We start from the raw sequence: 72,089 nt of genomic DNA on the forward strand, positions 1-72,089 counted from the left end.
ATAATACACAAAGTAGTTTGTAAATACATTGAAAAGTCACAATTCCTTTGGCACAAAGTGGACCTCTGACTTGAAGTTACTTTCTATACTTTACCAGCTACCCAGTGTTACTGTATAGTCTGAGGAGAGGCTTTGTGGTCATCTCCAGTTTGCGTAGCATAGCAGTGGTGATATGAGGGACTGTGTCCCAAATGGCAACCTATTCCCTATATAGTGCACTACTTTTGACCAAGGCCCATAAGACACTATATCGGGAGTAGGGTGCCATTTATGATGGACCAAGGATGGTGAGAGGGGTGACTGAACACAGATACTAGAGCTACAGGGCCTCACTAACACCGAAGAGGCCCGATAGAGCCTTCCCTGGGACTACAGGACCTCACTAACACCGAAGAGGCCTGATAGAGCCTTCCCTGGGACTACAGGACTTCACTAACACCGAAGAGGCCCGATAGAGCCTTCCCTGGGACTACAGGACCTCACTAACACTGAAGAGGCCCGATAGAGCCTTCCCTGGGACTACAGGACCTCACTAACACTGAAGAGGCCCGATAGAGCCTTCCCTGGGACTACAGGACCTCACTAACACTGAAGAGGCCCGATAGAGCCTTCCCTGGGACTACTGAACCTCACTAACACTGAAGAGGCCCGATAGAGGTGTTGTCCAACACAGCCCTACTTCACCTGTTGGAGAATGATAGTGAGACAATAGAGAGAGAGAGAGAGAGAGAGAGAGAGAGAGAGAGAGAGAGAGAGAGAGAGAGAGAGAGAGAGAGAGAGAGAGAGAGAGAGAGGAAGAGGGGAAGAGAGGGAGAGACAGATTGAGGCAGAGACCTCTTTTGTCCATCCATTCATTGACCGCCTGACTGGCTACCTGTCACAGAGTCTCTGAGTCTCTGACCCCCTCAATCCTCCACGCCTCCACCGTCCACTCCTCCATCCTCCACCCCTTCACCCCTCCACCCCTTTATACATTCGCCCCTCTTTCCTTCCACCACTCCACCCCTCCATTCCTCCACCCCTCCATTCCTCCATCCCTCAATCCCTCCACCTTATCCCTCTACACTGGACAGATGGACGTGTAGTTGATCGGCCGTGGAGTTGGAGTGGGGCACCTGCCAAGCCCCTGCAGCAGAACAACCCTGACAGAACACTAATTCAACCTGCAGAACACCAACCCCATGAACTACACAGGAGACAGTATGTCCACCGAAAGAGAAAGGGAGGGAATGTGGTGGGGGGTGGAGGGAGGGAGGGAGGGAGGGAGGGAGGGAGGGAGGAGGGAGGGAGGGAGGGAGGGAGGGAGGGAGGGAGGGGGAGGGAGGGAGGGAGGGAGGGGAGGGAGGGAGGGGAGGGAGGGAGGGAGGACAGCATCACAATTAGACCCAACCAAATCATGAGAAAACAAAAAGATGATAACGTGACACATTGGAAAGAACTAACAAAAAAACAGAGCAAACTAGAATGCTATTTGTCCCTAAACAGAGAGTACACAGTGGCAGAATACCTGACCACTGTGACTGACCCAATAGTAAGGAAAGCTTTGACTATGTACAGACTCAGTGAGCATAGCCTTGCTATTGAAAAAGGCCGACAGAATGACAGACGGACAAAAGGACACATAGAAAGAGAATGACAGGGAGAGAGAGTGAGATAGGGAGCTAACAGAGGGAGGACAGCAGTGTTTTTAATGAGCTACTTACTATAAGTTACTGTGTCGGGTGATTAGAGGAACATGATTGGTCTGAGAAAGTGTCTTGCATCTCCCATCGCCACTAACCCAGTGGATTTAAGTGACGGTGATGTGTGAACAGGATTTAGCATGGCTGTATTTCAAAGGCTGTATCAGAAATGTATGAGATTAAATATAAAAGCACACATAAATTAACAAGTTGACATTGTTAAAATACACTTAATCTGTTCAAACTATATATGACTTAATTTAGAAAGTAGTGAAGTATAGAAAAGCAAAAACAGTCAAAAACATTAAATAATGGGAATTACCATTAAAACTATTTATTTTTTACACCACAACACATCTTTCCATTTGTTAATCTGTATAAACAGACTTACGGTCTGGCCTCACAGTGTTCAGTGAACAGCTTAATAATTTGCGGTTGCATTTTAATGCCCAGGGTAATCTAAGGAGGGATGCAGAAAGGTTGGCTACATTCATCACAAACAGCAGTGTAACATAAGTGAAAAATTACAGGATTCTCAATGACCTTCCAACCAATCAAGCCTGGTAATTGCATTCATTCATTACCTGGGCCAGAGACGGAGGGATACAGAGATGACCCTTCAACAAACCAAAATGTTTGGAGATGGGAAAAAAGAAGGAAATGCTGATAGGGCTGTTTGAAGACTTCTGACACAGAGAAGAGTTCAGTGTTATTCTTATCACAAAACAAACTATGCTTCTATAATATGTCATGGTGAGTGTGGAGGTTAGATGGCTGTCTGGGTGGGTGGGGAAAGAGCCATAGAATATCCTATAAAATGATATGTTTTCTAATTTCCTATTCTGTGGGTATAGCAATGAGTGAGGGGAGATCAGTGTGGACTAGTTCCTCTTATCATGAACCACATCATCTATGATATCTCAACTGGTTCATTAAATTGAAGAGCGTCATTATACAAAATGTCAGTCTGAATGAATAAAGATATTTTTCATAATTTCATATTTTAAAAAGGTTTTTTTTACGACAGAAATCCTGTTTTGTTTTACCTCACTCTTCTGTGATCGACAGTACCAGTCAAACGTTTGGACACACCTACTCATTCAAGGGTTTTTCTTTATTTGTACTATTTTCCACATTGTAGAATAAGAGTGAAGACATCACAAATATAAAATAACACATCTGGAATCATGTAGTAACCAAAAAAGTGTTAAACAAATCAAAATATATTTTAGTTAATAGATTCTTCAAAGCAGCTACCCTTGGACTTGATGACAGCTTCATGAGGAATGCTTTTCCAACAGTCTTGAAGGAGTTCCCACATATGTTGAGCACTTGTTGGCTAATTTTCCTTCACTCTACGGTCCAACTCATCCCAAACCATCTCAATTGGGTTGAGGTGGGTGATTGTGGAGGCCAGGTCATCTGATGCAGCATTCCATCACTCTCCTTCTTGGTCAAATAGTCCTTACAAAGCCTGGAGGTGTGTTTTGGGTCATTGTCCTGTTGAAAAACAAATGGTAGTCCCACTAAGCTCAAACCACATGGGATGCCGTATCGCTGTAGAATACTGTGGTAGCCATGCTGGTGAAGTGTGCCTTGAATTCTAAATAAATCGCTGACAGTGTCACCAGCAAAGCACACCCTCACACCTCCTCCTCCATGCTTCACGGTGGGAACCACACATCCGGAGATCATCCGTACACTGCGTCTCACAAAGACACAGCGGTTGGAACCAAAAATCTCAAATTTGGCGAAAGGACAGATTTCCACCGGTCTAATGTCCATTGCTCGTGTTTCTTGGCCCAAGCAAGTCTCTTCTTATTATTTGTGTCCTTTAATAGTGGTTTCTTTGCAGCAATTCAACCATGAAGACCTGATTCACACAGTCTCCTCTGAACAGTTGATGTTGAGATGTGTCTGTTCCTTGAACTCTGTGAAGCATTTATTTGGCTGCATTTTCTGAGGCTGGTAACTCTAATGAACTTATCCTCTGCATCAGAGGTAACTCTGGGTCTTCCCTTCCTGTAGCAGTCCTCATCAGAGCCGGTTTCATCATAGCGCTTGATGGTTTTTGCGACTGCACTTGAAGAAACTTTCAAAGTTCATGACATTTTTTCGAATTGACTGACCTTCATGTCTTAAAGTAATGATGGACTGTCATTACTCTTTGCTTATTTGATCTGTTCTTGCCATAATATGGACTTGGTCTTTTACCAAATAGTGTGATCTTCTGTATACCACCCCTACCCCTACACAACTGATTGGCTCAAATGCATTAAGAAGAAAAGAAATTCCACAAATGAACTTTTTACAAGGTACACCTGTTAATTGAAATGCATTCCAGGTGACTACCTCGTGAAGCTGGTTGAGAGAATGGCAAAAGTGTGCAAAGCTGTCATCAAAGCAAAGGGTGGCTAGTTTGAAGAATATAAAATATAAAATATATTTTGATTTGTTTAGCACTTTTTTGGTTACTACATGATGCCAGATGTGTTATTTCATAGTTGTGATGTCGTCACTATTATTCTACAATTTAGAAAATAGTACAAATAAAGAAAAAACTTGAATGAGCATTTTGTCTAAACTTTTGACTGGTACTGTATATAAAGTGTAATATTGGGATAGAAACTCAAAATGTAATACATTTCATCTCTATATCTGACATGGTGCAGGTATCTTCTTTATTTACGTGCATAACAATGTGTGTGAGGTGTATACTTTTGTTTCAAAGTAGATTTGTTTAAGGCTACCAAGAAACACTCTTTGTGACCCAGATTTACATTTCTATATATTTCATATTCCAGAGGATCTCGCATATGCCCCTTTTTCCTATTATGTAGATAGAGGTGTCTTTTTGACTGTGTTTGAGTGTTACTTGCTGGGGATGATGTTATTACAGGTCAGTTTACTAGGCCAGTAATAAGATCACCTGTGGTATACAAATATTTTTCTACTCTGCATATGTTTTTGGATTTGCAGAGTGAATGAGTTTCTCCACATCACATCTCCTCACAGCCAGGCCTGGAGAGAGAACACATCCATTTCCTCACAGACAGGCCCGGGGAGAGAGAACACATCACATCTCCTCACAGCCAGGCCCGGAGAGAGAACACATCACATCTCCTCACAGCCAGGCCTGGAGAGAGAACACATCACATCTCCTCACAGCCAGGCCCGGAGAGAGAGAACACATCACATCTCCTCACAGCCAGGCCCGGAGAGAGAGAACACATCACATCTCCTCACAGCCAGGCCCAGAGAGAGAGAACACATCACATCTCCTCACAGCCAGGCCTGGAGAGAGAACACATCACATCTCCTCACAGCCAGGCCTGGAGAGAGAACACATCACATCTCCTCACTGCCAGGCCCAGAGAGAGAGAACACATCACATCTCCTCACAGCCAGGCCTGGAGAGAGAACACATCACATCTCCTCACAGCCAGGCCTGGAGAGAGAACACATCACATCTCCTCACAGCCAGGCCCGGAGAGAGAGAACACATCACATCTCCTCACTGCCAGGCCCAGAGAGAGAGAACACATCACATCTCCTCACAGCCAGGCCTGGAGAGAGAACACATCACATCTCCTCATAGCCAGGCCCGGACTGAGGGAACACATCACATCTCCTCATAGCCAGGCCCGGACTGAGGGAACACATCACATCTCCTCATAGCCAGGCCCGGACTGAGGGAACACATCACATCTCCTCACAGCCAGGCCCAGAGAGCAAGAGAACACATCACATCTCCTCATAGCCAGGCCCGGACTGAGGGAACACATCACATCTCCTCATCCAGCCAGGCCCGGACTGAGGGAACACATCACATCTCCTCATAGCCAGGCCCGGACTGAGGGAACACATCACATCTCCTCATAGCCAGGCCCGGACTGAGGGAACACATCACATCTCCTCACAGCCAGGCCCGGACTGAGGGAACACATCAGACCCACTCTTTTCTCTGCTACACTTTAGAGCTTGACATCTTGGCAGGCCGTAAATGGCTTTTCCACGGACGGGTGGATAGGATCGTGTGTGTGTGCATGTAAGTGTATTTGTGTGTTTGGCCTACAGGTATGTCCACGGCCATTCCCTCCCCCTCTTTGTATTTCGTCTTTCTGTCCTGTTGGCCTCAGCCGCCATTATTCCAGGTTCCACAGAAAAGTTACAGTTGTCTGAAAACCTATCAGGTGGGCTGGACAGCAGATTGAGTTGATGTTTTGTGCAGTTTAAAGACTGCGGTAGTGATGGAGTCAAAGTGAATAAGGCTCTCTGGGTGATGAGATCTGATGCTCTCTCAGGTAGTGATGGAGTCAAAGTGAATAAGGCTCTCTGGATGATGAGATCTGATGCTCTCTCAGGTAGTGATGGAGTAAAAGTGAATAAGGCTCTCTGGATGATGAGATCTGATGCTCTCTCAGGTAGTGATGGAGTCAAAGTGAATAAGGCTCTCTGGATGATGAGATCTGATGCTCTCTCAGGTAGTGATGGAGTCAAAGAGGATAAGGCTCTCTGGATGATGAGATCTGATGCTTTCTCAGGTAGTGATGGAGTCAAAGTGAATAAGGCTCTCTGGATGATGAGATCTGATGCTTTCTCAGGTAGTGATGGAGTCAAAGTGAATAAGGCTCTCTGGATGATGAGATCTGATGCTCTCTCAGGTAGTGATGGAGTCAAAGAGAATAATGCTTTCTGGCTGATGAGATCTGATGCTCTCTCAGGTAGTGATGGAGTCAAAGAGAATAAGGCTCTCTGGATGATGAGATCTGATGCTTTCTCAGGTAGTGATGGAGTCAAAGAGAATAATGCTTTCTGGCTGATGAGATCTGATGCTCTCTCGGGTAGTGATGGAGTCAAAGTGAATAAGGCTCTCTGGGTGATGAGATATGATGCTCTCTCAGGTAGTGATGGAGTCAAAGTGAATAAGGCTCTCTGGGTGATGAGATCTGATGCTCTCTCAGGTAGTGATGGAGCTCTCCGGGTGATGAGATCTGATGCTTTCTCAGGTAGTGATGGAGTCAAAGTGAATTAGGCTCTCCGCGTGATGAAATCTGATGCCCTCTCAGGCCCCGGGGGCAGTGGACTGAATGTGGATTACACACACACACACACACACACACACACACACACACACACACACACACACACACACACACACACACACACACACACACACACACACACACACACACACACACACACACACACACACACACACACACACACACACACACACACACACACACACACACACACACACACACACACACACACACACCCTATCCTACCACCAGTTATCCCCATTCGGCCCCTGCCCAATATAAACACACTCGGTCTCAGTCAGTGGTCTAATAACCAGAGGTCTAATAACCAGAGGTCTAATAACCAGAGGTCTAATAACCCAAATCCTCTCCATCAGCCCTGTCTGAATCACTAGGAACATATTGAGCTACGAGAGAAAACATGAACTTCATATATCCTTCATATATATATATACATTCATATATCATGAACTTCATATATCCGCCTATTCAATCCCACTGACAAGTTACAAAACTTCTAAATCCTTCTGGAACCAGTTAAGTGAAAGCAAGTTGTAAAGCCATTTGTCATGAGATGGGGACATGGAGGTACAAATGGAGTTTATTACCTATTTTCCATACCAAATGGTCCCTACCTGGACCAAATGTGCCTGGTGGAAATGTCTCCATTTGGAATGTCTTCACATCTGTAACTGTCTTTTAAATCCATCTAGATTTTCTATTACTCTGCTCAGAGAACCAAAACATTATCATCATAGCTCCTCGCTAGTGTGCACACACTCACCGGCCAGTTTATTAGGTACACCACTCCGTTCATGAAAATGGATCGCTCCTACAAACAGTGGGCATGGCTTGCTATATAAAGCAGGCAGACAGGCATCTAGGCATTCAGTTACTGTTCGACTGAACATTAGAATAGGCAAAACAAGTGACCTCAACGACTTTGAGCATGGTATGATTGTCGGTGCCAGTCACGCCGGATCCAGTATCTTAGAAACGGGCCGCCCTCTTAGGCTTTCACACATGACAGTGTCTAGGGTTTCTCGAGAATGTTGCGACAAACATCCAGTCAGCGGAAGTCCCGTGGGCGAAAACAGCTTTTTGATGAGTGAGGTTGAAGGAGAATGGCAAGAAACATGCAAGCTAACAGTCGGGCCAGAAACCGACAAATAACAGCGCAGTACAACACTGTTGTGCAGAACGGCATCTCGGAACAACTCATCGATCCTTGTTATGGAAGGTCTATTGCAGGGCTATTGCAGCAGACGACCACACTGGGTTCCACTTCTATCTGCTACACACGATAACCAACACTGGACAACTGAGAAGTGGAAAAACATCACCTGGTCCGCCAAATCACAGTTCTGTTGCGTCATAGTGATGGCAGAGTCTGGATTTGGTGTAGGCAGCATGATTCCATGGACTGGTGTCAAGGGACAGGCTGATGGCGGCAACTTTGTGTTGCCATCGCGTCAGCATGGACCAACATCCATGTGGAACATTTCCTACTTTTAGAATCCCGACCCGGTACTAGATGGGTGTACCTAATAAAGTGTCCGGTAAGTGTATATACATATCAACGGTGCTCATAATGTCAACACATCGGCTTATGGAGTCCTTGGCGGTCTTTGGAGGAAACTTGACAAACTGTATGGAAACAAACAAATGCCTAGAAAGAAGCCTTCACTGTTTTGAAGTGTGTTTTTACTTGACTTGCATGTAGGTAGTGTTTGGGGATCAATGGTGGGCTGTTGAAGTCCACTGTATCGATAACTCATTGACTCATACTGACACAACACAATTCTCAGACAGAAACACTGGATCAATAACTCGATATCCCTTGCATCAGGCCCGCGGCGTAATGCGGTGCCATGCCCCCTGAGTGAGTGGCGTAAAAGGAGGGAGCAGGCTGGCAGTAAAGGACAGGAGGACAGAGAGAAAAGAGGGGCCTGCTGATGGCCCGTCACACCCTTCAATACCTCATCCCCTTGTCACACCATCCTGCTCTGAGGGGACAGGCAGGTAGGGTTGAGGAGGAGGAGGGTGGGAGGAAGGTGTCAACAATGACCATGTATGACCCAGGAGCTGGGGCTGGCACCGTCAGCAACTATTTAAGATCTAACCCTCCCCCCCATTGTCAGAATTGTGCCGACTCCACGGTAACGCTGGCTGATCCTTGGCGACCCCACCGCAAACCCCCGTGGGTAATGCCACGCGCCCCTCCAGGCCTGCGGTATTGACCCGAGCTGTCACCCTTGACCCCCTCAGCACCGGATGATCTATGGAAGAGCCACAGGTTCAAATGATTTTCCTCCCCCCCGCCGCCCTGTTTTCACAGTGAGCTGATTGCTAATGACAACATTAGAAAGGGCATAATGGAGATTTGCAAACCTAAATATCTACAGAAGTTCCAATGCGGTTGAGGGTTCTTGGATCTTTAAGCTGGGCTCAGGATCAGTAATGTGTTGGTGTGGGTAAAGATTGTACTTAAACCAACACAATTCAGAAACCTAAAATGTTCCTTCATGGGCCTTGAGACTTGCAACAGTTTTTACTAGGAAACATAATAATTGAATTATTAAAGAAGGAGCAAACCTTCTTTTTAAAAAATCTGTAATGAGAGTAATTGAGATAAATAAAGGATTTTGTACCAACAAAAATTATCCTTGTTACGTTCTCTTTGATAAGGAAAAATGGAGGCTGGTGTGAAGAGCTATAGGAGGACAGGCTCATTGTAATGGCTTGAATGGAATTAATGGAATGATATCAAACATATGGAAACCACATGTTGGACTCTGTTCCATTTATTCCATTCCAGCCATTACAATGAGCCTACAGGAAAGTCTTTGTCCTCAGGCCTGGAGGGAAGCCGCTACCCAAGAGTGGTAAAGCGGCCTTTACTGGTTCTAACAGCAGACCAAAAAGCTTGCTGCCAGCTCTTAGCAAACTGTTGGAAATAAAATGTGTTTGACCAAATACAATGCTATTTCTCTGTATATATATATATATATATATATATATATATATATATATATATATATATATATATATTTCTCTGTAAACAAAGTAAGGACAGACTTTCAGCATGTTTGTAGAGAAATGCACTTAACATGTACTGCACTGACACAAATGACTGATGATTGGTTGAAAGAAATTGATAATAATAAGATTTTGGGAGCTGTACTGTAAGATTTCAGTGCAGCCTTTGATATTATTGACCATAAAAAACGTATGTGTTATGACTTTTCAACCTCTGCCATATCGTGGATTCAGAGCTATATATCTAATAGAACTCAAAGGGTTTTCTTTAATGGAAGCTTCTCTAATGTAAAATGGTGTACCGCAGGGCAGCTCTCTAAGCCCTCTACTCTTTTCTATTTTTACCAACGACCTGCCACTGCCATTAAACAGAGCGCATGCGTGTCCATGTATTCTGATGATTCAACCATATATGCATCAGCATCCATAGCTAATGAAGTCACTGAAACCCTTAACAAAGACTAGCAGTCTGTTTTGGAATGGATGGCCAGTAATAAACTGATCCTGAACATCTCTAAAACTAAGAGCATTCTATTTGGTACAAATAATTTGTTAAGTGCTAGGCCTCAGCTGAATAATGAATGGGGTGGCTGTTGAACTGGAAGTTGAGGAGACTAAATTATTTGGCGTTCCCTTAGATTGTAAACTGTCATGGTCAAAATATATAGATTCAATGGTCGTAAAGATGGGGAGAGGTCTTGCCGTAATAAAGAAATGCTCTGATTTTTTGACACCACACTCCTAAAAGCAAGTTCTGCAGGCTCTAGTTTAGTCTTATCTTGATTATTGTCCATTCATGTGGTCCAGTGCTCCAAGGAAAGACCTATTCAAGCTGCAGCTGGTCCAGAATAGAGCAGCAAGTTTTTCTCTTAATTGTAATCAGAGGGCTGATATAAATACTATGCATGCCACTCTCTCTTGGCTAAGAGTTGAGGAGAGACTGACTGCATTACTTCTTCTTTTTAAAATAAACATGAATGTGTTGAAAATCCCAAATTGTTTGCATAGTCAATTTACACACAGCTCTGACACACACACTTATCCCACCAGACATGCCACCAGGGGTCTTTTCACAGTCCCCAAATCCAGAACAAATTCAAGAAAACGTACAGTTTTACATAGAGCCCTTTTTGCATGGAACTTCCTTCCATCTCATATTGCTCAAATAAACAGCAAACCTGGTTTCAAACAGATGAAGCAACACCTCACGGCACATCGCCTCTCCCCTATTTGACCTAGATAGTTTGTGTCTATGTATTGATATGTAGGCTATGTGTGCTGTTTTTAAAGAATGTATGTAGTTCTGTCTTTGAGCTGCTCTTGTCTATTGATGTACTGTATCATATCATTCTGTATTATGTTTCATGTTTTGTGTTGGACCCCAGGAAGAGTAGCTGGTGCTTTGGCAACAGCTAATGGGGATCCTAATAAAATACCAAAATACCAAATACCGTCCTCCTATAGCTTCTCCCACCAGCCTCCTCTGATGAGGAACCATGTACAGTTCATATGTACAAAAACACCTAGTGTTCAATACAAAACCTCTGCTCTGGCTTCCCCTCATACCAGCAAGATTCATGTCCACGTTAGTATCTTGTGTTAAAGCCCCCATCCACTAACGTCCTGCCAAACATCCCAAGTATCCCCTGAACAGCCTTCTGATGCTAATCCATTACAGCCCTGATAATACCTTTATGCTGCGATAGATATATGAATTTATATGGCATGGAAATAACATAACAGCAAATTGCCAAAACAACTTTATAAATCAGTCCTCCCAGGCTCTCGATGCAGCGGCTCCAAGGTGCCTGGTGATGCTGATGAGAGGCTGAGGGAAGGGGGCATCCATCGCCACGATGACGACATCCATACGTCGTCAGGGAAATGGGCTCAGCTCAGGGCCAGCGGGTGCAGTGGGTGCAGCGGGCCCTGCGAGCAGCGTGCGTGTCCCCCCACTTCTCTTTCTCCCACATCTAAATGGAATTACTGTGTGGGTTCAAACCCATCCCAACATCCCACCATTTCCCATCCCCTGTCCTCCACAGTCCGCCTCGTTCTCAATTTAGAAAACCGAAAATCTACCATTAATCAAAAGTTACAAACAGACTTTGCCGTGTCATAACTCTTGGGATGGCTTTTCCCTTGATTGATTCCTATACACACATACTGTTGGATTACCATAATGTGTTCTTCTGGCAAAAATTCCAGCAGAGGCGAAGGAGCGTGGATAGGGAGGGAGGGGGGCGGTCGGGGGGAGACGGAGGAATGGTGCGGAGCAGAATGCGAGCAGGGAGGGAAGTAAATAACAAATGGTCTTGGCTCCACCTCATCGGGAGTGATTTCAATCCAATGTTCCATCATAGCAACTGGAGAAGAGAGTGTTTGGGGTTTGGGCTATCAATTACAGATATGTAGGCAGGCAGACACTATCATTTGGCTGATTGTCACCAGTCCACAGCAGTGACACCAGGAAGTGATCCATCAGTCTATTTCCTGTGACAGGAGAAGGATGACAAGGTGTCGTCGAGGCCCCCCATCCCCATACCAAGCTCTTTAACATGCTTGGGGACACACATTCTAATGCAGACATTTAACCTTTCTTCTTTCATTTCTCTTTCTGCTCTTTGAGTCTGGGTAGATTGATGTATTTTGACTGGGAAAAAAGCTGAATTTTCTGCTGTTTATTAAACTCACTTTGGGTGCATACAGAGTTTGTCTGCTCAGTATTTACTTCCTGTTTACCCTGTTGGTTAGGCAAAGGAACATCTTTCAAATATGCTTGGTGCTATTAAATTAGTGTCACAAAGTATTGTCTAAGTAGATACCTGAAACAATAGTATCTGAGATAACACTCAAAACTAATCTCAAACTACGACCAAGGACACCACCTGTAACACTCCAACACAGACCCAACACAAACACAATGTAATCATTCCATACAAAATTATTATTACACAACGTAAATGCTCATAAGTTGAGGAACAGAGGATCTCTTTATAGTAGCTACACTTGTTTAAAGGTCAAGTCTCAGAAAGAAACCCATCCATTTTCTCAGTAACTTGGATAATATTAAAGGAAAATATGCAGTCAATATTTCATCCAAACGTTTTACTGCAGATATACAGGTAAATGCCAAAATAAAGCAAACACCAACATAAGGTGTCTTTATATGGCGTTGAGCGACAACGAGCCAGAACAGCTTCAATGTGCCTTGGGATAGATTCTACAAGTATCTGGAACTCTATCGGAGGAATACAACACCATTCTTCTATGAGAAATGACATCATTTGGTGTTTTGTTGTGGTGGTGGAAAACGCTGTCTCAGACGCCACTCCAGAATCTCACATAAGTGTTCAATTGTGTTGAGATCTGGTGGCTGAGACTGACACACACACACACACACACACACACACACACACACACACACACACACACACACACACACACACACACACACACACACACACACACACACACACACACACACACACACACACACACACACCTGTACATGTATTATCATCATGAGACAAGACAGCACATATTACTGTTATCCTGTATCCAAGAATTGGTTGGACTTCGCTAAAGACCTGTAGATGTCTACATTACTCTACATTTGTTTACAAGGCCCTACTTTACAAAGCACCTGTTTTTCTGGGTGATTTGTAATGTTTCATTTGTGCTTCCCGTGACTGTGTTTTTGTATTTTAATATATATTTTGTGTGTTGTTTATTTATGATGTATTACACAGGGTGGATTTGAAAAAGAGACAGTTGAAGTCGGAAGTTTACATACACTGACGTTGGAGTCAGTAAAACTCGTTTTTCAACCACTCCACAAATTTCTTGTTAACAAACTATAGTTTTGGCAAGTCGATTAGGACATATACTTTGTGCATGACACAAGTAATTTTTCCAACAATTGTTTACAGACAGATTATTTCACTTATAATTTACTGTATCACAATTCCAGTGGGTCAGAAGATTACATAAAGGCACATTGACTGTGCCTTTAAACAGCTTGGAAAATTCCAGAAAATTATGTCATGGCTTTAGAAGCTTTTGATAGGCTAATTGACATCATTTGAGTCAATTGGAGGTGTACCTGTCGATGTATTTCAAGGCCTACCTTCAAACTCAGTGCCTTTTTGCTTGACATCATGGGAAAATCAAAAGAAATCAGCCAAGACCTCTGAAAAAAATTGTAGACCTCCACATGTCTGGTTCATCTTTGGGAGCAATTTCCAAATTCCTGAAGGTACCACGTTCATCTGTACAAACAATAGTATGCAAGTATAAACACCAAGTATAAACAAGTCCTAGATTGACATAAACAAGTCCTAGATTGACATAACCTGAAAGGCTGCTCAGCAAGGAAGAAGCCACTACTCCAAAACCAGCATAAAAAAAGCCAGACTACGGTTTGCAACTGCACATGGGGACAAAGATCATACTTTTTGGAGAAACATCCTCTGGTCTGATAAAACAAAAATGGAACTGTTTGGCCATAATGACCATCGATATGTTTGAAGGAAAAAGGGGGAGGCTTGCAAACCGAAGAACACCATCCCAACTGTGACGCACGGGGTTGGCAGCATCATGTTGTGCTTTGCTGCAGGAGGGACTGGTGCACTTCACAAAATAGATGGCATTATGATGGACAATTATGTGGCTATTTTGATGCAACATCTCAAGACATCAGTCAGGAAGTTAAAGCTTGGTCGTAAATGGGTCTCCCAAATGGACAATGATCCAAAGCATTCTTCCAAAGTTGTGGCAAAATGGCTTGAGGACAACAAAGTCAAGGTATTGGAGTGGCCATCACAAAGCCCTGACCTCAATCCTATAGAAAATGTGTGGGCAGAACTGAAAAAGTGTGTGTGAGCAAGGAGGCCTACAAACCTGACTCAGTTACACCAGCTCTGTCAGGGGGAATGGGCCAAAATTCACCCAACTTATTGTGGGAAGCTTGTGGAAGGCTACCCAAAATGTTTTACCCAAGTTAAACCATTTAAAGGCAATGCTACCAAATACTAATTGAGTGCATGTAAACTTCTGACCCACTGGGAATGTGATGAAAGAAATCAAATCTGAAATAAATCATTCTCTCTACTATTATTCTGACATTTCACATACTTAAAATAAAGTGGTGATCCTAACTGACCTAAAACAGGGATTTTTTATTAGGATTAAATGTCAGGAATTGTGAAAAACTGAGGTTAAATGTATTTAGCTTAGGTGTATGTAAACTCCCGACTTCAACTGTGTATGTACAGTGCCTTGCGAAAGTATTCGGCCCCCTTGAACTTTGCGACCTTTTGCCACATTTCAGGCTTCAAACATAAAGATATAAAACTGTATTTTTTTGTGAAGAATCAACAACAAGTGGGACACAATCATGAAGTGGAACGACATTTATTGGATATTTCAGACTTTTTTAACAAATCAAAAACTGAAAAATTGGGCGTGCAAAATTATTCAGCCCCTTTACTTTCAGTGCAGCAAACTCTCTACAGAAGTTCAGTGAGGATCTCTGAATGATCCAATGTTGACCTAAATAACTAATGATGACAAATACAATCCACCTGTGTGTAGTCAAGTCTCCGTATAAATGCACCTGCACTGTGATAGTCTCAGAGGTCCGTTAAAAGCGCAGAGAGCATCATGAAGAACAAGGAACACACCAGGCAGGTCCGAGATACTGTTGTGAAGAAGTTTAAAGCCAGATTTGGATACAAAAAGATTTCCCAAGCTTTAAACATCCCAAGGAGCACTGTGCAAGTGATAATATTGAAATGGAAGGAGTATCAGACCACTGCAAATCTACCAAGACCTGGCCGTCCCTCTAAACTTTCAGCTCATACAAGGAGAAGACTGATCAGAGATGCAGCCAAGAGGCCCATGATCACTCTGGATGAACTGCAGAGATCTACAGCTGAGGTGGGAGACTCTGTCCATAGGACAACAATCAGTTGTATATTGCACAAATCTGGCCTTTATGGAAGAGTGGCAAGAAGAAAGCCATTTCTTAAAGATATCCAAAAAAAGTGTTGTTTAAAGTTTGCCACAAGCCACCTGGGAGACACACCAAACATGTGAAAGAAGGTGCTCTGGTCAGATGAAACCAAAATGGAACTTTTTGGCAACAATGCAAAACGTTATGTTTGGTGTAAAAGCAACACCCTGAACACACCATCCCCACTGTCAAACATGGTGGTGGCAGCATCATGGTTTGGGCCTGCTTTTCTTCAGCAGGGACAGGGAAGATGGTTCAAATTGATGGGAAGATGGATGGAGCCAAATACAGGACCATTCTGGAAGAAAACCTGATGGAGTCTGCAAAAGACCTGAGACTGGGACGGAGATTTGTCTTCCAACAAGACAATGATCCAAAACATAAAGCAAAATCTACAATGGAATGGTTCAAAAATAAACATATCCAGGTGTTAGAATGGCCAAGTCAAAGTCCAGACCTGAATCCAATCGAGAATCTGTGGAAAGAACTGAAAACTGCTGTTCACAAAAGCTCTCCATCCAACCTCACTGAGCTCGAGCTGTTTTGCAAGGAGGAATGGGAAAAAATGTCAGTCTCTCGATGTACAAAACTGATAGAGACATACCCCAAGCGACTTACATCTGTAATCGCAGCAAAAGGTGGCGCTACAAAGTATTAACTTAATGGGGCTGAATAATTTTGCACGCCCAATTTTTCAGCTTTTGATTTGTTAAAAAAGTTTGAAATATCCAATAAATGTCGTTCCACTTCATGATTGTGTCCCACTTGTTGGTGATTCTTAACAAAAAAATACAGTTTTATATCTTTATGTTTGAAGCCTGAAATGTGGCAAAAGGTCGCAAAGTTCAAGGGGGCCGAATACTTTCGCAAGGCACTGTATTTATGTTTATTTATATATGTCTACCCTGATAAAATAAAGGTTGAATGAAACAAATAAAAACTAATCTTGGGGAATTTGCTGATAACCAGATATTACCAAACATCATGGTGATGCCGTGCTACATACACACACAGCAAACATTGACGAAAAGACAAAAAGAGCAACATACAGTGTAGAGAACAAGTTTTCGATTTTGCAGACATTCCTACTTACAAAGCATGTAGAGGTCTGTCATTTGGAGTTTAGACCAAAAAGCTCTATTTTTGTCTCATCAGACCACATGACCTTCTCCCATTCCTCCTCTGGATCATCCAGATGGTCATTGGCAAACTTCAGACGGGCCTGGACATGCGCTGGCTTCAGCAGGGGGACCACACATGCGCTGTAGGATTTGAATCCATGACGGGGTAGTGTGTTACTAATGGTTTTCTTTGAGACTGTGGTCCCAGTTCTCTTCAGGTCATTGACCAGGTCCTGCCGTGTAGTTCTGGGCTGATCCCTCACCTTCCTCATGATCATTGATGCCCCACGAGGTGAGCTCTTGCATGGAGCCCCAGACCGAGGGTGATTGACCATCATCTTGAACTTCTTCCATTTTCTAATAATTGCGCCAACAGTTGTTGCCTTCTCACCAAGCTGCTTGCCTATTGTCAAGTAGCCCATCCCAGCCTTGTGCAGATCTACAATTTTAACCCTGATGTCCTTACACAGCTCTCCGGTCGAGGCCATTGTGGAGAGGTTGGAGTCTGTTTGATTGAGTGTGTGGACAGGTAACTTTTATACAGGTAACAAGTTCAAACAGGTGCAGTTAATACAGGTAATGAGTGGAGAACAGGAGGGATTCTTAAAGAAAAACTAACAGGTCTGTGAGAGCCGGAATTCTTATTGGTTGGTAGGTGATCAAATACTTATGTCATGCAATAAAATGCAAATTAATTACTTAAAAATCATACAATGTGATTTTATGGATTTTTGTTTTAGATTCCTTCTCACAGTTCAAGTGTACCTATGATTTAAAAAATTTACAGACCTCTACATGCTTTGTAAGTAGGAAAACCTGCAAAATCGGCAGTGTATCAAATACTTGTTCTCCCCACTGTACATGTTCCTCCTTCTACAGTCAGGGCTGGAACTGGGGAAAAAAGTCCTTCTAGGAACTCATAGGGACCAAAAATCATAGGGATCATAATATCTACATATCAAAATCATTTGGCACCATTGCTACGTGTTCTCCCCCAAATTCATCTACATTATCAATCAAGTCATTCTTCCATGGGGATGCCCTCTGACCCTGGCCATCCCTTGTTGTACAATAACCGCAGATAACGCAGAGAGAGTCAACCTTAGTCCTCTCATTGCAATCTCCGCCGTGAGCAGTGACTCTATCAATCTGGAGGAGTAGGGGAAGATTAGGCAATCTGGTGCCCAGGGAGACCTCATCAGTCTGGGGCTCGTTTAGTGTCTGACCAACCCGGCCTGGAGCCCGGGTCTGGCTCTGTGGCAAATTGATGCTTAATGCTGCACTGCTTAACATTATCACCCTCATCTGTAAACACAGTCATCCATCACCCGGCCCACACGGCAGCCCCCCTCTTATCCAAACAGATAAAGAAGGTGTGTGTGCTTGTAATTTGCTCATCTCTAGGAGAAGGAATAATAATAATCTCTACTTGATGAACAGTCAGCTCCTTCCCTCCTCTACTCCTCTCTCTCTTCCCCCTATCATTCCCTCCTCTACAACTCTCTCTACCCCCTACCCCTATCCTTCCCTCCCTCTACTACTCTCTCTCTCCCCTACCCCTATCCTTCCCTCCTCTACTACTCTCTCTCTCTCCCCCTATCCATATCCTTCCCTCCTCTACTACTCTCTCTCTTCCCCCTATCCTTCCCTCCTCTACTCTCTCTCTCTTCCCCCTATCCTTCCCTTCTCTACTACCTACTCTCTCTCCCCTATCCATATCCTTCCCTCCTCTACTCTCTCTCTCTTCCCCCTATCCTTCCCTCCTCTACTACTCTCTCTCTCCCCCCCTATCCATATCCTTCCCTCCTCTAATACTCTCTCTCTTCCCCCTATCCTTCCCTCCTCTACTACTCTCTCTCTCTTCCCCCCTACCCCCCTCCATCTATCTACTACTATCTCTCTCTTCCCCCTACCCCCCCTCCATCTATCTACTACTCTCTCTCTCTTCCTACCTACCCCCTCCATTTATCTACTACTCTCTCTTCCCCCTTACCCCCCTCCATCTATCTACTCTCTCTCTTCCCCCTACCCCCCTCCATCTCTCTACTACTCTCTCTCTCTCCTTCCCCTACCCCCTCCATCTCTCTACTACTCTCTCTCTCTTCCTACCTACCCCCCTCCATCTATCTACTCTCTCTCTTCCCCCCTACCCCCTCCATCTCTCTACTACTCTCTCTCTCCTCCCCCTACCCCCCCCTCCATCTATCTACTACTCTCTCTCTCCCCCTACCCCTTTCCTTCCCTCCTCTACTACTCTCTTTCTCTTCCCCCTACCCCTATCCTTCCCTCCTCTACTACTCTCTCTCTCCCCCTATCCATATCCTTCCCCCCTCTAATACTCTCTCTCTTCCCCCTATCCTTCCCTCCTCTACTACTCTCTCTCCCCACCCTATCCATATCCTTCCCTCCTCTACTACTCTCTCTCTTCCCCTATCCTTCCCTCCTCTACTACTCTCTCTTCCCCCTATCCTTCCCTCCTCTACTCTCTCTCTCTTCCCATTATCCTTCCCTTCTCTATGACCTACTCTCTCTCCCCCTATCCATATCCTTCCCTCCTCTAATACTCTCTCTCTTCCCCCTATCCTTCCCACCTCTACTACTCTCTCTCTCCCCCCTATCCATATCCTTCCCTCCTCTACTCTCTCTCTCTTCCCCATATCCTTCCCTCCTCTACTCTCTCTCTTCCTCCTATCCTTCCCTCCTTTCCTACTCTCTCTCTTCCCCCTATCCTTCCCTCCTCGACTACTCTCTCTCTTCCCTCTATCCCCCCCTCCATCTATCTACTACTCTCTCTCTCTTCCTACCTACCCCCCTCCATTTATCTACTACTCTCTCTTCCCCCTTTACCGCCCCTCCATCTATCTACTCTCTCTCTTCCCCCCTACATCTCCCAACTACTCTCTCTCTTCCCCTATCCTTCCCTCTTCTACTACTCTCTCTCTTCCCCCTACCCTCCCTCCCTCCATCTATCTACTACTCTCTCTCTCTCTCTCTCTCTCTCTCTCTCTCTCTCTCTCTCTCTCTCTCTCTCTCTCTCTCTCTCTCTCTCTCTCTCTCTTCCCCCTACCCCCCTCCATCTATCTACTACTATCTCTCTCTTCCCCCTTACCCCCCCTCCTTCTATCTACTCTCTCTCTCTTCCCCCCTACCCCCCCTCCATCTATCTACTACTCTCTCTCTCTTCCCACCTACCCCCCCTCCATCTATCTACTACTCTCTCTCTTCCCCCTACCCCCTCCATCTATCTACTACTCTATCTCATCCCCTCTATCTATCTACTACTCTCTCTCTCTTCCCCCTACCCCCCCCACGATCTACTACTCTCTCTCTTCCCACCTACCCCCCTCCATCTATCTACTACTCTCTCTCTTCCCCCTACCCTCCCTCCCTCCATCTATCTACTACTCTCTCTCTCTTCCCCCTACCCCCTCCATCTATCTATTACTCTCTCTCTCTTCCCCCCTACCCCCTCCATCTATCTACTACTCTCTCTCTTCCTCCCTCCCCCTATCCTTCCCTCCCTCTACTATTCTCTCTCCCCCCACCCCTCCTCCATCTATCTACTACTCTCTCTACCTCCCTCCCCCTATCCTTCCCTTCCCCTACTACTATTTCTCTCTCTGATTTTCTCTCTCTCTCTCTCTCTCTCTCCTCTCTCTCTCTCTCTCTCTCTCTCTCTCTCTCTCTCTCTCTCTCTCTCTCTCTCTCTCTCTCTCTCTCTAATTCTATTTTCCCTCTCTCACTCCAGTCATAATGTGCTGGTGTATGGTATATTAATGAAGCAGCCTAATTTGACACCTCACCGCGGTTTAATGGATTAAAAGGCTGTGCCACAATCCGTCTGGCCGGCACAAATAAACCAGTCAGTATAAATCTAGTAATTCCTACCTGTGATAAGGATCATGTACCGCCTCTCGTCTGCCTGATAATAATGTTAACCTGCTGATGCTTCGAAAATTGAAAAAATCTGATGATGATGAGAGGGGGGTGGGGATAAGGGGAGGGGGTATGGGAGGTTGTGGCTGGAGCCTGTAGAGTGTGCATGTGTGTGTATCTATGCCTACTTGGTGTGGATATGCACTGCAGATGAGACTTGTTGGCCTGTTGGATGAGCACTGATCTGGCAGAACAATCTAAGCAAATGGTAGTAGGTATGACATACCCTGGTAAACTATTGGTTCTTGATTATCATCATCATCACGTGCCACCTTTTATTTCTGATGAAGAATTGTCAAAAAAGAAGACAAAAAGGCGGCCAGTTCTATGAAAAACTTCTGTGACGTATTTACAAAATTATTTAGAAACATACATACAAAAGTTGTTGTGGATAAGCTAATAGAATGACAATGCAGACAGATTACTAAGGTTAGAGTCAGCCCTCTATTGACGAGCCACAGTAAGGCCCTCAGACAGTCAGCAGATTAGACACCATGACACAAGGAGCATAACTCCTTTGGTCAGTCCTGATAACAGCAAGGCATTGTGGTCCCAACTGACGTTGTTTCCAGAGATGGTATAGACCATCTTTGGGTGTCAAACATCTCTGGGTGTCAAACTAATTTTGCCCCGAACGGACGCTTTCGGTCTTCAACAGCCAAAGTTGGCTAAAGATAGTCTATCCATTAATTGGGGGATTTTCAATGCTCTCTGACTGTCTAACTATCACTTATTTGATTATTAGCAAGCTGCACATACTCAAAGAAACTGTATGAATGTAGGTCCATTATAATTTCTACACAGTCATTTTGAAGTATATTGGATTAGTTTTCCCTCTTTTATTTTTGACTCAATCCACCCGCGGGCCGGATTGGACATGTGTTTGACACCCTGGTTTAAAAACACAGAGATAGCGGTCTTGGATAGGGATCTTAGATAGGGATATTCTACAGGTTTATGAATGAATGGAAACCCTTCTTGAGAGAGGATTGTTGGGGATCAGGGAGGGAGGCAGTCTGACTGTAGAATAATCCAGGCTGTAAGCACACCCGGCCGTGATTGGGAGTCCCACAGGGCGGATCACAATTGGCCCAGCATCGTCCGGGTTTGGCCGGTGTAGGCCGTCATTTAAAAAAATAATTTGTTCTTAACTGACTTGCCTCGGTTAAATAAAGGTTAAATTATTTTGTATAAATATGGTCTATGGGTCTCTATAAATAGGTGGGTAAGTTTCCCGAAACAGGAGGAGTAAACATCTCACTAACAGGAGGAGTAAACATCTCACTAACAGGAGAAGGAGTAAACATCTCACTAACAGGAGGAGGAGAAAACATCTCACTAACAGGAGGAGTAAACATCTCACTAACAGGAGGAGTAAACATCTCACTAACAGGAGGAGTAAACATCTCACTAACAGGAGAAGGAGTAAACATCTCACTAACAGGAGAAGGAGTAAACATCTCACTAACAGGAGGAGTAAACATCTCACTAACAGGAGAAGGAGTAAACATCTCACTAACAGGAGGAGTAAACATCTCTCTAACAGGAGGAGTAAACATCTCACTAACAGGAGGAGTAAACATCTCACTAACAGGAGGAGGAGAAAACATCTCACAAACAGGAGGAGTAAACATCTCAATAACAGGAGGAGTAAACATCTCACTAACAGGAGGAGTAAACATCTCACTAACAGGAGGAGAAAACATCTCACTAACAGGAGGAGTAAACATCTCACTAACAGGAGGAGAAAACATCTCACTAACAGGAGGAGTAAACATCTCACTAACAGGAGGAGTAAACATCTCACTAACAGGAGGAGTAAACATCTCACTAACAGGAGGAGTAAACATCTCACTAACAGGAGGAGTAAACATCTCACTAACGGGAAGGAGTAAACATCTCACTAACAGGAGGAGGAGAAAACATCTCACTAACAGGAGGAGTAAACATCTCACTAACAGGAGAAGGAGTAAACATCTCACTAACAGGAGAAGGAGTAAACATCTCACTAACAGGAGGAGTAAACATCTCACTAACAGGAGAAGGAGTAAACATCTCACTAACAGGAGAAGGAGTAAACATCTCACTAACAGGAGAAGGAGTAAACATCTCACTAACGGGAAGGAGTAAACATCTCACTAACAGGAGGAGTAAACATCTCACTAACAGGAGGAGTAAACATCTCACTAACAGGAGGAGTAAACATCTCACTAACAGGAGGAGTAAACATCTCACTAACAGGAGGAGTAAACATCTCACTAACAGGAGGAGTAAACATCTCACTAACAGGAGAAGGAGTAAACATCTCACTAACAGGAGAAGGAGTAAACATCTCACTAACGGGAAGGAGTAAACATCTCACTAACAGGAGGAGTAAACATCTCACTAACAGGAGGAGTAAACATCTCACTAACAGGAGGAGTAAACATCTCACTAACAGGAGGAGTAAACATCTCACTAACAGGAGGAGTAAACATCTCACTAACAGGAGGAGTAAACATCTCACTAACAGGAGGAGAAAACATCTCACTAACAGGAGGAGTAAACATCTCACTAACAGGAGGAGTAAACATCTCACTAACAGGAGGAGTAAACATCTCACTAACAGGGGAAGGAGTAAACATCTCACTAACAGGAGGAGGAGAAAACATCTCACTAACAGGAGGAGTATACATCTCACTAACAGGGGAAGGAGTAAACATCTCACTAACAGGAGGAGTAAACACCTCACTAACAGGGGAAGGAGTAAACATCTCACTAACAGGAGAAGGAGTAAACATCTCACTAACAGGAGGAGGAGTAAACATCTCACTAACTGGAGGAGGAGAAAACATCTCACTAACAGGAGGAGTAAACATCTCACTAACAGGGAAGGAGTAAACATCTCACTAACAGGAGGAGGAGAAAACATCTCACTAACAGGAGGAGTAAACATCTCACTAACAGGAGAAGGAGTAAACATCTCACTAACAGGAGGAGTAAACATCTCACTAACAGGAGGAGAAAACATCTCACTAACAGGAGGAGGAGAAAACATCTCACTAACAGGAGAAGGAGTAAACATCTCACTAACAGGAGGAGGAGAAAACATCTCACAAACAGGAGGAGTAAACATCTCACGAACAGGGGACGGAGTAAACATCTCACTAACAGGAGGAGTAAACATCTCACTAACAGGAGGAGTAAAAATCTCACTAACAAGAGGAGGAGAAAACTTCTCACTAACAGGAGGAGGAGTAAACATCTCACTAACATGAGGAGGAGTAAACATCTCACTAACAGGTGAAGGAGTAAACATCTCACTTACAGGAGGAGGAGAAAACATCTCACTAACAGGGGAAGGAGTAAACATCTCACTAACAGGGGAAGGAGTAAACATCTCACTAACAGGAGGAGTAAACATCTCACTAACAGTAGGAGGAGAAGACATCTCACTAACAGGAGGAGGAAACATCTCACTAACAGGAGAAGGATTACAGATCTCACTAACGGGAAGGAGTAAACATCTCACTAACAGGAGGAGGAGAAAACATCTCACTAACAGGAGGAGGAGTAAACAACTCACTAACAGGAGGAGGAGTAAACATCTCACTAACAGGAGGAGGAGAAAACATCACACTAACAGGAGGAGTAAACACCTCACTAACAGGGAAGGAGTAAACATCTCACTAACAGGAGGAGGAGTAAACATCTCACTAACAGGAGGAGGAGAAAACATCTCACTAACAGGAGGAGTAAACATCTCACTAACAGGGGAAGGAGTAAACATCTCACTAACAGGAGGAGGAGAAAACATCTCACTAACAGGAGGAGTAAACATCTCACTAACAGGAGAAGGAGTAAACATCTCACTAACAGGAGGAGTAAACATCTCACTAACAGGAGGAGAAAACATCTCACTAACAGGAGGAAGAGAAAACATCTCACTAACAGGAGAAGGAGTAAACATCTCACTAACAGGAGGAGGAGAAAACATCTCACAAACAAGAGGAGTAAACATCTCACGAACAGGGGACGGAGTAAACATCTCACTAACAGGAGGAGTAAACATCTCACTAACAGGAGGAGTAAACATCTCACTAACAGGAGGAGTAAACATCTCACTAACAGGGAAGGAGTAAACATCTCACTAACAGGAGGAGGAGAAAACATCTCACTAACAGGAGGAGTAAACATCTCACTAACAGGGGAAGGAGTAAACATCTCACTAACAGGGAAGGAGATAACATCTCACTAACAGGAGGAGGAGAAAACATCTCACTAACAGGAGAAGGAGTAAACATCTCACTAACAGGAGGAGGAGAAAACATCTCACTAACAGGAGAAGGAGTAAACATCTCACTAACAGGAGGAGGAGTAAACATCTCACTAACAGGAGGAGGAGAAAACATCTCACTAACAGGAGGAGTAAACATCTCACTAACAGGGGAAGGAGTAAACATCTCACTAACAGGAGGAGGAGAAAACATCTCACTAACAGGAGGAGTAAACATCTCACTAACAGGAGAAGGAATAAACATCTCACTAACAGGAGGAGTAAAGAGCTTACTAACAGGAGGAGAAACATCTCACTAACAGGAGGAGGAGAAAACATCTCACTAACAGGAGGAGGAGAAAACATCTCACAAACAGGAGGAGTAAACATCTCACGAACAGGGGACGGAGTAAACATCTCACTAACAGGAGGAGTAAACATCTCACTAACAGGAGGAGTAAACATCTCACTAACAAGAGGAGGAGAAACTTCTCACTAACAGGAGGAGGAGTAAACATCTCACTAACATGAGGAGGAGTAAACATCTCACTAACAGGGGAAGGAGTAAACATCTCACTAACAGGGAAGGAGTAAACATCTCACTTACAGGAGGAGGAGAAAACATCTCACTAACAGGGAAGGAGTAAACATCTCACTAACAGGGAAGGAGTAAACATCTCACTAACAGGAGGAGGAGAAAACATCTCACTAACAGGAGGAGTAAACATCTCACTAACAGGAGAAGGAGTAAACATCTCACTAACAGGAGAAGGAGTAAACATCTCACTAACAGGAGGAGTAAACATCTCACTAACAGGAGAAGGAGTAAACATCTCACTAACAGGAGAAGGAGTAAACATCTCACTAACAGGAGAAGGAGTAAACATCTCACTAACGGGAAGGAGTAAACATCTCACTAACAGGAGGAGTAAACATCTCACTAACAGGAGGAGTAAACATCTCACTAACAGGAGGAGTAAACATCTCACTAACAGGAGGAGTAAACATCTCACTAACAGGAGGAGTAAACATCTCACTAACAGGAGGAGTAAACATCTCACTAACAGGAGAAGGAGTAAACATCTCACTAACAGGAGAAGGAGTAAACATCTCACTAACGGGAAGGAGTAAACATCTCACTAACAGGAGGAGTAAACATCTCACTAACAGGAGGAGTAAACATCTCACTAACAGGAGGAGTAAACATCTCACTAACAGGAGGAGTAAACATCTCACTAACAGGAGGAGTAAACATCTCACTAACAGGAGGAGTAAACATCTCACTAACAGGAGGAGAAAACATCTCACTAACAGGAGGAGTAAACATCTCACTAACAGGAGGAGTAAACATCTCACTAACAGGAGGAGTAAACATCTCACTAACAGGGAAGGAGTAAACATCTCACTAACAGGAGGAGGAGAAAACATCTCACTAACAGGAGGAGTATACATCTCACTAACAGGGAAGGAGTAAACATCTCACTAACAGGAGGAGTAAACACCTCACTAACAGGGGAAGGAGTAAACATCTCACTAACAGGAGAAGGAGTAAACATCTCACTAACAGGAGGAGGAGTAAACATCTCACTAACTGGAGGAGGAGAAAACATCTCACTAACAGGAGGAGTAAACATCTCACTAACAGGGGAAGGAGTAAACATCTCACTAACAGGAGGAGGAGAAAACATCTCACTAACAGGAGGAGTAAACATCTCACTAACAGGAGAAGGAGTAAACATCTCACTAACAGGAGGAGTAAACATCTCACTAACAGGAGGAGAAAACATCTCACTAACAGGAGGAGGAGAAAACATCTCACTAACAGGAGAAGGAGTAAACATCTCACTAACAGGAGGAGGAGAAAACATCTCACAAACAGGAGGAGTAAACATCTCACGAACAGGGGACGGAGTAAACATCTCACTAACAGGAGGAGTAAACATCTCACTAACAGGAGGAGTAAAAATCTCACTAACAAGAGGAGGAGAAAACTTCTCACTAACAGGAGGAGGAGTAAACATCTCACTAACATGAGGAGGAGTAAACATCTCACTAACAGGTGAAGGAGTAAACATCTCACTTACAGGAGGAGGAGAAAACATCTCACTAACAGGGGAAGGAGTAAACATCTCACTAACAGGGGAAGGAGTAAACATCTCACTAACAGGAGGAGTAAACATCTCACTAACAGTAGGAGGAGAAGACATCTCACTAACAGGAGGAGGAAACATCTCACTAACAGGAGAAGGATTACAGATCTCACTAACGGGAAGGAGTAAACATCTCACTAACAGGAGGAGGAGAAAACATCTCACTAACAGGAGGAGGAGTAAACAACTCACTAACAGGAGGAGGAGTAAACATCTCACTAACAGGAGGAGGAGAAAACATCACACTAACAGGAGGAGTAAACACCTCACTAACAGGGGAAGGAGTAAACATCTCACTAACAGGAGGAGGAGTAAACATCTCACTAACAGGAGGAGGAGAAAACATCTCACTAACAGGAGGAGTAAACATCTCACTAACAGGGGAAGGAGTAAACATCTCACTAACAGGAGGAGGAGAAAACATCTCACTAACAGGAGGAGTAAACATCTCACTAACAGGAGAAGGAGTAAACATCTCACTAACAGGAGGAGTAAACATCTCACTAACAGGAGGAGAAAACATCTCACTAACAGGAGGAAGAGAAAACATCTCACTAACAGGAGAAGGAGTAAACATCTCACTAACAGGAGGAGGAGAAAACATCTCACAAACAAGAGGAGTAAACATCTCACGAACAGGGGACGGAGTAAACATCTCACTAACAGGAGGAGTAAACATCTCACTAACAGGAGGAGTAAACATCTCACTAACAGGAGGAGTAAACATCTCACTAACAGGGGAAGGAGTAAACATCTCACTAACAGGAGGAGGAGAAAACATCTCACTAACAGGAGGAGTAAACATCTCACTAACAGGGGAAGGAGTAAACATCTCACTAACAGGGGAAGGAGATAACATCTCACTAACAGGAGGAGGAGAAAACATCTCACTAACAGGAGAAGGAGTAAACATCTCACTAACAGGAGGAGGAGAAAACATCTCACTAACAGGAGAAGGAGTAAACATCTCACTAACAGGAGGAGGAGTAAACATCTCACTAACAGGAGGAGGAGAAAACATCTCACTAACAGGAGGAGTAAACATCTCACTAACAGGGGAACGAGTAAACATCTCACTAACAGGAGGAGGAGAAAACATCTCACTAACAGGAGGAGTAAACATCTCACTAACAGGAGAAGGAGTAAACATCTCACTAACAGGAGGAGTAAAGATCTTACTAACAGGAGGAGAAACATCTCACTAACAGGAGGAGGAGAAAACATCTCACTAACAGGAGGAGGAGAAAACATCTCACAAACAGGAGGAGTAAACATCTCACGAACAGGGGACGGAGTAAACATCTCACTAACAGGAGGAGTAAACATCTCACTAACAGGAGGAGTAAACATCTCACTAACAAGAGGAGGAGAAAACTTCTCACTAACAGGAGGAGGAGTAAACATCTCACTAACATGAGGAGGAGTAAACATCTCACTAACAGGGGAAGGAGTAAACATCTCACTAACAGGGGAAGGAGTAAACATCTCACTTACAGGAGGAGGAGAAAACATCTCACTAACAGGGGAAGGAGTAAACATCTCACTAACAGGGGAAGGAGTAAACATCTCACTAACAGGAGGAGTAAACATCTCACTAACAGTAGGAGGAGAAAACATCTCACTAACAGGAGGAGGAAACATCTCACTAACAGGAGAAGGAGTAAACATCTCACTAACAGGAGGAGTAAACATCTCACTAACAGGAGGAGTAAACATCTCACTAACAGGAGGAGTAAACATCTCACTAACAGGAGGAGTAAACATCTCACTAACAGTAGGAGGAGAAAACATCTCACTAACAGGAGGAGGAAACATCTCACTAACAGGAGAAGGAGTAAACATCTCACTAACGGGAAGGAGTAAACATCTCACTAACAGGAGGAGGAGAAAACATCTCACTAACAGGAGGAGGAGTACACAACTCACTAACAGGAGGAGGAGTAAACATCTCACTAACAGGAGGAGGAGAAAACATCACACTAACAGGAGGAGTAAACACCTCACTAACAGGGGAAGGAGTAAACATCTCACTAACAGGAGGAGGAGAAAACATCTCACTAACAGGAGGAGTAAACATCTCACTAACAGGGAAGGAGTAAACATCTCACTAACAGGAGGAGGAGAAAACATCTCACTAACAGGAGGAGTAAACATCTCACTAACAGGAGAAGGAGTAAACATCTCACTAACAGGAGGAGTAAACATCTCACTAACAGGAGGAGAAAACATCTCACTAACAGGAGGAAGAGAAAACATCTCACTAACAGGAGAAGGAGTAAACATCTCACTAACAGGAGGAGGAGAAAACATCTCACAAACAAGAGGAGTAAACATCTCACGAACAGGGGACGGAGTAAACATCTCACTAACAGGAGGAGTAAACATCTCACTAACAGGAGGAGTAAACATCTCACTAACAGGAGGAGTAAACATCTCACTAACAGGGGAAGGAGTAAACATCTCACTAACAGGAGGAGGAGAAAACATCTCACTAACAGGAGGAGTAAACATCTCACTAACAGGGGAAGGAGTAAACATCTCACTAACAGGGGAAGGAGATAACATCTCACTAACAGGAGGAGGAGAAAACATCTCACTAACAGGAGAAGGAGTAAACATCTCACTAACAGGAGGAGGAGAAAACATCTCACTAACAGGAGAAGGAGTAAACATCTCACTAACAGGAGGAGGAGTAAACATCTCACTAACAGGAGGAGGAGAAAACATCTCACTAACAGGAGGAGTAAACATCTCACTAACAGGGGAACGAGTAAACATCTCACTAACAGGAGGAGGAGAAAACATCTCACTAACAGGAGGAGTAAACATCTCACTAACAGGAGAAGGAGTAAACATCTCACTAACAGGAGGAGTAAAGATCTCACTAACAGGAGGAGAAACATCTCACTAACAGGAGGAGGAGAAAACATCTCACTAACAGGAGGAGGAGAAAACATCTCACAAACAGGAGGAGTAAACATCTCACGAACAGGGGACGGAGTAAACATCTCACTAACAGGAGGAGTAAACATCTCACTAACAGGAGGAGTAAACATCTCACTAACAAGAGGAGGAGAAAACTTCTCACTAACAGGAGGAGGAGTAAACATCTCACTAACATGAGGAGGAGTAAACATCTCACTAACAGGGAAGGAGTAAACATCTCACTAACAGGGGAAGGAGTAAACATCTCACTAACAGGAGGAGGAGAAAACATCTCACTAACAGGGAAGGAGTAAACATCTCACTAACAGGGAAGGAGTAAACATCTCACTAACAGGAGGAGTAAACATCTCACTAACAGTAGGAGGAGAAAACATCTCACTAACAGGAGGAGGAAACATCTCACTAACAGGAGAAGGAGTAAACATCTCACTAACAGGAGGAGTAAACATCTCACTAACAGGAGGAGTAAACATCTCACTAACAGGAGGAGTAAACATCTCACTAACAGGAGAAGGAGTAAACATCTCACTAACGGGAAGGAGTAAACATCTCACTAACAGGAGGAGGAGAAAACATCTCACTAACAGGAGGAGGAGTAAACAACTCACTAACAGGAGGAGGAGTAAACATCTCACTAACAGGAGGAGTAAACATCTCACTAACAGGAGGAGTAAACATCTCACTAACAAGAGGAGGAGAAAACTTCTCACTAACAGGAGGAGGAGTAAACATCTCACTAACATGAGGAGGAGTAAACATCTCACTAACAGGGAAGGAGTAAACATCTCACTAACAGGGGAACGGGAGGAGGAGAAAACATCTCACTAACAGGGGAAGGAGTAAACATCTCACTAACAGGGAAGGAGTAAACATCTCACTAACAGGAGGAGTAAACATCTCACTAACAGTAGGAGGAGAAAACATCTCACTAACAGGAGGAGGAAACATCTCACTAACAGGAGAAGGAGTAAACATCTCACTAACGGGAAGGAGTAAACATCTCACTAACAGGAGGAGGAGAAAACATCTCACTAACAGGAGGAGGAGTACACAACTCACTAACAGGAGGAGGAGTAAACATCTCACTAACAGGAGGAGGAGAAAACATCACACTAACAGGAGGAGTAAACACCTCACTAACAGGGGAAGGAGTAAACATCTCACTAACAGGGGAAGGAGTAAACATCTCACTAACAGGAGGAGGAGAAAACATCTCACTAACAGGAGGAGGAGAAAACATCTCACTAACAGGAGGAGTAAACATCTCATTAACATGGGAAGGAGTAAACATCTCACTTACAGGAGGAGGAGAAAACATCTCACTAACAGGGGAAGGAGTAAACATCTCACTAACAGGGGAAGGAGTAAACATCTCACTTACAGGAGGAGGAGAAAACATCTCACTAACAGGGGAAGGAGTAAACATCTCACTAACAGGAGAAGGAGTAAACATCTCACTAACAGGGGAAGGAATGAACATCTCACTAACAGGAGGAGTAAACATCTCACTAACAGGAGAAGGAGTAAACATCTCACTAACAGGGGAAGGAGTAAACATCTCACTAACAGGAGGAGGAGAAAACATCTCACTAACGGGAAGGAGTAAACATCTCACTAACATGAGGAGGAGAAAACATCTCACTAACAGGAGGAGTAAACATCTCACTAACAGGAGCAGTAAACATCTCACTAACAGGAGGAGGAGAAAACATCTCACTAACAGGAGGAGGAGTAAACATCTCACTAACATGAGGAGGAGTAAACATCTCACTAACAGGGAAGGAGTAAACATCTCACTAACAGGGGAAGGAGTAAACATCTCACGAACAGGAGGAGTAAACATCTCACTAACAGTAGGAGGAGAAAACATCTCACTAACAGGAGGAGGAAACATCTCACTAACAGGAGAAGGAGTAAACATCTCACTAACGGGAAGGAGTAAACATCTCACTAACAGGAGGAGGAGAAAACATCTCACTAACAGGAGGAGGAGTAAACATCTCACTAACAGGAGGAGGAGTAAACATCTCACTAACAGGAGGAGTAAACACCTCACTAACAGGGAAGGAGTAAACATCTCACTAACAGGGGAAGGAGTAAACATCTCACTAACAGGAGGAGGAGAAAACATCTCACTAACAGGGGAAGGAGTAAACATCTCACTAACAGGAGGAGGAGAAAACATCTCACTAACAGGAGGAGTAAACATCTCACTAACAGGGGAAGGAGTAAACATCTCACTTACAGGAGGAGGAGAAAACATCTCACTAACAGGGGAAGGAGTAAACATCTCACTAACAGGGGAAGGAGTAAACATCTCACTACAGGAGAAGGAGAAAACATCTCACTAACGGGAAGGAGTAAACATCTCACTATCAGGAGGAGGAGAAAACATCTCACAAACAGGAGGAGGAGAAAACATCTCACTAACAGGAGGAGAAAACCTCTCACTAACAGGGGGAGTAAACATCTCACTAACAGGAGGAGAAAACATCTCACTGACAGGAGGAGTAAACATCTCACTAACAGGAGAAGGAGTAAACATCTCACTAACAGGAGAAGGAGTAAACATCTCACTAACAGGAGGAGGAGAAAACATCTCACTAACAGGAGGAGTAAACATCTCACTACCGGGAGAAGGAGTAAACATCTCACTCACAGGAGGAGTAAACATCTCACTAACAGGAGAAGGAGTAAACATCTCACTAACAGGAGGAGGAGAAAACATCTCACTAACAGGAGGAGTAAACATCTCACTAACAGGGGAAGGAGTAAACATCTCACGAACAGGGGAAGGAGTAAACATCTCACTAACAGGAGGAGTAAACATCTCACTAACAGGGGATGGAGTAAACATCTCACTAACAGGAGAAGGAGTAAACATCTCACTAACAGGGGAAGGAGTAAACATCTCACTCACAGGAGGAGTAAACATCTCACTAACAGGAGGAGGAGAAAACATCTCACTTACGGGAAGGAGTAAACATCTCACCAACAGGAGGAGGAGAAAACATCTTACTAACGGGAAGGAATAAACATCTCACTAACAGGGGAAGGAGTAAACATCTCACTAACAGGAGGAGGAGAAAACATCTCACTTACGGGAAGGAGTAAACATCTCACTAACAGGAGGAGGAGAAAACATCTCACTAACGGGAAGGAATAAACATCTCACTAACAGGTGGAGGAGAAAACATCTCACTAACAGGAGGAGGAGAAAACATCCCACTGACAGGAGAAGGAGTAAACATCTCACTAACAGGAGGAGGAGAAAACATCTCACTAACAGGAGGAGGAGAAAACATCTCACTAACAGGAGGAGTAAACATCTCACTAACAGGGGAAGGAGTAAACATCTCACTAACAAAGGGAAGGAGTAAACATCTCACTAACAGGGGAAGGAGTAAACATCTCACTTACAGGAGGAGGAGAAAACATCTCACTAACAGGGGAAGGAGTAAACATCTCACTAACAGGGGAAGGAGTAAACATCTCACTAAGAGGAGGAGGAGAAAACATCTCACTCACAGGAGGAGGAGAAAACATCTCACTAACAGGAGGAGGAGTAAACATCTCACTAACAGGAGGAGGAGAAAACATCTCACTAACAGGAGGAGGAGAAAACATCTCACTAACAGGAGGAGTAAACATCTCACTAACAGGGGAAGGAGTAAACATCTCACTAACAAAGGGAAGGAGTAAACATCTCACTAACAGGGGAAGGAGTAAACATCTCACTTACAGGAGGAGGAGAAAACATCTCACTAACAGGGGAAGGAGTAAACATCTCACTAACAGGGGAAGGAGTAAACATCTCACTAAGAGGAGGAGGAGAAAACATCTCACTCACAGGAGGAGGAGAAAACATCTCACTAACAGGAGGAGGAGTAAACATCTCACTAACAGGAGGAGGAGAAAACATCTCACTAACAGGGGAAGGAGTAAACATCTCACTAACAGGAGGAGGAGTAAACATCTCACTAACAGGGGAAGGTGTAAACATCTCACAAACAGGAGAAGGAGTAAACATCTCACTAACAGGGGAAGGAGTAAACATCTCACGAACAGGAGGAGTAAACATCTCACTAACAGGAGAAGGAGTAAACATCTCACGAACAGGAGAAGGAGTAAACATCTCACTAACGGGAAGGAGTAAACATCTCACTAACAGGAGGAGGAGAAAACATCTCACTAACAGGAGGAGGAGTAAACATCTCACTAACAGGAGGAGGAGTAAACATCTCAATAACAGGAGGAGGAGAAAACATCTCACTAACAGGAGGAGTAAACACCTCACTAAAAGGGGAAGGAGTAAACATCTCACTAACAGGGGAAGGAGTAAACATCTCACTAACAGGAGGAGGAGAAAACATCTCAATAACAGGAGGAGGAGAAAACATCTCACTAACAGGAGGAGGAGTAAACATCTCACTAACATGAGGAGTAAACATCGCATTAAACAGGGGAAGGAGTAAACATCTCACTAACAGGGGAAGGAGTAAACATCTCACTAACAGGAGAAGGAGTAAACATCTCACTAACAGGAGGAGGAAACATCTCACTAACAGGAGAAGGAGTAAACATCTCACTAACGGGAAGGAGTAAACATCTCACTAACAGGAGGAGGAGAAAACATCTCACTAACAGGAGGAGGAGTAAACATCTCACTAACAGGAGGAGGAGTAAACATCTCACTAACAGGAGGAGGAGAAAACATCTCACTAACAGGAGGAGTAAACACCTCACTAACAGGGGAAGGAGTAAACATCTCACTAACAGGGGAAGGAGTAAACATCTCACTAACAGGAGGAGGAGAAAACATCTCACTAACAGGAGGAGGAGAAAACATCTCACTAACAGGAGGAGTAAACATCTCACTAACAGGGGAAGGAGTAAACATCTCACTTACAGGAGGAGGAGAAAACATCTCACTAACAGGGGAAGGAGTAAACATCTCACTAACAGGAGAAGGAGTAAACATCTCACTAACAGGGGAAGGAGTAAACATCTCACTAACAGGAGAAGGAGAAAACATCTCACTAACGGGAAGGAGTAAACATCTCACTAACAGGAGGAGGAGAAAACATGTCACTAACAGGAGGAGTAAACATCTCACTAACAGGAGGAGGAGAAAACATCTCACTAACAGGAGGAGTAAACATCTCACTAACAGGAGGAGGAGAAAACATCTCACTGACAGGAGGAGTAAAAATCTCACTAACAGGAGGAGGAGTAAACATCTCACTAACAGGAGGAGTAAACATCTCACTAACAGGAGGAGGAGAAAACATCTCACTAACAGGAGAAGGAGTAAACATCTCACTAACGGGAAGGAGTAAACATCTCACGAACAGGAGGAGGAGAAAACATCTCACTAACAGGAGGAGGAGAAAACATCTCACTAACAGGAGGAGGAGAAAACATCTCACTAACAGGAGGAGTAAACATCTCACTAACAGGGAAGGAGTAAACATCTCACTAACAGGAGGAGGAGAAAACATCTCACTAACAGGAGGAGGAGAAAACATCTCACTAACAGGAGGAGGAGTAAACATCTCACTAACAGGAGGAGGAGAAAACATCTCACTAACAGGAGGAGTAAACACCTCACTAACAGGGAAGGAGTAAACATCTCACTAACAGGGGAAGGAGTAAACATCTCACTAACAGGAGGAGGAAAAAACATCTCACTAACAGGAGGAGGAGAAAACATCTCACTAACAGGAGGAGTAAACATCTCACTAACGGGAAGGAGTAAACATCTCACTAACGGGAATGAGTAAACATCTCACTAACAGGAGGAGGAGAAAACATCTCACTAACAGGAGGAGGAGTAAACATCTCACTAACAGGAGGAGGAGTAAACATCTCACTAACAGGAGGAGGAGAAAACATCTCACTAACAGGAAGAGTAAACACCTCACTAACAGGGGAAGGAGTAAACATCTCACTAACAGGGGAAGGAGTAAACATCTCACTAACAGGAGGAGGAGAAAACATCTCACTAACAGGAGGAGGAGAAAACATCTCACTAACAGGAGGAGTAAACATCTCACTAACAGGGGAAGGAGTAAACATCTCACTTACAGGAGGAGGAGAAAACATCTCACTAACAGGGGAAGGAGTAAACATCTCACTAACAGGAGAAGGAGTAAACATCTCACTAACAGGGGAAGGTGTAAACATCTCACAAACAGGAGAAGGAGTAAACATCTCACTAACAGGGGAAGGAGTAAACATCTCACTAACAGGGGAAGGAGTAAACATCTCACTAACAGGAGGAGGAGAAAACATCTCACTAACAGGAGGAGGAGAAAACATCTCACTAACAGGAGGAGTAAACATCTCACTAACAGGGGAAGGAGTAAACATCTCACTTACAGGAGGAGGAGAAAACATCTCACTAACAGGGGAAGGAGTAAACATCTCACTAACAGGAGAAGGAGTAAACATCTCACTAACAGGGGAAGGAAAACATCTCACTAACAGGAGAAGGAGAAAACATCTCACTAACGGGAAGGAGTAAACATCTCACTAACAGGAGGAGGTCACTAACAGGAGGAAACATCTCACTAACAGGAGGAGGAGAAAACATCTCACTAACAGGAGGAGGAGGAGAAACATCTCACTGACAGGAGGAGTAAAAATCTCACTAACAGGAGGAGGAGTAAACATCTCACTAACAGGAGGAGTAAACATCTCACTAACAGGAGGAGGAAAAACATCTCACTAACAGGAGAAGGAGTAAACATCTCACTAACGGGAAGGAGTAAACATCTCACGAACAGGAGGAGGAGAAACATCTCACTAACAGGAGGAGGAGAAAACATCTCACTAACAGGAGGAGGAGAAAACATCTCACTAACAGGAGGAGTAAACATCTCACTAACAGGGAAGGAGTAAACATCTCACTAACAGGAGGAGGAGAAAACATCTCACTAACAGGAGGAGGAGAAAACATCTCACTAACAGGAGGGGGAGTAAACATCTCACTAACAGGAGGAGGAAAAACATCTCACTAACAGGAGGAGTAAACACCTCACTAACAGGGGAAGGAGTAAACATCTCACTAACAGGGGAAGGAGTAAACATCTCACTAACAGGAGGAGGAAAACATCTCACTAACAGGAGGAGGAGAAAACATCTCACTAACAGGAGGAGTAAACATCTCACTAACGGGAAGGAGTAAACATCTCACTAACAGGGAAGGAGTAAACATCTCACTAACAGGAGGAGGAGAAAACATCTCACTAACAGGAGGAGGAGTAAACATCTCACTAACAGGAGGAGGAGTAAACATCTCACTAACAGGAGGAGGAGAAAACATCTCACTAACAGGAAGAGTAAACACCTCACTAACAGGGGAAGGAGTAAACATCTCACTAACAGGGGAAGGAGTAAACATCTCACTAACAGGAGGAGGAGAAAACATCTCACTAACAGGAGGAGGAGAAAACATCTCACTAACAGGAGGAGTAAACATCTCACTAACAGGGGAAGGAGTAAACATCTCACTAACAGGAGGAGGAGAAAACATCTCACTAACAGGGGAAGGAGTAAACATCTCACTAACAGGAGAAGGAGTAAACATCTCACTAACAGGGGAAGGTGTAAACATCTCACAAACAGGAGAAGGAGTAAACATCTCACTAACAGGGGAAGGAGTAAACATCTCACGAACAGGAGGAGTAAACATCTCACTAACAGGAGAAGGAGTAAACATCTCACGAACAGGAGAAGGAGTAAACATCTCACTAACGGGAAGGAGTAAACATCTCACTAACAGGAGGAGGAGAAAACATCTCACTAACAGGAGGAGTAGTAAACATCTCACTAACAGGAGGAGGAGTAAACATCTCAATAACAGGAGGAGGAGAAAACATCACTAACAGGAGGAGTAAACACCTCACTAAAAGGGGAAGGAGTAAACATCTCACTAACAGGGGAAGGAGTAAACATCTCACTAACAGGAGGAGGAGAAAACATCTCAATAACAGGAGGAGGAGAAAACATCTCACTAACAGGAGGAGGAGTAAACATCTCACTAACATGAGGAGTAAACATCGCATTAAACAGGGGAAGGAGTAAACATCTCACTAACAGGGGAAGGAGTAAACATCTCACTAACAGGAGAAGGAGTAAACATCTCACTAACAGGAGGAGGAAACATCTCACTAACAGGAGAAGGAGTAAACATCTCACTAACGGGAAGGAGTAAACATCTCACTAACAGGAGGAGGAGAAAACATCTCACTAACAGGAGGAGGAGTAAACATCTCACTAACAGGAGGAGGAGTAAACATCTCACTAACAGGAGGAGGAGAAAACATCTCACTAACAGGAGGAGTAAACACCTCACTAACAGGGGAAGGAGTAAACATCTCACTAACAGGGGAAGGAGTAAACATCTCACTAACAGGAGGAGGAGAAAACATCTCACTAACAGGAGGAGGAGAAAACATCTCACTAACAGGAGGAGTAAACATCTCACTAACAGGGGAAGGAGTAAACATCTCACTTACAGGAGGAGGAGAAAACATCTCACTAACAGGGGAAGGAGTAAACATCTCACTAACAGGAGAAGGAGTAAACATCTCACTAACAGGGGAAGGAGTAAACATCTCACTAACAGGAGAAGGAGAAAACATCTCACTAACGGGAAGGAGTAAACATCTCACTAACAGGAGGAGGAGAAAACATGTCACTAACAGGAGGAGTAAACATCTCACTAACAGGAGGAGGAGAAAACATCTCACTAACAGGAGGAGAAAACATCTCACTAACAGGAGGAGTAAACATCTCACTAACAGGAGGAGGAGAAAACATCTCACTGACAGGAGGAGTAAAAAATCTCACTAACAGGAGGAGGAGTAAACATCTCACTAACAGGAGGAGTAAACATCTCACTAACAGGAGGAGGAGAAAACATCTCACTAACAGGAGAAGGAGTAAACATCTCACTAACGGGAAGGAGTAAACATCTCACGAACAGGAGGAGGAGAAAACATCTCACTAACAGGAGGAGGAGAAAACATCTCACTAACAGGAGGAGGAGAAAACATCTCACTAACAGGAGGAGTAAACATCTCACTAACAGGGGAAGGAGTAAACATCTCACTAACAGGAGGAGGAGAAAACATCTCACTAACAGGAGGAGGAGAAAACATCTCACTAACAGGAGGGGGAGTAAACATCTCACTAACAGGAGGAGGAGAAAACATCTCACTAACAGGAGGAGTAAACACCTCACTAACAGGGGAAGGAGTAAACATCTCACTAACAGGGGAAGGAGTAAACATCTCACTAACAGGAGGAGGAAAAAACATCTCACTAACAGGAGGAGGAGAAAACATCTCACTAACAGGAGGAGTAAACATCTCACTAACGGGAAGGAGTAAACATCTCACTAACGGGAAGGAGTAAACATCTCACTAACAGGAGGAGGAGAAAACATCTCACTAACAGGAGGAGGAGTAAACATCTCACTAACAGGAGGAGGAGTAAACATCTCACTAACAGGAGGAGGAGAAAACATCTCACTAACAGGAAGAGTAAACACCTCACTAACAGGGGAAGGAGTAAACATCTCACTAACAGGGGAAGGAGTAAACATCTCACTAACAGGAGGAGGAGAAAACATCTCACTAACAGGAGGAGGAGAAAACATCTCACTAACAGGAGGAGTAAACATCTCAAACAGGGAAGGAGTAAACATCTCACTTACAGGAGGAGGAGAAAACATCTCACTAACAGGGGAAGGAGTAAACATCTCACTAACAGGAGAAGGAGTAAACATCTCACTAACAGGGGAAGGAGTAAACATCTCACTAACAGGAGAAGGAGAAAACATCTCACTAACGGAGGAGTAAACATCTCACTAACAGGAGGAGGAGAAAACATGTCACTAACAGGAGGAGTAAACAGGAGGAGGAGTAAACATCTCACTAACAGGAGGAGTAAACATCTCACTAACAGGAGGAGGAGAAAACATCTCACTAACAGGAGGAGTAAACATCTCACTAACAGGAGAAGGAGTAAACATCTCACTAACGGGAAGGAGTAAACATCTCACGAACAGGAGGAGGAGAAAACATCTCACTAACAGGAGGAGGAGAAAACATCTCACTAACAGGAGGAGGAGAAAACATCTCACTAACAGGAGGAGTAAACACCTCACTAACAGGGGAAGGAGTAAACATCTCACTAACAGGGGAAGGAGTAAACATCTCACTAACAGGAGGGGGAGTAAACATCTCACTAACAGGAGGAGGAGAAAACATCTCACTAACAGGAGGAGTAAACACCTCACTAACAGGGGAAGGAGTAAACATCTCACTAACAGGAGGAGGAGAAAACATCTCACTAACAGGAGGAGGAGAAAACATCTCACTAACAGGAGGAGTAAACATCTCACTAACGGGAAGGAGTAAACATCTCACTAACAGGAAGGAGTAAACATCTCACTAACAGGAGGAGAAAACATCTCACTAACAGGAGGAGGAGTAAACATCTCACTAACAGGAGGAGGAGTAAACATCTCACTAACAGGAGGAGGAGAAAACATCTCACTAACAGGAAGAGTAAACACCTCACTAACAGGGGAAGGAGTAAACATCTCACTAACAGGGGAAGGAGTAAACATCTCACTAACAGGAGGAGGAGAAAACATCTCACTAACAGGAGGAGGAAAACATCTCACTAACAGGAGGAGTAAACATCTCACTAACAGGGAAGGAGTAAACATCTCACTTACAGGAGGAGGAGAAAACATCTCACTAACAGGGGAAGGAGTAAACATCTCACTAACAGGAGAAGGAGTAAACATCTCACTAACAGGGGAAGGAGTAAACATCTCACTAACAGGAGAAGGAGAAAACATCTCACTAACGGGAAGGAGTAAACATCTCACTAACAGGAGGAGGAGAAAACATCTCACTGACAGGAGGAGTAAACATCTCACTAACAGGAGAAGGAGTAAACATCTCACTAACAGGAGGAGTAAACATCTCACTAACAGGAGGAGGAGAAAACATCTCACTAACAGGAGGAGTAAACATCTCACTAACAGGAGAAGGAGTAAACATCTCACTAACGGGAAGGAGTAAACATCTCACGAACAGGAGGAGGAGAAAACATCTCACTAACAGGAGGAGGAGAAAACATCTCACTAACAGGAGGAGGAGAAAACATCTCACTAACAGGAGGAGGAGTAAACATCTCACTAACAGGAGGAGGAGAAAACATCTCACTAACAGGAGGAGTAAACACCTCACTAACAGGGGAAGGAGTAAACATCTCACTAACAGGGGAAGGAGTAAAAATCTCACTAACAGGAGGAGGAAAAAACATCTCACTAACAGGAGGAGGAGAAAACATCTCACTAACAGGAGGAGAAAACATCTCACTAACAGGAGGAGGAGAAAACATCTCACTAACAGGAGAAGGAGTAAACATCTCACTAACAGGAGGAGGAGAAAACATCTCACAAACAAGAGGAGTAAACATCTCACGAACAGGGGACGGAGTAAACATCTCACGAACAGGGGACGGAGTAAACATCTCACTAACAGGAGGAGTAAACATCTCACTAACAGGAGGAGTAAACATCTCACTAACAGGGGAAGGAGTAAACATCTCACTAACAGGAGGAGAAAACATCTCACTAACAGGAGGAGTAAACATCTCACTAACAGGGGAAGGAGTAAACATCTCACTAACAGGGGAAGGAGATAACATCTCACTAACAGGAGGAGGAGAAAACATCTCACTGACAGGAGAAGGAGTAAACATCTCACTAACAGGAGGAGGAGAAAACATCTCACTAACAGGAGAAGGAGTAAACATCTCACTAACAGGAGGAGGAGTAAACATCTCACTAACAGGGGAACGAGTAAACATCTCACTAACAGGAGGAGGAGAAAACATCTCACTAACAGGAGGAGTAAACATCTCACTAACAGGAGAAGGAGTAAACATCTCACTAACAGGAGGAGTAAACATCTCACTAACAGGAGGAGAAAACATCTCACTAACAGGAGGAGGAGAAAACATCTCACTAACAGGAGAAGGAGTAAACATCTCACTAACAGGAGGAGGAGAAAACATCTCACAAACAGGAGGAGTAAACATCTCACGAACAGGGGACGGAGTAAACATCTCACTAACAGGAGGAGTAAACATCTCACTAACAGGAGGAGTAAACATCTCACTAACAAGAGGAGGAGAAAACTTCTCACTAACAGGAGGAGGAGTAAACATCTCACTAACATGAGGAGGAGTAAACATCTCACTAACAGGGGAAGGAGTAAACATCTCACTAACAGGGGAAGGAGTAAACATCTCACTTACAGGAGGAGGAGAAAACATCTCACTAACAGGGGAAGGAGTAAACATCTCACTAACAGGGGAAGGAGTAAACATCTCACTAACAGGAGGAGTAAACATCTCACTAACAGTAGGAGGAGAAAACATCTCACTAACAGGAGGAGGAAACATCTCACTAACAGGAGAAGGAGTAAACATCTCACTAACGGGAAGGAGTAAACATCTCACTAACAGGAGGAGGAGAAAACATCTCACTAACGGGAAGGAGTAAACATCTCACGAACAGGAGGAGGAGAAAACATCTCACTAACAGGAGGAGGAGAAAACATCTCACTAACAGGAGGAGGAGAAAACATCTCACTAACAGGAGGAGGAGTAAACATCTCACTAACAGGAGGAGGAGAAAACATCTCACTAACAGGAGGAGTAAACATCTCACTAACAGGGGAAGGAGTAAACATCTCACTAACAGGGGAAGGAGTAAACATCTCACTAACAGGAGGAGGAAAAAACATCTCACTAACAGGAGGAGGAGAAAACATCTCACTAACAGGAGGAGAAAACATCTCACTAACAGGAGGAGGAGAAAACATCTCACTAACAGGAGAAGGAGTAAACATCTCACTAACAGGAGGAGGAGAAAACATCTCACAAACAAGAGGAGTAAACATCTCACGAACAGGGGACGGAGTAAACATCTCACTAACAGGAGGAGTAAACATCTCACTAACAGGAGGAGTAAACATCTCACTAACAGGAGGAGTAAACATCTCACTAACAGGGGAAGGAGTAAACATCTCACTAACAGGAGGAGAAAACATCTCACTAACAGGAGGAGTAAACATCTCACTAACAGGGGAAGGAGTAAACATCTCACTAACAGGGGAAGGAGATAACATCTCACTAACAGGAGGAGGAGAAAACATCTCACTGACAGGAGAAGGAGTAAACATCTCACTAACAGGAGGAGGAGAAAACATCTCACTAACAGGAGAAGGAGTAAACATCTCACTAACAGGAGGAGGAGTAAACATCTCACTAACAGGGGAACGAGTAAACATCTCACTAACAGGAGGAGGAGAAAACATCTCACTAACAGGAGGAGTAAACATCTCACTAACAGGAGAAGGAGTAAACATCTCACTAACAGGAGGAGTAAACATCTCACTAACAGGAGGAGAAAACATCTCACTAACAGGAGGAGGAGAAAACATCTCACTAACAGGAGAAGGAGTAAACATCTCACTAACAGGAGGAGGAGAAAACATCTCACAAACAGGAGGAGTAAACATCTCACGAACAGGGGACGGAGTAAACATCTTACTAACAGGAGGAGTAAACATCTCACTAACAGGAGGAGTAAACATCTCACTAACAAGAGGAGGAGAAAACTTCTCACTAACAGGAGGAGGAGTAAACATCTCACTAACATGAGGAGTAAACATCTCACTAACAAGAGGAGGAGAAAACTTCTCACTAACAGGAGGAGGAGTAAACATCTCACTAACAGGGGAAGGAGTAAACATCTCACTAACAGGGGAAGGAGTAAACATCTCACTTACAGGAGGAGGAGAAAACATCTCACTAACAGGGGAAGGAGTAAACATCTCACTAACAGGGGAAGGAGTAAACATCTCACTAACAGGAGGAGTAAACATCTCACTAACAGTAGGAGGAGAAAACATCTCACTAACAGGAGGAGGAAACATCTCACTAACAGGAGAAGGAGTAAACATCTCACTAACGGGAAGGAGTAAACATCTCACTAACAGGAGGAGGAGAAAACATCTCACTAACAGGAGGAGGAGTAAACAACTCACTAACAGGAGGAGGAGTAAACATCTCACTAACAGGAGGAGTAAACATCTCACTAACAGGAGGAGTAAACATCTCACTAACAAGAGGAGGAGAAAACTTCTCACTAACAGGAGGAGCAGTAAACATCTCACTAACATGAGGAGGAGTAAACATCTCACTAACAGGGGAAGGAGGAAACATCTCACTAACAGGGGAAGGAGTAAACATCTCACTAACAGGGGAAGGAGTAAACATCTCACTAACAGGAGGAGTAAACATCTCACTAACAGTAGGAGGAGAAAACATCTCACTAACAGGAGGAGGAAACATCTCAAACAGGAGAAGGAGTAATCTCACTCACTAACAGGAGGAGTAAACATCTCACTAACAGGAGGAGGAGAAACATCTCACTAACAGGAGGAGGAGTAAACATCTCACTAACAGGAGGAGGAGAAAACATCACACTAACAGGAGGAGTAAACACCTCACTAACAGGGGAAGGAGTAAACATCTCACTAACAGGGGAAGGAGTAAACATCTCACTAACAGGAGGAGGAGAAAACATCTCACTAACAGGAGGAGGAGAAAACATCTCACTAACAGGAGGAGTAAACATCTCATTAACATGGGAAGGAGTAAACATCTCACTTACAGGAGGAGGAGAAAACATCTCACTAACAGGGGAAGGAGTAAACATCTCACTTACAGGAGGAGGAGAAAACATCTCACTAACAGGGGAAGGAGTAAACATCTCACTAACAGGAGAAGGAGTAAACATCTCACTAACAGGGGAAGGAATGAACATCTCACTAACAGGAGGAGTAAACATCTCACTAACAGGAGAAGGAGTAAACATCTCACTAACAGGGGAAGGAGTAAACATCTCACTAACAGGAGGAGGAGAAAACATCTCACTAACGGGAAGGAGTAAACATCTCACTAACAGGAGGAGGAGAAAACATCTCACTAACAGGAGGAGTAAACATCTCACTAACAGGAGCAGTAAACATCTCACTAACAGGAGGAGGAGAAAACATCTCACTAACAGGAGGAGGAGTAAACATCTCACTAACATGAGGAGGAGTAAACATCTCACTAACAGGGGAAGGAGTAAACATCTCACTAACAGGGGAAGGAGTAAACATCTCACGAACAGGAGGAGTAAACATCTCACTAACAGTAGGAGGAGAAAACATCTCACTAACAGGAGGAGGAAACATCTCACTAACAGGAGAAGGAGTAAACATCTCACTAACGGGAAGGAGTAAACATCTCACTAACAGGAGGAGGAGAAAACATCTCACTAACAGGAGGAGGAGTAAACATCTCACTAACAGGAGGAGGAGTAAACATCTCACTAACAGGAGGAGTAAACACCTCACTAACAGGGGAAGGAGTAAACATCTCACTAACAGGGGAAGGAGTAAACATCTCACTAACAGGAGGAGGAGAAAACATCTCACTAACAGGGGAAGGAGTAAACATCTCACTAACAGGAGGAGGAGAAAACATCTCACTAACAGGAGGAGTAAACATCTCACTAACAGGGGAAGGAGTAAACATCTCACTTACAGGAGGAGGAGAAAACATCTCACTAACAGGGGAAGGAGTAAACATCTCACTAACAGGGGAAGGAGTAAACATCTCACTAACAGGAGAAGGAGAAAACATCTCACTAACGGGAAGGAGTAAACATCTCACTATCAGGAGGAGGAGAAAACATGTCACTAACAGGAGGAGTAAACATCTCACTAACAGGAGGAGGAGAAAACATCTCACTAACAGGAGGAGAAAACCTCTCACTAACAGGGGGAGTAAACATCTCACTAACAGGAGGAGAAAACATCTCACTGACAGGAGGAGTAAACATCTCACTAACAGGAGAAAGAGTAAACATCTCACTAACAGGAGAAGGAGTAAACATCTCACTAACAGGAGGAGGAGAAAACATCTCACTAACAGGAGGAGTAAACATCTCACTAACGGGAGAAGGAGTAAACATCTCACTCACAGGAGGAGTAAACATCTCACTAACAGGAGAAGGAGTAAACATCTCACTAACAGGAGGAGGAGAAAACATCTCACTAACAGGAGGAGTAAACATCTCACTAACAGGGGAAGGAGTAAATATCTCACTAACAGGAGGAGGAGAAAACATCTCACTAACAGGAGGAGGAGAAAACATCTCACTAACAGGAGGAGGAGTAAACATCTCACGAACAGGGGAAGGAGTAAACATCTCACTAACAGGAGGAGTAAACATCTCACTAACAGGAGGAGGAGTAAACATCTCACGAACAGGGGAAGGAGTAAACATCTCACTAACAGGAGGAGTAAACATCTCACTAACAGGGGATGGAGTAAACATCTCACTAACAGGAGAAGGAGTAAACATCTCACTAACAGGGGAAGGAGTAAACATCTCACTCACAGGAGGAGTAAACATCTCACTAACAGGAGGAGGAGAAAACATCTCACTTACGGGAAGGAGTAAACATCTCACCAACAGGAGGAGGAGAAAACATCTCACTAACGGGAAGGAATAAACATCTCACTAACAGGGGAAGGAGTAAACATCTCACTAACAGGAGGAGGAGAAAACATCTCACTTACGGGAAGGAGTAAACATCTCACTAACAGGAGGAGGAGAAAACATCTCACTAACGGGAAGGAATAAACATCTCACTAACAGGTGGAGGAGAAAACATCTCACTAACAGGAGGAGGAGAAAACATCCCACTGACAGGAGAAGGAGTAAACATCTCACTAACAGGAGGAGGAGAAAACATCTCACTAACAGGAGGAGGAGAAAACATCTCACTAACAGAAGGAGTAAACATCTCACTAACAGGAGGAGGAGAAAACATCTCACTAACAGGAGGAGGAGAAAACATCTCACTAACAGGGGAAGGAGTAAACATCTCACTAACAAAGGGAAGGAGTAAACATCTCACTAACAGGGGAAGGAGTAAACATCTCACTTACAGGAGGAGGAGAAAACATCTCACTAACAGGGGAAGGAGTAAACATCTCACTAACAGGGGAAGGAGTAAACATCTCACTAAAAGGAGGAGGAGAAAACATCTCACTCACAGGAGGAGGAGAAAACATCTCACTAACAGGAGGAGGAGTAAACATCTCACTAACAGGAGGAGGAGAAAACATCTCACTAACAGGAGAAGGAGTAAACATCTCACTAACAGGAGGAGGAGTAAACATCTCACTAACAGGGGAAGGTGTAAACATCTCACAAACAGGAGAAGGAGTAAACATCTCGCTAACGGGAAGGAGTAAACATCTCACTAACAGGAGGAGGAGAAAACATCTCACTAACAGGAGGAGGAGTAAACATCTCAATAACAGGAGGAGGAGAAAACATCTCACTAACAGGAGGAGTAAACACCTCACTAAAAGGGGAAGGAGTAAACATCTCACTAACAGGGGAAGGAGTAAACATCTCACTAACAGGAGGAGGAGAAAACATCTCACTAACAGGAGGAGGAGAAAACATCTCACTAACAGGAGGAGGAGTAAACATCTCACTAACATGAGGAGTAAACATCTCATTAAACAGGGGAAGGAGTAAACATCTCACTAACAGGGGAAGGAGTAAACATCTCACTAACAGGAGAAGGAGTAAACATCTCACTAACAGGAGGAGGAGAAAACATCTCACTAACAGGAGGAGGAGAAAACATCTCACTAACAGGAGGAGGAGTAAACATCTCACTAACATGAGGAGTAAACATCTCATTAAACAGGGGAAGGAGTAAACATCTCACTAACAGGGGAAGGAGTAAACATCTCACTAACAGGAGAAGGAGTAAACATCTCACTAACAAGAGGAGGAGAAAACTTCTCACTAACAGGAGGAGGAGTAAACATCTCACTAACAAGAGGAGGAGTAAACATCTCACTAACAGGGGAAGGAGTAAACATCTCACTAACAGGGGAAGGAGTAAACATCTAAACATCTCAACAGGAGGAGGAGAAAACATCTCACTAACAGGAGGAGGAAACATCTCACTAACAGGAGAAGGAGTAAACATCTCACTAACGGGAAGGAGTAAACATCTCACTAACAGGAGGAGGAGAAAACATCTCACTAACAGGAGGAGGAGTAAACAACTCACTAACAGGAGGAGGAGTAAACATCTCACTAACAGGAGGAGTAAACATCTCACTAACAGGAGGAGTAAACATCTCACTAACAAGAGGAGGAGAAAACTTCTCACTAACAGGAGGAGCAGTAAACATCTCACTAACAGGAGGAGTAAACATCTCACTAACAGGAGGAGTAAACATCTCACTAACAAGAGGAGGAGAAAACTTCTCACTAACAGGAGGAGCAGTAAACATCTCACTAACATGAGGAGGAGTAAACATCTCACTAACAGGGGAAGGAGGAAACATCTCACTAACAGGGGAAGGAGTAAACATCTCACTAACAGGGGAAGGAGTAAACATCTCACTAACAGGGGAAGGTGTAAACATCTCACAAACAGGAGAAGGAGTAAACATCTCGCTAACGGGAAGGAGTAAACATCTCACTAACAGGAGGAGGAGAAAACATCTCACTAACAGGAGGAGGAGTAAACATCTCAATAACAGGAGGAGGAGAAAACATCTCACTAACAGGAGGAGTAAACACCTCACTAAAAGGGGAAGGAGTAAACATCTCACTAACAGGGGAAGGAGTAAACATCTCACTAACAGGAGGAGGAGAAAACATCTCACTAACAGGAGGAGGAGAAAACATCTCACTAACAGGAGGAGTAAACATCTCAAACATGAGCAGTAAACATCTCATTAAACAGGGGAAGGAGTAAACATCTCACTAACAGGGAAGGAGTAAACATCTCACTAACAGGAGAAGGAGTAAACATCTCACTAACAGGAGGAGGAGAAAACATCTCACTAACAGGAGGAGGAGAAAACATCTCACTAACAGGAGGAGGAGTAAACATCTCACTAACATGAGAGTAAACATCTCATTAAACAGGGAAGGAGAAAACATCTCACTAACAGGGGAAGGAGTAAACATCTCACTAACAGGAGAAGGAGTAAACATCTCACTAACAAGAGGAGGAGAAAACTTCTCACTAACAGGAGGAGGAGTAAACATCTCACTAACAGAGGAGGAGTAAACATCTCACTAACAGGGGAAGGAGTAAACATCTCACTAACAGGGGAAGGAGTAAACATCTCACTAACAGGAGGAGTAAACATCTCACTAACAGTAGGAGGAGAAAACATCTCACTAACAGGAGGAGGAAACATCTCACTAACAGGAGAAGGAGTAAACATCTCACTAACGGGAAGGAGTAAACATCTCACTAACAGGAGGAGGAGAAAACATCTCACTAACAGGAGGAGGAGTAAACATCTCACTAACATGAGGAGGAGTAAACATCTCACTAACAGGGGAAGGAGTAAACATCTCACTAACAGGGGAAGGAGTAAACATCTCACTAAACATCTCACAGGGAGGAGAAAACATCTCACTAACAGGAGGAGGAAACATCTCACTAACAGGAGAAGAGTAAACATCTCACTAACGGGAAGGAGTAAACATCTCACTAACAGGAGGAGGAGAAAACATCTCACTAACAGGAGGAGGAGTAAACATCTCACTAACAGGAGGAGGAGTAAACATCTCACTAACAGGAGGAGTAAACACCTCACTAACAGGGAAGGAGTAAACATCTCACTAACAGGGGAAGGAGTAAACATCTCACTAACAGGAGGAGGAGAAAACATCTCACTAACAGGAGGAGGAGTAAACATCTCACTAACATGAGGAGGAGTAAACATCTCACTAACAGGGGAAGGAGTAAACATCTCACTAACAGGGGAAGGAGTAAACATCTCACGAACAGGAGGAGTAAACATCTCACTAACAGTAGGAGGAGAAAACATCTCACTAACAGGAGGAGGAAACATCTCACTAACAGGAGAAGGAGTAAACATCTCACTAACGGGAAGGAGTAAACATCTCACTAACAGGAGGAGGAGAAAACATCTCACTAACAGGAGGAGGAGTAAACATCTCACTAACAGGAGGAGGAGTAAACATCTCACTAACAGGAGGAGTAAACACCTCACTAACAGGGGAAGGAGTAAACATCTCACTAACAGGGGAAGGAGTAAACATCTCACTAACAGGAGGAGGAGAAAACATCTCACTAACAGGGGAAGGAGTAAACATCTCACTAACAGGAGGAGGAGAAAACATCTCACTAACAGGAGGAGTAAACATCTCACTAACAGGGGAAGGAGTAAACATCTCACTTACAGGAGGAGGAGAAAACATCTCACTAACAGGGGAAGGAGTAAACATCTCACTAACAGGGGAAGGAGTAAACATCTCACTAACAGGAGAAGGAGAAAACATCTCACTAACGGGAAGGAGTAAACATCTCACTATCAGGAGGAGGAGAAAACATGTCACTAACAGGAGGAGTAAACATCTCACTAACAGGAGGAGGAGAAAACATCTCACTAACAGGAGGAGAAAACCTCTCACTAACAGGGGGAGTAAACATCTCACTAACAGGAGGAGAAAACATCTCACTGACAGGAGGAGTAAACATCTCACTAACAGGAGAAAGAGTAAACATATCACAAAACAGGAGAAGGAGTAAACATCTCACTAACAGGAGGAGGAGAAAACATCTCACTAACAGGAGGAGTAAACATCTCACTAACGGGAGAAGGAGTAAACATCTCACTCACAGGAGGAGTAAACATCTCACTAACAGGAGAAGGAGTAAACATCTCACTAACAGGAGGAGGAGAAAACATCTCACTAACAGGAGGAGTAAACATCTCACTAACAGGGGAAGGAGTAAATATCTCACTAACAGGAGGAGGAGAAAACATCTCACTAACAGGAGGAGGAGAAAACATCTCACTAACAGGAGGAGGAGTAAACATCTCACGAACAGGGGAAGGAGTAAACATCTCACTAACAGGAGGAGTAAACATCTCACTAACAGGAGGAGGAGTAAACATCTCACGAACAGGGGAAGGAGTAAACATCTCACTAACAGGAGGAGTAAACATCTCACTAACAGGGGATGGAGTAAACATCTCACTAACAGGAGAAGGAGTAAACATCTCACTAACAGGGGAAGGAGTAAACATCTCACTCACAGGAGGAGTAAACATCTCACTAACAGGAGGAGGAGAAAACATCTCACTTACGGGAAGGAGTAAACATCTCACCAACAGGAGGAGGAGAAAACATCTCACTAACGGGAAGGAATAAACATCTCACTAACAGGGGAAGGAGTAAACATCTCACTAACAGGAGGAGGAGAAAACATCTCACTTACGGGAAGGAGTAAACATCTCACTAACAGGAGGAGGAGAAAACATCTCACTAACGGGAAGGAATAAACATCTCACTAACAGGTGGAGGAGAAAACATCTCACTAACAGGAGGAGGAGAAAACATCCCACTGACAGGAGAAGGAGTAAACATCTCACTAACAGGAGGAGGAGAAAATATCTCACTAACAGGAGGAGGAGAAAACATCTCACTAACAGAAGGAGTAAACATCTCACTAACAGGAGGAGGAGAAAACATCTCACTAACAGGAGGAGGAGAAAACATCTCACTAACAGGGGAAGGAGTAAACATCTCACTAACAAAGGGAAGGAGTAAACATCTCACTAACAGGGGAAGGAGTAAACATCTCACTTACAGGAGGAGGAGAAAACATCTCACTAACAGGGGAAGGAGTAAACATCTCACTAACAGGGGAAGGAGTAAACATCTCACTAAAAGGAGGAGGAGAAAACATCTCACTCACAGGAGGAGGAGAAAACATCTCACTAACAGGAGGAGGAGTAAACATCTCACTAACAGGAGAAGGAGTAAACATCTCACTAACAGGAGGAGGAGTAAACATCTCACTAACAGGGGAAGGTGTAAACATCTCACAAACAGGAGAAGGAGTAAACATCTCGCTAACGGGAAGGAGTAAACATCTCACTAACAGGAGGAGGAGAAAACATCTCACTAACAGGAGGAGGAGTAAACATCTCAATAACAGGAGGAGGAGAAAACATCTCACTAACAGGAGGAGTAAACACCTCACTAAAAGGGGAAGGAGTAAACATCTCACTAACAGGGGAAGGAGTAAACATCTCACTAACAGGAGGAGGAGAAAACATCTCACTAACAGGAGGAGGAGAAAACATCTCACTAACAGGAGGAGGAGTAAACATCTCACTAACATGAGGAGTAAACATCTCATTAAACAGGGGAAGGAGTAAACATCTCACTAACAGGGGAAGGAGTAAACATCTCACTAACAGGAGAAGGAGTAAACATCTCACTAACAGGAGGAGGAGAAAACATCTCACTAACAGGAGGAGGAGAAAACATCTCACTAACAGGAGGAGGAGTAAACATCTCACTAACATGAGGAGTAAACATCTCATTAAACAGGGGAAGGAGTAAACATCTCACTAACAGGGGAAGGAGTAAACATCTCACTAACAGGAGAAGGAGTAAACATCTCACTAACAGGGAGGAGAAAACTTCTCACTAACAGGAGGAGGAGTAAACATCTCACTAACATGAGGAGGAGTAAACATCTCACTAACAGGGGAAGGAGTAAACATCTCACTAACAGGGAAGGAGTAAACATCTCACTAACAGGAGGAGTAAACATCTCACTAACAGTAGGAGGAGAAAACATCTCACTAACAGGAGGAGGAAACATCTCACTAACAGGAGAAGGAGTAAACATCTCACTAACGGGAAGGAGTAAACATCTCACTAACAGGAGGAGGAGAAACATCTCACTAACAGGAGGAGGAGTAAACAACTCACTAACAGGAGGAGGAGTAAACATCTCACTAACAGGAGGAGTAAACATCTCACTAACAGGAGGAGTAAACATCTCACTAACAAGAGGAGGAGAAAACTTCTCACTAACAGGAGGAGCAGTAAACATCTCACTAACAGGAGGAGTAAACATCTCACTAACAGGAGGAGTAAACATCTCACTAACAAGAGGAGGAGAAAACTTCTCACTAACAGGAGGAGCAGTAAACATCTCACTAACATGAGGAGGAGTAAACATCTCACTAACAGGGGAAGGAGGAAACATCTCACTAACAGGGGAAGGAGTAAACATCTCACTAACAGGGGAAGGAGTAAACATCTCACTAACAGGGGAAGGTGTAAACATCTCACAAACAGGAGAAGGAGTAAACATCTCGCTAACGGGAAGGAGTAAACATCTCACTAACAGGAGGAGGAGAAAACATCTCACTAACAGGAGGAGGAGTAAACATCTCACTAACAGGAGGAGGAGAAAACATCTCACTAACAGGAGGAGTAAACACCTCACTAAAAGGGAAGGAGTAAACATCTCACTAACAGGGAAGGAGTAAACATCTCACTAACAGGAGGAGGAGAAAACATCTCACTAACAGGAGGAGGAGAAAACATCTCACTAACAGGAGGAGGAGTAAACATCTCACATCAGTAAACATCTCATTAAACAGGGGAGGAGTAAACATCTCACTAACAGGGGAAGGAGTAAACATCTCACTAACAGGAGAAGGAGTAAACATCTCACTAACAGGAGGAGGAGAAAACATCTCACTAACAGGAGGAGGAGAAAACATCTCACTAACAGGAGGAGGAGTAAACATCTCACTAACATGAGGAGTAAACATCTCATTAAACAGGGGAAGGAGTAAACATCTCACTAACAGGGGAAGGAGTAAACATCTCACTAACAGGAGAAGGAGTAAACATCTCACTAACAAGAGGAGGAGAAAACTTCTCACTAACAGGAGGAGGAGTAAACATCTCACTAACATGAGGAGGAGTAAACATCTCACTAACAGGGGAAGGAGTAAACATCTCACTAACAGGGGAAGGAGTAAACATCTCACTAACAGGAGGAGTAAACATCTCACTAACAGTAGGAGGAGAAAACATCTCACTAACAGGAGGAGGAAACATCTCACTAACAGGAGAAGGAGTAAACATCTCACTAACGGGAAGGAGTAAACATCTCACTAACAGGAGGAGGAGAAAACATCTCACTAACAGGAGGAGGAGTAAACATCTCACTAACAGGAGGAGGAGTAAACATCTCACTAACAGGAGGAGTAAACATCTCACTAACAGGAGGAGTAAACATCTCACTAACAAGAGGAGGAGAAAACTTCTCACTAACAGGAGGAGCAGTAAACATCTCACTAACATGAGGAGGAGTAAACATCTCACTAACAGGGGAAGGAGGAAACATCTCACTAACAGGGGAAGGAGTAAACATCTCACTAACAGGGGAAGGAGTAAACATCTCACTAACAGGAGGAGTAAACATCTCACTAACAGTAGGAGGAGAAAACATCTCACTAACAGGAGGAGGAAACATCTCACTAACAGGAGAAGGAGTAAACATCTCACTAACGGGAAGGAGTAAACATCTCACTAACAGGAGGAGGAGAAAACATCTCACTAACAGGAGGAGGAGTAAACATCTCACTAACAGGAGGAGGAGTAAACATCTCACTAACAGGAGGAGGAGAAAACATCACACTAACAGGAGGAGTAAACACCTCACTAACAGGAGGAAGGAGTAAACATCTCACTAACAGGGGAAGGAGTAAACATCTCACTAACAGGAGGAGGAGAAAACATCTCACTAACAGGAGGAGGAGAAAACATCTCACTAACAGGAGGAGTAAACATCTCATTAACATGGGAAGGAGTAAACATCTCACTTACAGGAGGAGGAGAAAACATCTCACTAACAGGGGAAGGAGTAAACATCTCACTTACAGGAGGAGGAGAAAACATCTCACTAACAGGGGAAGGAGTAAACATCTCACTAACAGGAGAAGGAGTAAACATCTCACTAACAGGGGAAGGAATGAACATCTCACTAACAGGAGGAGTAAACATCTCACTAACAGGAGAAGGAGTAAACATCTCACTAACAGGGGAAGGAGTAAACATCTCACTAACAGGAGGAGGAGAAAACATCTCACTAACGGGAAGGAGTAAACATCTCACTAACAGGAGGAGGAGAAAACATCTCACTAACAGGAGGAGTAAACATCTCACTAACAGGAGCAGTAAACATCTACTAACAGGAGGAGGAGAAAACATCTCACTAACAGGAGGAGGAGTAAACATCTCACTAACATGAGGAGGAGTAAACATCTCACTAACAGGGGAAGGAGTAAACATCTCACTAACAGGGGAAGGAGTAAACATCTCACGAACAGGAGGAAAACATCTCACTAACAGTAGGAGGAGAAAACATCTCACTAACAGGAGGAGGAAACATCTCACTAACAGGAGAAGGAGTAAACATCTCACTAACGGGAAGGAGTAAACATCTCACTAACAGGAGGAGGAGAAAACATCTCACTAACAGGAGGAGGAGTAAACATCTCACTAACAGGAGGAGGAGTAAACATCTCACTAACAGGAGGAGTAAACACCTCACTAACAGGGGAAGGAGTAAACATCTCACTAACAGGGGAAGGAGTAAACATCTCACTAACAGGGGAAGGAGTAAACATCTCACTAACAGGAGGAGTAAACATCTCACTAACAGTAGGAGGAGAAAACATCTCACTAACAGGAGGAGGAAACATCTCACTAACAGGAGAAGGAGTAAACATCTCACTAACGGGAAGGAGTAAACATCTCACTAACAGGAGGAGGAGAAAACATCTCACTAACAGGAGGAGGAGTAAACAACTCACTAACAGGGGAAGGAGTAAACATCTCACTAACAGGGGAAGGAGTAAACATCTCACTAACAGGAGGAGTAAACATCTCACTAACAGTAGGAGGAGAAAACATCTCACTAACAGGAGGAGGAAACATCTCACTAACAGGAGAAGGAGTAAACATCTCACTAACGGGAAGGAGTAAAGATCTCACTAACAGGAGGAGGAGAAAACATCTCACTAACAGGAGGAGGAGTAAACAACTCACTAACAGGAGGAGGAGTAAACATCTCACTAACAGGAGGAGGAGAAAACATCACACTAACAGGAGGAGTAAACACCTCACTAACAGGGGAAGGAGTAAACATCTCACTAACAGGGGAAGGAGTAAACATCTCACTAACAGGAGGAGGAGAAAACATCTCACTAACAGGAGGAGGAGAAAACATCTCACTAACAGGAGGAGTAAACATCTCATTAACATGGGAAGGAGTAAACATCTCACTTACAGGAGGAGGAGAAAACATCTCACTAACAGGGGAAGGAGTAAACATCTCACTTACAGGAGGAGGAGAAAACATCTCACTAACAGGGAAGGAGTAAACATCTCACTAACAGGAGAAGGAGTAAACATCTCACTAACAGGGGAAGGAATGAACATCTCACTAACAGGAGGAGTAAACATCTCACTAACAGGAGAAGGAGTAAACATCTCACTAACAGGGGAAGGAGTAAACATCTCACTAACAGGAGGAGGAGAAAACATCTCACTAACGGGAAGGAGTAAACATCTCACTAACAGGAGGAGGAGAAAACATCTCACTAACAGGAGGAGTAAACATCTCACTAACAGGAGCAGTAAACATCTCACTAACAGGAGGAGGAGAAAACATCTCACTAACAGGAGGAGGAGTAAACATCTCACTAACATGAGGAGGAGTAAACATCTCACTAACAGGGGAAGGAGTAAACATCTCACTAACAGGGGAAGGAGTAAACATCTCACGAACAGGAGGAGTAAACATCTCACTAACAGTAGGAGGAGAAAACATCTCACTAACAGGAGGAGGAAACATCTCACTAACAGGAGAAGGAGTAAACATCTCACTAACGGGAAGGAGTAAACATCTCACTAACAGGAGGAGGAGAAAACATCTCACTAACAGGAGGAGGAGTAAACATCTCACTAACAGGAGGAGGAGTAAACATCTCACTAACAGGAGGAGTAAACACCTCACTAACAGGGGAAGGAGTAAACATCTCACTAACAGGGGAAGGAGTAAACATCTCACTAACAGGGGAAGGAGTAAACATCTCACTAACAGGAGGAGTAAACATCTCACTAACAGTAGGAGGAGAAAACATCTCACTAACAGGAGGAGGAAACATCTCACTAACAGGAGAAGGAGTAAACATCTCACTAACGGGAAGGAGTAAACATCTCACTAACAGGAGGAGGAGAAAACATCTCACTAACAGGAGGAGGAGTAAACAACTCACTAACAGGAGGAGGAGTAAACATCTCACTAACAGGAGGAGGAGAAAACATCACACTAACAGGAGGAGTAAACACCTCACTAACAGGGGAAGGAGTAAACATCTCACTAACAGGGGAAGGAGTAAACATCTCACTAACAGGAGGAGGAGAAAACATCTCACTAACAGGAGGAGGAGAAAACATCTCACTAACAGGAGGAGTAAACATCTCATTAACATGGGAAGGAGTAAACATCTCACTTACAGGAGGAGGAGAAAACATCTCACTAACAGGGGAAGGAGTAAACATCTCACTTACAGGAGGAGGAGAAAACATCTCAATAAACAGGGGAAGGAGTAAACATCTCACTAACAGGAGAAGGAGTAAACATCTCACTAACAGGGGAAGGAATGAACATCTCACTAACAGGAGGAGTAAACATCTCACTAACAGGAGAAGGAGTAAACATCTCACTAACAGGGGAAGGAGTAAACATCTCACTAACAGGAGGAGGAGAAAACATTTCACTAACGGGAAGGAGTAAACATCTCACTAACAGGAGGAGGAGAAAACATCTCACTAACAGGAGGAGTAAACATCTCACTAACAGGAGCAGTAAACATCTCACTAACAGGAGGAGGAGAAAACATCTCACTAACAGGAGGAGGAGTAAACATCTCACTAACATGAGGAGGAGTAAACATCTCACTAACAGGGGAAGGAGTAAACATCTCACTAACAGGGGAAGGAGTAAACATCTCACTAACAGGAGGAGTAAACATCTCACTAACAGTAGGAGGAGAAAACATCTCACTAACAGGAGGAGGAAACATCATCACTAACAGGAGAAGGAGTAAACATCTCACTAACAGGAGGAGGAGAAAACATCTCACTAACAGGAGGAGGAGTCTCAAACAGGAGGAGGAGTAAACATCTCACTAACAGGAGGAGTAAACACCTCACTAACAGGAGGAAGGAGTAAACATCTCACTAACAGGGGAAGGAGTAAACATCTCACTAACAGGAGGAGGAGAAACATCTCACTAACAGGGAAGGAGTAAACATCTCACTAACAGGAGGAGGAGAAAACATCTCACTAACAGGGGAAGGAGTAAACATCTCACTAACAGGAGAAGGAGTAAACATCTCACTAACAGGGGAAGGAGTAAACATCTCACATCTCACTAACAGGGAAGGAGTAAACATCTCACTAACAGGAGGAGGAGAAAACATCTCACTAACAGGAGGAGTAAACATCTCACTAACAGGAGCAGTAAACATCTCACTAACAGGAGGAGGAGAAACATCTCACTAACAGGAGGAGGAGTAAACATCTCACTAACAGGAGGAGGAGTAAACATCTCACTAACAGGGGAAGGAGTAAACATCTCACTAACAGGGGAAGGAGTAAACATCTCACGAACAGGAGGAGTAAACATCTCACTAACAGGAGGAGGAGAAAACATAACAGGAGGAGGAAACATCACTAACAGGAGAAGGAGTAAACATCTCACTAACAGGGAAGGAGTAAACATCTCACTAACAGGAGGAGGAGAAAACATCTCACTAACAGGAGGAGGAGTAAACATCTCACTAACAGGAGGAAGTAAACATCTCACTAACAGGAGGAGGGGAGAAAACATCTCACTAACAGGGAAGGAGTAAACATCTCACTAACAGGAGGAGGAGAAAACATCTCACTAACAGGGGAAGGAGTAAACATCTCACTAACAGGAGGAGGAGAAAACATCTCACTAACAGGAGGAGTAAACATCTCACTAACAGGGGAAGGAGTAAACATCTCACTAACAGGAGAAGGAGAAAACATCTCACTAACGGGAAGGAGTAAACATCTCACTATCAGGAGGAGGAGAAAACATGTCACTAACAGGAGGAGTAAACATCTCACTAACAGGAGGAGGAGAAAACATCTCACTAACAGGAGGAGAAAACCTCTCACTAACAGGGGGAGTAAACATCTCACTAACAGGAGGAGAAAACATCTCACTGACAGGAGGAGTAAACATCTCACTAACAGGAGAAAGAGTAAACATCTCACTAACAGGAGAAGGAGTAAACATCTCACTAACAGGAGGAGGAGAAAACATCTCACTAACAGGAGGAGTAAACATCTCACTAACGGGAGAAGGAGTAAACATCTCACTCACAGGAGGAGTAAACATCTCACTAACAGGAGAAGGAGTAAACATCTCACTAACAGGAGGAGGAGAAAACATCTCACTAACAGGAGGAGGAGAAAACATCTCACTAACAGGGGAAGGAGTAAACATCTCACTAACAAAGGGAAGGAGTAAACATCTCACTAACAGGGGAAGGAGTAAACATCTCACTTACAGGAGGAGGAGAAAACATCTCACTAACAGGGGAAGGAGTAAACATCTCACTAACAGGGGAAGGAGTAAACATCTCACTAAGAGGAGGAGGAGAAAACATCTCACTCACAGGAGGAGGAGAAAACATCTCACTAACAGGAGGAGGAGTAAACATCTCACTAACAGGAGGAGGTGTAAACATCTCACAAACAGGAGAAGGAGTAAACATCTCGCTAACGGGAAGGAGTAAACATCTCACTAACAGGAGGAGGAGAAAACATCTCACTAACAGGAGGAGGAGTAAACATCTCACTAACAGGAGGAGGAGAAAACATCTCACTAACAGGAGGAGTAAACATCTCACTAACAGGGAAGGAGTAAACATCTCACTAACAGGGGAAGGAGTAAACATCTCACTAGGAGGAGGAGAAACATCTCACTAACAGGAGGAGGAGAAAACATCTCACTAACAGGAGGAGGAGTAAACATCTCACTAACAGGGAGGAGGGAAGGAGTAAACATCTCACTAACAGGGGAAGGAGTAAACATCTCACTAACAGGAGAAGGAGTAAACATCTCACTAACAGGAGGAGGAGAAAACATCTCACTAACAGGAGGAGTAAACATCTCACTAACAGGAGAAGGAGTAAACATCTCACTAACAGGAGGAGTAAACATCTCACTAACAGGAGGAGGAGAAAACATCTCACTAACAGGAGGAGTAAACATCTCACTAACAGGAGAGGAGTAAACATCTCACTAACAGGGAAGGAGTAAACATCTCACTAACAGGAGGAGGAGAAAACATCTCACTAACAGGAGGAGGAGAAAACATCTCACTAACAGGAGGAGGAGAAAACATCTCACTAACAGGAGGAGTAAACATCTCACTAACAGGGGAAGGAGTAAACATCTCACTAACAGGAGGAGGAGAAAACATCTAACTAACAGGAGGAGGAGAAAACATCTCACTAACAGGAGGAGGAGTAAACATCTCACTAACAGGAGGAGGAGAAAACATCTCACTAACAGGAGGAGTAAACATCTCATTAAACAGGGGAAGGAGTAAACATCTCACTAACAGGGGAAGGAGTAAACATCTCACTAACAGGAGAAGGAGTAAACATCTCACTAACAGGAGGAGGAGAAAACATCTCACTGACAGGAGGAGTAAACATCTCACTAACAGGAGAAGGAGTAAACATCTCACTAACAGGAGGAGTAAACATCTCACTAACAGGAGGAGGAGAAACATCTCACTAACAGGAGGAGTAAACATCTCACTAACAGGAGAAGGAGTAAACATCTCACTAACAGGGAAGGAGTAAACATCTCACTAACAGGAGGAGGAAAAACATCTCACTAACAGGAGGAGGAGAAAACATCTCACTAACAGGAGGAGGAGAAAACATCTCACTAACAGGAGGAGTAAACATCTCACTAACAGGGAAGGAGTAAACATCTCACTAACAGGAGGAGGAGAAAACATCTCACTAACAGGAGGAGGAGAAAACATCTCACTAACAGGAGGAGGAGTAAACATCTCACTAACAGGAGGAGGAGAAAACATCTCACTAACAGGAGGAGTAAACACCTCACTAACAGGGAAGGAGTAAACATCTCACTAACAGGGAAGGAGTAAACATCTCACTAACAGGAGGAGGAAAAACATCTCACTAACAGGAGGAGGAGAAAACATCTCACTAACAGGAGGAGGAAACATCTCACTAACTATCTCACTAACGGGAAGGAGTAAACATCTCACTAACAGGAGGAGGAGAAAACATCTCACTAACAGGAGGAGGAGTAAACATCTCACTAACAGGAAGGAAAACATCTCACTAACAGGAGGAGGAGAAAACATCTCACTAACAGGAGGAGTAAACACCTCACTAACAGGGGAAGGAGTAAACATCTCACTAACAGGGAAGGAGTAAACATCTCACTAACAGGAGGAGGAGAAAACATCTCACTAACAGGAGGAGGAGAAAACATCTCACTAACAGGAGGAGTAAACATCTCACTAACAGGGAAGGAAACATCTCACTTACAGGAGGAGGAAAAACATCTCACTAACAGGGGAAGGAGTAAACATCTCACTAACAGGAGAAGGAGTAAACATCTCACTAACAGGGGAAGGAGTAAACATCTCACTAACAGGAGAAGGAGAAAACATCTCACTAACAGGGAAGGAGTAAACATCTCACTAACAGGAGAGGAGTAAACATCATCTCACTAACAGGAGGAGGAGAAAACATCTCACTAACAGGAGGAGAAAACATCTCACTAACAGGAGGAGTAAACATCTCACTAACAGGAGGAGGAGAAAACATCTCACTGACAGGAGGAGTAAACATCTCACTAACAGGAGAAGGAGTAAACATCTCACTAACAGGAGGAGTAAACATCTCACTAACAGGAGGAGGAGAAAACATCTCACTAACAGGAGGAGTAAACATCTCACTAACAGGAGAAGGAGTAAACATCTCACTAACGGGAAGGAGTAAACATCTCACGAACAGGAGGAGGAGAAAACATCTCACTAACAGGAGGAGGAGAAAACATCTCACTAACAGGAGGAGGAGAAAACATCTCACTAACAGGAGGAGTAAACATCTCACTAACAGGGGAAGGAGTAAACATCTCACTAACAGGAGGAGGAGAAAACATCTCACTAACAGGAGGAGGAGAAAACATCTCACTAACAGGAGGAGGAGTAAACATCTCACTAACAGGAGGAGGAGAAAACATCTCACTAACAGGAGGAGTAAACACCTCACTAACAGGGGAAGGAGTAAACATCTCACTAACAGGGGAAGGAGTAAACATCTCACTAATAGGAGGAGGAAAAAACATCTCACTAACAGGAGGAGGAGAAAACATCTCACTAACAGGAGGAGAAAACATCTCACTAACAGGAGGAGTAAACATCTCACTAACAGGAGGAGGAGAAAACATCTCACTAACAGGAGGAGTAAACATCTCACTAACAGGAGGAGGAGAAAACATCTCACTGACAGGAGGAGTAAACATCTCACTAACAGGAGAAGGAGTAAACATCTCACTAACAGGAGAAGGAGTAAACATCTCACTAACGGGAAGGAGTAAACATCTCACGAACAGGAGGAGGAGAAAACATCTCACTAACAGGAGGAGGAGAAAACATCTCACTAACAGGAGGAGGAGAAAACATCTCACTAACAGGAGAAGGAGTAAACATCTCACTAACAGGGGAAGGAGTAAACATCTCACTAACAGGAGAAAGAAAACATCTCACTAACGGGAAGGAGTAAACATCTCACTAACAGGAGGAGGAGAAAACATGTCACTAACAGGAGGAGTAAACATCTCACTAACAGGAGGAGGAGAAAACATCTCACTAACAGGAGGAGAAAACATCTCACTAACAGGAGGAGTAAACATCTCACTAACAGGAGGAGGAGAAAACATCTCACTAACAGGAGGAGTAAACATCTCACTAACAGGAGGAGGAGAAAACATCTCACTGACAGGAGGAGTAAACATCTCACTAACAGGAGAAGGAGTAAACATCTCACTAACAGGAGAAGGAGTAAACATCTCACTAACGGGAAGGAGTAAACATCTCACGAACAGGAGGAGGAGAAAACATCTCACTAACAGGAGGAGGAGAAAACATCTCACTAACAGGAGGAGGAAAACATCTCACTAACAGGAGAAGGAGTAAACATCTCACTAACAGGGGAAGGAGTAAACATCTCACTAACAGGAGAAGGAGAAAACATCTCACTAACGGGAAGGAGTAAACATCTCACTAACAGGAGGAGGAGAAAACATGTCACTAACAGGAGGAGTAAACATCTCACTAACAGGAGGAGGAAAAACATCTCACTAACAGGAGGAGAAAACATCTCACTAACAGGAGGAGTAAACATCTCACTAACAGGAGGAAAAAACATCTCACTAACAGGAGGAGTAAACATCTCACTAACAGGAGGAGGAGAAAACATCTCACTGACAGGAGGAGTAAACATCTCACTAACAGGAGAAGGAGTAAACATCTCACTAACAGGAGAAGGAGTAAACATCTCACTAACGGGAAGGAGTAAACATCTCACGAACAGGAGGAGGAGAAAACATCTCACTAACAGGAGGAGGAGAAAACATCTCACTAACAGGAGGAGGAGAAAACATCTCACTAACAGGAGGAGTAAACATCTCACTAACAGGGGAAGGAGTAAACATCTCACTAACAGGAGGAGGAGAAAACATCTCACTAACAGGAGGAGGAGAAAACATCTCACTAACAGGAGGAGGAGTAAACATCTCACTAACAGGAGGAGGAGAAAACATCTCACTAACAGGAGGAGTAAACACCTCACTAACAGGGGAAGGAGTAAACATCTCACTAACAGGGGAAGGAGTAAACATCTCACTAATAGGAGGAGGAAAAAACATCTCACTAACAGGAGGAGGAGAAAACATCTCACTAACAGGAGGAGTAAACATCTCACTAACAGGAGGAGGAGAAAACATCTCACTAACAGGAGGAGTAAACATCTCACTAACAGGAGGAGGAGAAAACATCTCACTGACAGGAGGAGTAAACATCTCACTAACAGGAGAAGGAGTAAACATCTCACTAACAGGAGGAGTAAACATCTCACTAACAGGAGGAGGAGAAAACATCTCACTAACAGGAGGAGTAAACATCTCACTAACAGGAGAAGGAGTAAACATCTCACTAACAGGGAAGGAGTAAACATCTCACTAACAGGAGGAGGAGAAACATCTCACTAACAGGAGGAGGAGAAAACATCTCACTAACAGGAGGAGGAGAAAACATCTCACTAACAGGAGGAGGAGAAAACATCTCACTAACAGGAGGAGTAAACATCTCACTAACAGGGGAAGGAGTAAACATCTCACTAACAGGAGGAGGAGAAAACATGTCACTAACAGGAGGAGTAAACATCTCACTAACAGGAGGAGGAGAAAACATCGGCTAACAGGAGGAGAAAACATCTCACTAACAGGAGGAGTAAACATCTCACTAACAGGAGGAGGAGAAAACATCTCACTGACAGGAGGAGTAAACATCTCACTAACAGGAGGAGGAGAAAAACATCTCACTGACAGGAGGAGTAAACATCTCACTAACAGGAGAAGGAGTAAACATCTCACTAACAGGAGAAGGAGTAAACATCTCACTAACGGGAAGGAGTAAACATCTCACTAACAGGAGGAGGAGAAAACATCTCACTAACAGGAGGAGGAGAAAACATCTCACTAACAGGAGGAGGAGAAAACATCTCACTAACAGGAGGAGTAAACATCTCACTAACAGGGGAAGGAGTAAACATCTCACTAACAGGAGGAGGAGAAAACATCTCACTAACAGGAGGAGGAGAAAACATCTCACTAACAGGAGGAGTAAACATCTCACTAACAGGGGAAGGAGTAAACATCTCACTTACAGGAGGAGGAGAAAACATCTCACTAACAGGGGAAGGAGTAAACATCTCACTAACAGGAGAAGGAGTAAACATCTCACTAACAGGGGAAGGAGTAAACATCTCACTAACAGGAGAAGGAGAAAACATCTCACTAACGGGAAGGAGTAAACATCTCACTAACAGGAGGAGGAGAAAACATGTCACTAACAGGAGGAGTAAACATCTCACTAACAGGAGGAGGAGAAAACATCTCACTAACAGGAGGAGAAAACATCTCACTAACAGGAGGAGTAAACATCTCACTAACAGGAGGAGGAGAAAACATCTCACTGACAGGAGGAGTAAACATCTCACTAACAGGAGAAGGAGTAAACATCTCACTAACAGGAGGAGTAAACATCTCACTAACAGGAGGAAGGAGAAAACATCTCACTAACAGGAGGAGTAAACATCTCACTAACAGGAGAAGGAGTAAACATCTCACTAACGGGAAGGAGTAAACATCTCACGAACAGGAGGAGGAGAAAACATCTCACTAACAGGAGGAGGAGAAAACATCTCACTAACAGGAGGAGGAGAAAACATCTCACTAACAGGAGGAGTAAACATCTCACTAACAGGGAAGGAGTAAACATCTCACTAACAGGAGGAGGAGAAAACATCTCACTAACAGGAGGAGGAGAAAACATCTCACTAACAGGAGGAGGAGTAAACATCTCACTAACAGGAGGAGGAGAAAACATCTCACTAACAGGAGGAGTAAACACCTCACTAACAGGGGAAGGAGTAAACATCTCACTAACAGGGGAAGGAGTAAACATCTCACTAATAGGAGGAGGAAAAAACATCTCACTAACAGGAGGAGGAGAAAACATCTCACTAACAGGAGGAGTAAACATCTCACTAACAGGAGGAGGAGAAAACATCTCACTAACAGGAGGAGTAAACATCTCACTAACAGGAGGAGGAGAAAACATCTCACTGACAGGAGGAGTAAACATCTCACTAACAGGAGAAGGAGTAAACATCTCACTAACAGGAGAAGGAGTAAACATCTCACTAACGGGAAGGAGTAAACATCTCACGAACAGGAGGAGGAGAAAACATCTCACTAACAGGAGGAGGAGAAAACATCTCACTAACAGGAGGAGGAGAAAACATCTCACTAACAGGAGAAGGAGTAAACATCTCACTAACAGGGGAAGGAGTAAACATCTCACTAACAGGAGAAGGAGAAAACATCTCACTAACGGGAAGGAGTAAACATCTCACTAACAGGAGGAGGAGAAAACATGTCACTAACAGGAGGAGTAAACATCTCACTAACAGGAGGAGGAGAAAACATCTCACTAACAGGAGGAGAAAACATCTCACTAACAGGAGGAGTAAACATCTCACTAACAGGAGGAGGAGAAAACATCTCACTAACAGGAGGAGTAAACATCTCACTAACAGGAGGAGGAGAAAACATCTCACTGACAGGAGGAGTAAACATCTCACTAACAGGAGAAGGAGTAAACATCTCACTAACAGGAGGAGTAAACATCTCACTAACAGGGGAAGGAGTAAACATCTCACTGACAGGAGGAGGAGAAAACATCTCACTAACAGGAGGAGGAGAAAACATCTCACTAACAGGAGGAGGAGTAAACATCTCACTAACAGGAGGAGGAGAAAACATCTCACTAACAGGAGGAATAAACACCTCACTAACAGGGGAAGGAGTAAACATCTCACTAACAGGGGAAGGAGTAAACATCTCACTAATAGGAGGAGGAAAAAACATCTCACTAACAGGAGGAGGAGAAAACATCTCACTAACAGGAGGAGTAAACATCTCACTAACAGGGGAAGGAGTAAACATCTCACTAACAGGAGGAGGAGAAAACATCTCACTAACAGGGGAAGGAGTAAACATCTCACTAACAGGAGAAGGAGTAAACATCTCACTAACAGGGGAAGGAGTAAACATCTCACTAACAGGAGAAGGAGAAAACATCTCACTAACGGGAAGGAGTAAACATCTCACTAACAGGAGGAGGAGAAAACATGTCACTAACAGGAGGAGTAAACATCTCACTAACAGGAGGAGGAGAAAACATCTCACTAACAGGAGGAGAAAACATCTCACTAACAGGAGGAGTAAACATCTCACTAACAGGAGGAGGAGAAAACATCTCACTAACAGGAGGAGTAAACATCTCACTAACAGGAGGAGGAGAAAACATCTCACTGAGGAGGAGTAAACATCTCACTAACAGGAGAAGGAGTAAACATCTCACTAACAGGAGGAGTAAACATCTCACTAACAGGAGGAGGAGAAACATCTCACTAACAGGAGGAGTAAACATCTCACTAACAGGAGAAGGAGTAAACATCTCACTAACGGGAAGGAGTAAACATCTCACTAACAGGAGGAGGAGAAAACATCTCACTAACAGGAGGAGGAGAAAACATCTCACTAACAGGAGGAGGAGAAAACATCTCACTAACAGGAGGAGGAGAAAACATCTCACTAACAGGAGGAGTAAACATCTCACTAACAGGGGAAGGAGTAAACATCTCACTAACAGGAGGAGGAGAAAACATGTCACTAACAGGAGGAGTAAACATCTCACTAACAGGAGGAGGAGAAAACATCTCACTAACAGGAGGAGAAAACATCTCACTAACAGGAGGAGTAAACATCTCACTAACAGGAGGAGGAGAAAACATCTCACTAACAGGAGGAGTAAACATCTCACTAACAGGAGGAGGAGAAAACATCTCACTGACAGGAGGAGTAAACATCTCACTAACAGGAGAAGGAGTAAACATCTCACTAACAGGAGGAGTAAACATCTCACTAACAGGAGGAGGAGAAAACATCTCACTAACAGGAGGAGTAAACATCTCACTAACAGGAGAAGGAGTAAACATCTCACTAACGGGAAGGAGTAAACATCTCACTAACAGGAGGAGGAGAAAACATCTCACTAACAGGAGGAGGAGAAAACATCTCACTAACAGGAGGAGGAGAAAACATCTCACTAACAGGAGGAGGAGAAAACATCTCACTAACAGGAGGAGTAAACATCTCACTAACAGGGGAAGGAGTAAACATCTCACTAACAGGAGGAGGAGAAAACATGTCACTAACAGGAGGAGTAAACATCTCACTAACAGGAGGAGGAGAAAACATCTCACTAACAGGAGGAGAAAACATCTCACTAACAGGAGGAGTAAACATCTCACTAACAGGAGGAGGAGAAAACATCTCACTGACAGGAGGAGTAAACATCTCACTAACAGGAGGAGGAGAAAACATCTCACTGACAGGAGGAGTAAACATCTCACTAACAGGAGAAGGAGTAAACATCTCACTAACAGGAGAAGGAGTAAACATCTCACTAACGGGAAGGAGTAAACATCTCACTAACAGGAGGAGGAGAAAACATCTCACTAACAGGAGGAGGAGAAAACATCTCACTAACAGGAGGAGGAGAAAACATCTCACTAACAGGAGGAGTAAACATCTCACTAACAGGGGAAGGAGTAAACATCTCACTAACAGGAGGAGGAGAAAACATCTCACTAACAGGAGGAGAAAACATCTCACTAACAGGAGGAGGAGTAAACATCTCACTTACAGGAGGAGGAGAAAACATCTCACTAACAGGAGGAGGAGAAAACATCTCACTAACAGGAGGAGTAAACATCTCACTAACAGGAGGAGGAGAAAACATCTCACTAACAGCAGGAGGAGTAAACATCTCACTTACAGGAGGAGGAGAAAACATCTCACTAACAGGAGGAGGAGAAAACATCTCACTAACAGGAGGAGTAAACATCTCACTAACTGGAGGAGGAGAAAACATCTCACTAACAGGAGGAGGAGAAAACATCTCACTAACAGGAGGAGGAGAAAACATCTCACTAACAGGAGGAGTAAACATCTCACTAACAGGCGAAGGAGTAAACATCTCACTAACAGGATGAGTAAACATCTCACTAACAGGAGAAGGAGTAAACATCTCACTAACAGGAGGAGGAGAAAACATCTCACTAACAGGAGGAGGAGTAAACATCTCACTAACAGGAGGAGGAGTAAACATCTCACTAACAGGAGGAGGAGTAAACATCTCACTAACAGGAGGAGGAGTAAACATCTCACTAACAGGAGGAGGAGTAAACATCTCACTAACAGGAGAAGGAGTAAACATCTCAATAACAGGAGGAGGAGAAAACATCTCACTAACAGGAGAAGGAGTAAACATCTCACTAACAGGAGGAGGAGTAAACATCTCACTAACAGGAGGAGGAGAAAACATCTCACTAACAGGAGGAGTAAACATCTCACTAACAGGGGAAGGAGTAAACATCTCACTAACAGGGGAAGGAGTAAACATCTCACTAACAGGAGAAGGAGTAAACATCTCACTAACAGGAGAAGGAGTAAACATCTCACTAACAGGAGAAGGAGTAAACATCTCACTAACAGGAGAAGGAGTAAACATCTCACTAACAGGAGAAGGAGTAAACATCTCACTAACAGGAGGAGGAGTAAACATCTCACTAACAGGGGAAGGAGTAAACATCTCACTAACAGGAGGAGGAGTAAGCATCTCACTAACAGGGGAAGGAGTAAACATCTCACTAACAGGAGGAGGAGTAAACATCTCACTTACAGGAGAAGGAGTAAACATCTCACTAACAGGAGGAGGAGTAAACATCTCACTAACAGGAGGAGGAGTAAGCATCTCACTAACAGGGGAAGGAGTAAACATCTCACTAACAGGAGGAGGAGTAAACATCTCACTTACAGGAGAAGGAGTAAACATCTCACTAACAGGAGAAGGAGTAAATATCTCACTAACAGGAGAAGGAGTAAACCCATAGACATTGTTCAGTCCTCTGCTGTCTAATGTAACAGAACTATGTCTACAGCCCAATACTCTTTGAATAGCAAACAATTGCATTTGCAATGTAACTGGATTGTATTCTTCTTGAAATGTAATTGTTTTCTTAATCGTTTCCTTTGTACCAAGAAGTAAATAAAACAGATTCCGTCTGAAGAGCAATGGAAGTGCCAATGGCCCCTCTGCTCAGCAGTAACATTGGGGCCTGCCAGCATAGAAAACACAGGGTCAATCACATTATCTCTGCTAACATCAACATTTTCTTTCTAATGAACAAGACAATTAGATTCTGGAATTTTAAAGAAAGACTTTGTAATGTACGTTGGTATGCCGGCATTATCACATAACTTAAGAAGCTATTTTGTTACTGCATTTGTAAAAATGCATGCAAAGATATATCTATGTTCTGTAATCTCATTGAATTCAACTCATTATATAAAATATACCATGAAGATACTATGTATATTACTGAACTGCATATTATAGATGTAGAATAATGTGGGAATAAGAATTATACATTTTTTCCTAAATAAAGAAGCATAATTATGTATTCTGAATACATTGCTCTTTATAATATAGTTATCACCACCAAAAGACGAAAACAGAAAGATAAGATTGGAAAGAAACCTAATTGCCTTTCAAACCTTTTTGTGGGACATCCCCCACATTAATAATCTGCCCGTGGTTAAATCTGTGCATGATGAAAATCTCTTTTATAAATATGTATGTAGTCAAGTCACAACATAAAAGAGGTCTTTAGTGAAAAACAGAAGGCTCGCTGGCTGGCTGCTTTCTGAGGGATGAGGAGCAGAGAAGAGCCCTGCAGAAAATAATGTTCCTTAGCCTAGAAATTGCTTTAATTAATAGCACATTTTACATAATGATTACACTGTAATTGCACCGACTAGCAGAGTGTCATTAAATATATCCTTGCTCTTTTACAACACCCTCTGGCTAAAAATAATGAGTTACATTGGAAATCACTATGCAACAGGTCCATAAATAACATTTAAACCCATACAAGGAAAGTACTTATAAATAATAAATATTTGCCTTTTGTAATTGAACAAAAAATGACTGCCTCTTTTTTTCTGCCCTCCCATCTCCGCCACGCTGGCTTTGTCCTGTTATAGGCTAGTTGGGGAGAACGGAGATTTTTCCATTTTCCCCCCGACTTGTGAGTACTGAATAATTTATTTGCTGGCTAATAGTCAACACTGTCAACACGGGGTGGTTAAAATATACCTGTGTCCAGATAGATGCGTTGGCAGGCCGGGAAGTGATTATTCCCTGCTTCCAGATATTTTGTTGGATGCATTCCCTGTATACACTGCAGTAAATCACCTCCTTCCAATTACACCGTTTCATAAAACAAGGCTCCTATTCAAATCCGGCCCCAAAACAGAGACAGGGACAGAGACAGAGACAGCACCTGCCTGTTACTTGGAGGGGGGGGGGGGCAAAAGGTGAGGGAGGGGTGGAGGGGAGGGAAGGGAGGTGTGAAGATTTGTGTCTTGTTTATTGCTTATGCCATTTTACTGTAAAGTGACTTGAGTTCAGGTTGGTCTGACTTGGTGGAAGGTTAGTTTGAGGTTTAGTTAGTGGCTATTGAAATATTTATGTTGGTCCTTTGGCATAAGAACATATCATTTTGTTCCAGAGGTCACTTTGAGAAATCCAATCAAAATTGTTTATGACTATAGAGTCAGTACTGGAGAGGGCAGAACATGAAATTATGAATACGCTTTTATTTAGGCTTGGTTGGAAGGGGTTTTGAGGGTTCCTTGGTAGTGAAGACCCTTGGAGGCCCCGTTAACTTCTTGCTGTATAAATTTGGATCTCACAGAGACAGAGCATGGATTCCCTGGCCATGTCTCTACATCTGATTATCTCTGGATCCACAACATCTGTAATGTG

This window comes from Oncorhynchus keta, chromosome 1, assembly GCF_023373465.1.
Source record: "Oncorhynchus keta strain PuntledgeMale-10-30-2019 chromosome 1, Oket_V2, whole genome shotgun sequence".
NCBI classification, from domain to species: Eukaryota; Metazoa; Chordata; class Actinopteri; order Salmoniformes; family Salmonidae; genus Oncorhynchus; species Oncorhynchus keta.